Source organism: Delphinus delphis, chromosome 11 (assembly GCF_949987515.2).
Source record: "Delphinus delphis chromosome 11, mDelDel1.2, whole genome shotgun sequence".
NCBI classification, from domain to species: Eukaryota; Metazoa; Chordata; class Mammalia; order Artiodactyla; family Delphinidae; genus Delphinus; species Delphinus delphis.
In genome coordinates, this window is record NC_082693.1 from 88,319,907 (window position 1) to 88,391,995 (window position 72,089).

A 72,089-nucleotide genomic window follows, 5' to 3' on the forward strand; every position below is an offset into this window, starting at 1 on the left:
GTGATGCTTGAGCTAGGCTCTGACCAGTGAGAAGAAGGGTAGGAAGGAAGAAGCAATTCATGTATTAATACTTTGAAAAATACAAAACCTTAAATTCTATCATTCTTTTTTCTGCTTATTTTGGGATCTAGGACCCCCAGGTGTAACAGGACCAAGAGGTATACCTGGGGTGCCTGGAGCCCCTGTCTACCTCAATCTGACTTTTCCGTCTAGCTGAGTGGGCCTCTCCCAGGACCCTCCCAGCCCATTGTCTTCCAGGAAGTTCTGTACAACCGTCAGGACCACTCTGACCTGGCCACTGGAGTGTTCACCTGTGGCGTCCCCGGTGTGTACCACTTTGGCTTTGACATTGCGTTGTTTCAGAATGCTGTCAAGGTGAGTCTCATGCAGAATGGCATCCAGATCTGGGACAAATGAGCAGAGGCCAAGGACAGCCATGAGCAAGCTTCAGGCAGTCCCATCTTGCAGCTGGAGAAAGGGGACAGGGTCTGGCTGGAGTCTAAGCTGGACAAAGAAGAATCTGAAAAAGGAACTACTCACACTGTGTTTTATGGGTTTTGCTCAATGGAAATTAGGACAGCTAGGGGTAACTGCATGGTTCTCTTCCTCATGTAACACTGAATATAAGAAAATAAGCCTCCTACTCCTCTCATCCCAAATGGTTCCTCTAGGATGAAGAGCTCACAAAATCAGTAATGACCAAGTTGAACAAAATGAATGTATTACCAATCGCTGAAACCAGTAAAGACTCATGGTTCATCAATTTGTCAATAATTTCTTATATGTGATTCCCCAAATTCAAGATCCTAGGTGGCAAAAATGTGGGGAGGGGCATCCCTGGCAGTCCAGTGGTTAAGACTTCACCTTCCAATTCAGGGGGTGCGGGTTCGATCCCTGGTCGGGGAGCTAAGTTCCCACATGCCTCCTGGCCAAAACGAAAACATAAAACAGAAGCAATATTGGGACAAATTCAATAAAGACTTAAAAAAAAATGGTCCACATCAAATAAAAAATCTTTTTAAAAATGTGGGGTAAAAAAGAGTGAGGTAGGAAGCTGCCCAGCCATGTTGTTGTTAAATATACCAGGAAAACCCTCATTCAGCTCCTTTTTGAAGCCTGCCCCCCCCACCCCCAGAGGACAAAAACTTTGCTCAAACTCTCAAATCTATTCTGAGAATTAAGGATATAAATATAGAAGTAAATAGCTCTGGCAGAGATGTTAAGTTTGCTTAAAAGACCAAATGAAGATGCTCTTCACCAGATGAGTCTCCCAAAGCATAACTGGGCGGGTGATAGAGGTGAGGGAATTTCTGTGGCTTCAGAGTTTTCAGATTAATTATTAATTTACTTCAGGCTGCTACTTACCCAATATCCCTTCTTCTACCAATTTTTATTCTAGCTAAATTCGTTTGCATTGCCTCAACGAACACGGTTAAAAAATGTAATTTGACCAGCTTCTGTTACATTCAGGGTGGCCATAAAAAACACCATCCTTTCTGGTGAGATGTAAGCGCATGGTACTTGCGGGAGTCGTATTTAAGAGGGAAAAGACTCAACTGGCTTATGTCTTTGGCCCTTGGCCTCTGCCCTTTGCTTTCTCCATTTCTTCTCCGAAGAGTGTAGATGCAGGTCTTAACAGCTGCAACAGCCATCCTGCAGGCATCAAATCAAAGCCCCATATTCCTTGCTGGAGCAGGAGAATAAAAGTAACCACATTGTTTTGTACACTGACATGAGCATCTAAGCCAACTTCGTACTACTGATGACCAGACTTTTAAAAAAATATTGGTGGGTTTTGTTTCTTTATTATTGAATTATAACTTAAATATAGTAAAATGCAGAAATCTAAAGTACACAGCTTGATTAATTTTATATGCATACAAACATGGACCCACCATCCAGATTGATGCATAGAACATTTCTATCATCCCAGAAGTCTCCTTTGTGCCCTTCCGGTCCACAACTACATCTGCAGCATTGAATCTATTATTCTGACTTTCAGCATCATTTATCAGTTATCTTTGCCTATTCCTGTACTTTATATGAGTGATATAATCCAATATAAAATCTTTTGTGTCTAGTCTTTTTTCACTCATCCTAATGCCTGTGAAATCCATCCACACTGTGGTAACAGTAGTGAAGTATTTCATTGAATGGAAATGGCCAGTATTCCATTGTAAATATGCCGCCATTTATTTATTTACTCTTCTGCTGATGGATAGTAGAGTGACTTTGTGATTGACCTTTTCACTCAATGTAATGAACTTAAGATCCATCTAATAAGGAGAAAAATCACAGACTCAGGATGGTATCACTTGCACTAAAGCCCATGATACCAAACCTAGATTTAATACCTAACCTAACTGTAGTTTCAACCTTCCTCAAAAATGTAATCTTAATCAGCCAGTTTGGAATTTTCTGGTCAGTACCAATGAGGTAACCTGTCATGTTGGCCCTCTCCATCCTCCAAAGGAATTGGCATGATAACGTCCTCACCATTTCCTTCCCCCCAAAAAGATGTCCTGGCCCAAAATAACCCTTTCCATTCATTCCTTTGCTAATGACTTCCTTGCCCCACTCTCCTTTCTAAACCTTCTACTTTGTACCTCTCCTTGGAGCACCCTTCTAATTGCTAGATGGGATGCTACCCAATTCAGGAATCACCGAACAAAGCCAATTATATCTTCAAATTTACTGGATTGAATTTTTTTTAACACATTGAAGCTGCTCTGAATATCAATAATTTTTTTCTTTTTGGTTGTTCACTAGTATTCCATTATATGATGTATCACAGTTTGTTCCTCCATTCACTTATTGAAGTCCATTTGGTTTGTTTCCAGTTTGGTGCTATAACAAATAAAACTATTAGAAACATTTATGCATAGGCTTTTGCAGAACCATACATTTTCATTTCTCTAGGATAAATACCCAGGAGTGGGATTGCTGGTTGTAGTTTTTAGCATACATATCCTATACATGTCTTGTTAGACTTTTACACAAGTATGTCATTTCTTCAGAGCCATAATACATGGTATTGTGTTTTTCGTTTCTATTTCCAATGGTTCACTGCTATATACAGAAATATGATTGATTTTTGTGTGTGTTGACCTTGTATCCTGTAACCTTGCATAACTCACTGATTAGTGCTAGGAGTTTCTTTTGTAGATTCCTTGAATTTTTTTTTTAACATCTATATTGGAGTATAATTGCTCTACAATGGTTGTCAGTTTCTGCTTTATAACAAAGTGAATCAGCCATACATATATGTATATCCCCATATCTCCTCCCTCTTGTGTCTCCCTCCCACCCTCCCTATCCCATTCCTCTAGGTGGTCTGAAAGCACTGAGATGATGTCCCTGTGCTATGTGACTCTTTCCCACTAGCTATCTATTTTACATTTGGTAGTGTATATATGTCCACGCCACTCTCTCACTTCGTCCCAGCTTACCCTTCCCCCTCCCCGTGTCCTCAAGTCCATTCTCTATGTCTGTGTCTCTATTCCTGTCCTGCCCCTAGGTTCTTCAGAACCATATATATATATATTTTTAGATTCCATATATAAATCCGTATGTGTTAGCATATGGTATTTGTTTTTCTCTTTCTGACTTACTTCACTCTGTATGACAGATTCTAGGTCCATCCACCTCACTACAAATAACTCAATTTCATTTCTTTCTTTCTCCACAGATAACATTGAAATTGGTATACTCTTTACTGTGGCATAATTACTCTGTGCTCACCCATAATTAACACTGGAATACTAGTGAGTTTCCTGCAAATTCAAGGGCAAAATGGTATCGTAGAAAACAATTTAGAATAAGGTATTAGGAGCTTTTCCCTCAATTCTGAGAACTTATTCTGCCATCTCATCCTCACTGGAAACTATTCACCAATTTGATCCTGCATCAGTGATTCCTCTACCTGATTGTGCATCAAAATCATCTGTGGACATTGTTTAATGTTCAGGTTCCTGGATTCATCCCCTTGAAATTCCAATTCAGGTGGTCACTGCATTATTAGCTAAGACACTCTCATACACAGTCCAGCTGGGGAGACATTGCTCTAACAGCCCCTTTTATCTCTGGAATAATACAATTCCTAGATCTCCTTGTGTCATTGTTTTCCAAGAGTAATCCTTACTTGGTGTTTGTGATAATAAAAACATGATCACACCTATGAAATGAATTGAAAGGGCAATTCAAGCAATTATTTATTCAATCATTGCTTCCAAAAACATACTATGCTTATCAACTCGACCCTGGAAACCATATAATGGCGCTTTAGGAACAAAATTAAGTAGGGCACTGGCTCTTCATCTAATTAAGGAAACAAAATAGGTACACGATGGGAGAGATTACTATTCAGTGTAGCAAATGCTACAATCAAAGTAAACACTGGATTCTGCTACTATAATGGCAGAGAGGAAAGACTTCCTGGGAAAAGTGATGCATAGAGGATCTTTGAAGGGCAAGTGTTAAGTTAGTGGGGGGGGGGGGGGTAGTGTGGAAAGAAATTTATGGACTGTGAAATGCATGAACTTCAAATCTCTATCCTCCTTCTGTTTACCTTGGCCTTACCCCCAAGGCCCTCCAGGACCACGAGGAATTCCTAGAATTCCTGGAGACAATAAGAATTGTTCATCTAGGGCTTCCCTGGTGGCGCAGTGGTTGAGAGTCCGCCTGCCGATGCAGGAGACACGGGTTTGTGACGCGGTCCGGGAGGATCCCACATGCCGCGGAGCGGCTGGGCCCGTGAGCCATGGCCACTGAGCCTGCGCGTCCGGAGCCTGTGCTCCGCAACGGGAGAGGCCACAACAGTGAGAGGCCCACGTGCCGCAAAAAAAATAAATAAATAAAAAATAAAGAATTGTTCATCTCCCCCCAAATCTGCCTTTGCAGTGAAGGTGAGTGATCCCCTCCCAGCCCTCTCCCAGCCCATTGTCTTCAAGGAAGCCCTGCATAACGACCAGGACCGCTTCAATCTTACCACGGGAGTGTTCATCTGCACCGTCCCAGGCGTGTACCACTTTGGTTTTGACATTGAGCTGTTCCAGCATGCTATGAAGTTAGGGCTCATGAAGAATGGCACCCAAGTCCTGGAGAAGGAAGCCCAGGACAAGGACAATTATAGGCATGTTTCTGGAAATGTCAGCTTGCAGCTGACGATGGGAGACAGAGTCTGGCTGGAATCCAAGCTAGACACAGCAGAGAGTGAGAAAGGACTGACTGAAAGTATGTTCTTTGGGTATTTGCTCTATGGAAATTATACTGGCTAAGGGGTAACAGCACACTTAAATTCCTCAAGTGGTCCTAAATTTCACAGCAGACTTCCCTTCCCCCCTGGATGCTTTTCAGTGACCGTTGAATGAATAACATTAAGAATGCCCAATTTACCTATGTGAAAGTAACCCTAAAAAACAGTCAAGATTAATTATCCATTAATTGGTCAACAGTTTCTTACTGAAAGCCCATCCAATTTCATGTATTCTGCTATATCCGAAGAACTTCAGGAAGAGCGTATGTCAGGAAATCAGAGCTGGTGGAGGCTGGGGGAACCAGGGAAGTCCTCATGCCTTTTCTTGTTTATGTGTGAACATTTTTCACCAGAGGAAAAAATAGCCTTGATCACAGCCCCCAACACCACTTCAATTTCACAATTTATAGTATAGCTAGGAAAGCAAATACCCCTGAGAGATGAAGAAAAATTGCTTAAAGTCACACTAAGCAGTGAATACAAACTACCAAGTACATATTTTGCATTTGACTCATAGTGCGTACGTTGATGATGGTTTGATCAAGGAAGGAGGGTACGGATTGAGGGAACAATTTCTGTTGCTTAATACTTTTCAGAAAGAGAAAAACAAATATTGTATACTAACGCGTATAGGTAGAATCTAGAAAAATGGTACAGATGAACCAGTTTGCAAGGCAGAAATAGAGACACAGATGTAGAGAACAAACATATGGACACCAAGGGGGGAAAGAGGTTGGAGGTTTGGTGGTGGTGGGGTGAATTGGGAGATTGGGATTGACATATATATACTAATATGTATAAAATAGATAACTAATAAGAACCTGCTGTATAAAAAATAAATTAAATTAAAAAAAAAAACTTTTCAGACCCTGCTAGTTGCCTATGCAGTACCCATTCTACCACTCCTTGTTTAATTTATTTCTAACAGCTCAAACTTTGGGTTGTCAATGAAGCTAGTTAAGGGCAGGATCTTCAGCCTCTTTGCAAAGCATGGGTGGCATGTGATACCATCTGAAGAATGAAATGTAATCAGGTGGGGCTTCCTGGGTGATTCTTTAAAAGGTAAATCCTCAAGTGACTTGTTTCTTTGTATTTTTATCCTTTGCCCTCTGCTCTTCCCTCTTCACCCATCAATCCCCCTCCCCCACCCCAAGAAGATGCAATGCCTGGGGCAGAAGCAGCCATTTTGTAAACTTGAGAACAAAAGACACATACGCTAAGCAGGCTGAGGGAGTAGGATAGAAGCAGATCAGGTCCTTAATAATTTCCTTGCACAGACACACCAGACCTACATATGAGAATAATAACCACTGATTTTATTAAGCCAGTGTAGACTGGTTTCTGTTAGATGTAACCAAATGCAACCCTGATATACTTGTTCTTTTCCTTCACAGACTTGCTCTCTCCTAGAGACTTCACCTACCCCCCACTCCCCTTACTCTTTCCCCTTTTTCTTCCATCATCTATTAAACATCTATGTTTAATATGCTGAGAAATTATCTTTAACCTTGAAGGTCCCAATCTAGTTCATACACAGACATGAGAGCTAGGTACAGCTCTGTAATGTGTTACCAGAGGAGATCAGAGATCAGTGATATACCCAGAGGCTTCCTCAGGGTCGCTGTACCAAGGTATCCAAAACTGAGTTCATGGCTGCTTCTTCCTCCAACACCTCATGTATTTCCATTGTTTTCTTTCCCCATGAACAGCATTACCAACCACTGACTGATGCCACCCACCTCCCTCTTGTCACCTCCCCAATCCAATCTGTCACCGAGCCAAATCAATTTACGTTTTTACATTCCCACAAGCAATACCATCATCTTCCCCTGTCACTGTGCTAACTGATGGACCAGTCCTCCACTCTGTGCCTCTTTGATTGGATTTATCCCATCCCAGCAGCCAATGCTCATTGCACAAAAGAAAATGTTATCATATTCATCCCTGATTAAAATCATTTCATGGTTTCTCATTTTTCTTAGGATAAAAATTAAATAGTTATTGCATATTTGAAAATTGCAAAGAGAGTAAATCCTAAAAGTTCTTGTCACAAGAAAACAAATTCTGTACCTACGTATAACAGCTGTTAAGTAGACTTATTGTGGTGATCATTTCAAGCACCTGAAAATAATATAATGTATGCCAATTATACCTCCATAAAAAATAAATTATTAATATGGTTTACTTTATACCTCTTCATCATTTTTTCCTACCACACCTTTCCTTACTGGATGGTTTCCAGGTACATTGAATTTTTAGTCCCTCAGATAATGTATGGTCCCTGGACCACACTGCCATAGGGCATTTGCACTGGTTCATCCCTCTGCCTAGGTCACTTATCTCCATAGCCACCAATACTCTTTGTTCCCAGTCAGATTTCAGAACTACCTTCTTGAGAAAGGAATGGATTAATAAAGTAACTGGCCAAGTGGCCCTTTCATGCATTCTTACATTATGACCTTCTTCTTACCTGTTTGTAGCAATGGCCACAGCTTTATTTCTACATTTTCAAAATTCTCAGATTAACGTCTCTCTCCTCTGCTAAACTGTAAGTTGCATGATATCAAAAACTCTATCGTTTATTTTGGTCTTTACTGTAACCTCAAAATCCCACATATGTCTAGCACATTCTAGGTGCTCAATAATTTTTGAAATAATGAGAGCAGAGGAACACTTAGCATAGTTATTAGCACATGGTAAGTTTAACCTGCTATAATCAGATTTATTATTTTGTTGTTACTAGAAATTGCTTTGTTCCAATCATAACCTGTTTGATATGTATTAAGTACTTACTCTGCTCCAAGCAACTCACTTACCTGCTGTGTCTTAATTTACCTGGTGCTTTACAATACCTAGGAATATTCGAAAGGAGCCATATGATTTTGCCAATATTTTTGAGTTATTTATGAAAAATTTCAAGGAAGATAGAAAGAATATATTTTAAAAGTTTTAGTTGTTTCTGAATATGAAATCTCTACTAATGGTAAAGAACAGCAGGAAGGCACTTTATCCTTCCCAAACTCTTTTTTTTTAAATTAATTAATTTATTTTTATATTTATTTTTGGCTGTGTTGGGTCTTCGTTTCTGTGCGAGGGCTTTCTCTAGTTGCGGCGAGCGGGAACCACTCTTCATTGGGGTGCGCGGGCCTCTCACTATCGCAGCCTCTCCTGTTGCGGAGCACAGCCTCCAGACGCGCAGGCTCAGTAGTTGTGGCTCACGGGCCTAGTTGCTCCGCGGCATGTGGGATCTTCCCAGACCAGGGCTCGAACCCGTGTCCCCTGCATTGGCAGGCAGATTCTCAACCACTGCACCACCAGGTAAGCCCCCCAAACTCTTTACACGCAGGCCCAGCAGCCATGGCTCATGGGCCCAGCCTCTCCGCGGCATGCGGGATCCTCCCGGACCGGGGCACGAACCCCTGTCCCCTGCATCGGCAGGCGGACTCTCAACCACTGCACCACCAGGGAAGCCTGATATTAATTCTTATAAAATGTCTGTTCTATAATATGCATTTCGACAAGTTTTGAGTTTCCATCAGCCTTTCCAGGATATAGGTTTATTTTTTGAAAGCCCATTTAGCAAAATGGCCAGTCATTAAATAACTCATTTACTAAATTGGCTTCTGGTGAATTAGTCTGCCTCATATTTTTTCACCTGGCTAACCTGTTATGAGGTCACCTGCTGTCTTAATAAAAGGTTGAGCTTGGCTTACAGATACCTACAATGCTGGAGTAAAACATAATCAGGATGGGAAATCTTACTTTTTATATATATCACCATTCCTTATTTGAAAGACAGATTGTATCTTTTTCTATTACACATGGAAAATTAGCTAAGGGGTCGAAACTATTCTCTTCCCATTTCAAAGTACTAGTGTACAGATAAACAGAAGTTGGAGAGAATATTTCAAAAAACTGTAAGGAAGTTGCTCCAAAGCACACAAGAAGGGAGCTGATGTAACATTAAGGGCTGCATTACTCCAAGTCTCTCTTCAACAGTCTTTCAAAATCTCAGTGATCCTGGGTCCCAAGGAAAAAAGAATATCTATTCAGTCCCCAATCAGGGCCTGCTTTGTTTTCTACCCCAACATTAATTTCTCCCCAGGATGGATATCAGTGGGAATATCCCTTACATTTTAAGGAAAATTCTACCATTAATCGAGCGTGGTATGATCAGTCCCCAAAATCTCAAGAGGATGTTCACAGTATCTGCATTAATCTATTTCCAAATCTGAATTCTTTGTTCTTAAATAACACTTTTTGTGGGGTTCCACTGTTGGCTTTCCTTTTCCTCAGCCCAGTCCAGTTCCCTATAATGTACTTTTTACAGGCATGATGTAAAGATATAATTAGGGCTGCATGTTCAATCCTGGAAAAGAACTCACATATTTCGTAAAAATAAATAATAAATTAGTAAGGAGAAGGCTATCTTACTCTGAAAGCACCTAGTTTTTCTAGTACACTAATTTGCCTTGAAAATATTTCCCACCATCAAATTGTGATACATCTTTGGTCATATATTATATCCCTACTGTTAATACCATAAAGGAAATCTCCTGGTCCCTATTTAACTACACCCTATCCACTAGGGTGCTGTATTCCATACTTTCTAAGGTACTCAACTCTTTCCAATTTTCTGGATTATAAGGAAGCATTTGTTAACTAAGGAAAAAATGCCCAAGCAAGAGGGAATAGCCCAGTGGGAATTGTCTTAGGGCAGGAGCACATTTTTCATGGTCGAGGAACAGCAAGGGATTCACTGTTTCTGAGGGGGAATCAATGAGGAAGGGAGCAATAGAGGCTGCAGTCAAAGTTAGCATGGAGTTGGGGTGGTGGATGGACTTGGACAGACCATATATAGCCTCATAGACAAATGGAAGGTCTTTGATGTTCAATGAAAAAGATGAGAAGCTAGTCAAGTTTAAGTAGAAGAGTTCCATGACCTTAATTCTATTTTAAAAAGATCACTCATACCATGATGGACTTAGACTGGGAGGGGGGTTGATATAGAGCCAGGCATACGAATTTGGGGGCTATTGCCATGATTCCATCCAAAAGTAATTGTGGATTACATCAAGCTACTAGGAGTTGAGTTTCTTTTTTTAAAAAAAAGTTTGGATTTGGAATATATTTTGAAGGAAAAACTAGCAAGATGTCCTAACAAACTGGATGTGGTGTGTGAAGGAAAAAGAAGAACCCAGAATGGCCGCAAGGTTTTGTGCTAGGAATCTAGAAGGACAAAACTGCCACATGCATCCATGGGAGAACTGTGGGGAAAGTAGATGTGTCGGGTAGGTCAAGAGCTTGGGCTGGGCATGTTAGGTCTGAGATGTTGTGAAGAAAGGATGGGGAGGGATAAATTGGGAGATTGGGACTGCCATATACACACGACTATATATAAAATAGAGAACTAATAAGAACCTCCTGTTTAGCACAGGGAACTCTCCTCAATACTCTGTAATGACCTATATGGGAAAAGAATCTAAAAAAGAGTGGAGATATGTATATGTATAACTGATTCACTTTGCTGTACAGCAGAAACGAACAAAACATTGTAAACCAACTATCTGCCAATAAAAATTAATTAAAAAAAAATAATACAAATGAATGTATATGCAAAACAGAAACAGACTGACATATAGAAAAATGTGCGGTTACCAAAGAGAAGGAAGGGGAGAGGGGCAATTTAGGGGTAAGGGATTAACGGACACAAACTACTATGAATAAAATAGATAAGCAGCAAGGATATATTGTACAGCACAGGGAATTATAGCCACTATCTTGTAACAACTTTTTTTTTAATTTAATTTAATTAATTTATTTTTGGCTATGTTGGGTCTTCGTTTCTGTGTGAGGGCCTTCTCTAGTTGCGGCGAGCGGGGGCCACTCTTCATCGCCGTGCGGGGGCCTCTCACTGTCGCGGCCTCTCTTGTTGTGGAGCACAAGCTCCAGACGCGCAGGCTCAGTACTTGTGGCTCACGGGCCTAGTTGCTCCGCGGCATGTGGGATCTTCCCAGACCAGGGCTCGAACCTGTGTCCCCTGCATTGGCAGGCAGATTCTCAACCACTGCGCCACCAGGGAAGCCCTGTAACAACTTTTAATGGAGTATAATCTGTAAAAATACTGAAACACTATGCTGTACACCTGAAACTAATATTGCAAGTCAGCTATACTTCAATTTTAAAAATAAAAAGAAAGATGAATAGTTGGTGTGACATTTGATTGTCACCTTTTTGGGATGCTCAAAGAAATCTGTAAACATAACCAACCAGACCGTCTTCTAAACCTTGACTGATGGAATTTACTAGCTGGAAGATAAATAATAGTCTTGTAGGGAGGTTGCTATTACTGACTAACAATATAAAGAATAACAGTAGCAGGAAAGATCTAATGCTCTTGGATGGTTTATTTTAAATAATCCTGCAACTTATTAATGTAGTGATAAAACATGGAAGATAGTCATGTAATCCTCATGACCACAAGGACCCAGTGACTCTCAAAGTATAAAACCCTAGAGATTCCAAAACAAAGTGTCTCTCCTGTGCTATGTTGTCCTGCTGACACAGTTAGCAACCAGCACTCGGAAACTTGATCTTTTCTCATCTGGGGTGAGAAAAGAGATGCAGTGATCTATGTCTGACGGATTCAGGATCTCCAAAATGTCTATGTTGTATTTGTGATAGCTTCTCTGCCATGTCCTTTGCCCACCCTCTGTAGAGCATGTTGCTTGGGTGAAATTTGTATTTCATGGGACTGTGCTTGACCATTCAGCACTACTCAACATCTCAGCTGTAGTCTGACATCCAGGAGGTTGGTCTGAAAAGAGACATTTCTGGAACGGTCAGCATCTAGAAGTTATTTAAAGGGATGAAATCACATGTGGGGTAAATGGATATAGAGAAGGAAAAAAACAGATCAAAAACTGGGACATGCCAACATGTAGGGGACTGAGAGAAAAATCACTGGGGCTGGAGGAAAATCAGGCAAGGGTGGTGACATAGGAGCCAAATGAGGAAAGTGGCAACAAGTCAGTGATCACGTATATCAAGTAACAAGTGGACTCACCATCTGGAATCAGTGTCAAGGTTATTTGTGACATTGATAACAGCACTTTTGGCGGGACTGTGTGGAAAACTTGAGTGAAGTAGGTTGAAGAGAAGGGGAGATTAGGAATTGAAGAGAAGTATAGACAACTGTGTTAGTTTACTAGGGCTTCAATGACAAAGTACCATGGAACTGGGTGGCTTAAACAACAGACATTTCTCTCTCATGGTTCTGGAGGCTGGAAATTTGAGATCAAGGTGTTGGAAGTGTTGGTTTCCTCTGAGGCCTCTCTCCTTGGCTTGTAGATGGCCACCTTCTCGCTGTGTCTTCACATGGTTTTTCTTCTGTACCTTCCTGGGTCTAAATTTCCAGTTCATAATAGGATTAGAATTCCCCCATCATGACCTGAATCACCTCTTTAAAAATCCTGTAATATTCTGAGGTACTAGGTGTTGGGCCTTCAACATAATAATTTTGTGGGGGAACTTCCCTTGTGGTCCAGTGGGTAAGGCTCTGAGCTCCCAATGCAGGGGGCCTGGGTTCGATCCCTGGTCGGGGAACTAGATCCCACGTGCATGCCGCAACTAAGTCCGCATGCAGCAACTAAGAAGTCTGCATGCCACAAGTGCCACAACGAAGTTCTCGCATGCTGCAACTAAGACCCAGTGCAGCCAAAAATTAAATAAATAAATCTTAAAAAAAAAATAATTTTGTGGGACATAACTCAGCCCATAACAACTTTCTCAAGAAGATTTTGTGTAAAGAGGATAAATCAGGCGGTAGCTGGAGAAGGCTTTGGTGTCAAGAGAGAATTTTCTCTTTGAAGGTGTGAAAACTCAGTGTGGTTACATATGAAAGGAATGATCTAGTAGAGAACAAAAAATAGGTGAGAGAGGGGAGACTTAATAAAACTATGTCTATGAGGAGTTCAAGAAAACAGGATCAAGTGCACAAGTGGAATTCCTACACAGCAGCGGGGGTGTCAGCCTGTGGGATAAGACGGAAGGCAGAGAATTCAGCAGAGATGCAGACCTGGGGGTCGGTGTGATGGAGGGACTTTGGGAAGTTTGCTTCTAATTATTTCTTCTTCTCAGCAAAACAGAACACAAGGTAATAAGCTGAGTGTTGGTGCTAGAGATCTGGAGAGAGAATGAGGGTGTGAAATTGTAAATGGGAATGAAGGACACAGCATGGAGTTGCTAAGCAACAAAAAGGGCCTAATTGTGACCAATGGCCCTGAATTGAGAATGAAATCACTGTGGCTGCATACTGACATTTTTGTAATTGTGAAAAAAGCCTAAATACAGAAAAGTGAAAAGCATAAATGAACGATATGATAAGTGAATGAAAAACAACCCCCTGGACAAAACTCTCTTAAAAGACCGTACGCTCCTTTTAGGCACTTGTTTCCTATTTCTCTTCATCTTAATACATACACATCAATCATTTAAAAATGTAATTTAGGTTTGCATTTTTTAAAAATGTTTCTTTATTAATTTTAGTAGGTTGTTGGGGTTTTTTTAGCCATGCCATGCAGCTTGTGGGATCTCAGTTCCCTGACCAGGGATTAAACCCAGGCCATTGCAGTGAAAGCCCAGAATCCTAACAATTAGTCCACCAGGGAACTCGCAGTTTGCATGTTTTTTAAATTTATAAAAAGGGGATATGATTGTAAGTATCCTTTAAATCAGTAGTACTTTTCCTTCACAGCATGTGTAACATAGGTGGGCAACACTCATTTAATTTCATTGTATAGCATTCCATCGCATGAGTGCACCGTGAATCCTGTTTCTATTTTACTGTCAAGGTACATCTGTGTTGTTAGGCTATTGCAAACACACTTACTTTCTGCTGAGTATGCCTGCCAGCTCTCCAAGGATACACTCTAGGCACATTCCACACAATACAGCCCCTACACCACCTGTTTTCTGGGAATCCATCAATGCTGTCAATCAGTTTGGAGAAAATGCTTACCATCCTTAATCCCTGAACAGGGTTTCTCTTTGTTTCTTTTATTTAAAACCTTTCAATAAAAATTTATACTACTCTTCAAAATAGTCTTCACCACTTTGTTAGGTTTAGTCCTAGATACATTTGCTTAAAAAAAAAAAAAAAAAATAGAGTGCCCTCCCCATACTCCAGGCTTCCCTCCCAGCAGTTGGTGGACACAGTCCCAGGCAGAGGAAGCAGAGGTGGCCACGGGAACCGCTGAGCAGCGGGGATGCAGCTGGATCAACCCATTCCTGCTTCTTCCTGTCAGCTCACTTGGCTGGAGGCATGCCCAGCCCCCTTTTCCCCAGCCCAAGTCGCCTATATTTGCTATTTTCATTGCTAGTTAAATTGTATGGGTTTTTTTTCATATTCTAATTAATTGATTCTGCTGTAAAAAAACACAATTGATTTCTTAAATTTATATCCAAAATGTTTGCTAATTTTCATTAATTTAGTAACATATAAATGTATGTGTTTTTTTGGCTTGAATTCATACACTGGTAATATAACAAACTTTGCTTCTTTCTTTCCAATTGTATATGTTTTATATTTTTCCTGCTTACTCCATGGATGAGGGTCTCCAGCTCAATACTGAGTAGAAGTGATTGTGGGCATATTATTTTGGTTCTCAATCTGCAAGCTTCCATTTCCAGGGTGAGATGTTCTGTATGTAACTTTTCAGTAGTCACTATGAGATTAAGAAAATTCCCTTCTATTCTTATTTCCTAACAGATTTTTAAATTATTAATAAGTTATGTTTTTTTAAGCAAGTGCCTTTATTGCCTTCTTAAATGACTATGTCATCTTCTCACTGAATTTGTAAATATGATAAAGGGTTCTTCCAGCCAGTAATGTGGGTTTAGGGACAAGAAAAAAATATGGCCTTGGTAGCTATGAGAAGAGTGATTTTTAAGCGAATAGAATCTATTTACCAAAATTCCACAATTCCGAAGGAGGTAAAGTTAGGGATGGTCAACGACTGAATTTTTGTCAATGGCACGCAAGCAAAAACTCTGTGACCCATCTCTCAGCCTTGCCCATTAAAAACATCTTTCACGAGACTCTCCAGGATCTTTCCACTTTTGCTGTCTTGATACAAGAATAATGGAGAAGCTCATGAGCCACATGTCAAAGATGGCAGAGCCACAGGATGGAAGGAGTCTGAGTCCCAGAATCACTGTTTAGGAGAGAGTCATCCTCCAGTCCAGAATATCAATATCGGAATTTTAATGAGTCAGAAGTAAACTTCTATTGAGTTAAGCTGTTTTTCCCTGTTTCATTAATTAGTGTTACCTTAAATCGTACAATGTTTCCCCAAGTTTTTGTTGCTATGGAAGGAGGGTAAATCCTATCATTATCATAAGCAGAATAATGGCAGTGTGTTTTACTTCAACCCTCTTTAACCGTAAAAATGATCTGACAGAATTTCCACTGTGAGTGACAGAAGAGGAAAGCATTAGAGGGTTAAGGAGGGGCACATGGTGAATGAAACTTGTCAATTAGATGGAGAAGTAGATTGGTGAGAGGGAGGGACCCTGAGCCTGTTTCCCTTGGATAAAAGGTAAGACATTCCTTGGGGCTTCCCTGGTGGCGCAGTGGTTGAGAGTCCGCCTGCCGATGCAGGGGACACGGGTTCGTGCCCTGGTCCAGGGAGATCCCACATGTCGTGCAGCGGCTGGGCCCGTGAGCCATGGCCGCTGAGCCTGCGTGTCCGGAGCCTGTGCTCCGCAACGGGAGAGGCTACAGCGGTGAGAGGCCTGCGTACTGCAAAAAAAAGGTAAGACAATCCTTTTTTTTTTTTTTTAATTTTTTGGCCGTGCCACGCGGCATGTGGGGTCTTATTTCCCCAACCAGGGATTGAACCTGCATCCCCTGCATTGGAAGCGCAGAGTCTTAACCACTGGACCTCCAGGGAAATCCCGTCCCTTAGATAAAAGGATTTCCATCCAGTAACGGGGGTCTGGGGACAAAGAGGCAGAATGGCCTCGATAAATATTAGAGAAGTGATTTAAGTGAAATAATGTCATGATTTCTGGAACAGAATTCTAAGGCCCAGTTCCACTGTGACCAAATCTACCTGTTCCTTCATATAAACATAGAATGTACAAAACTTCCAAAATGCTAAGGAAAGGAAAGCCCAAGAGGCCAAGATATAGGTCATATTTATTTATTTGTTCGTTTGCTTTGGACAGCAAAATCATAAGGGGTTTGTCTTCGCTATATAGAGAGGCCAGAACTATGTCAGGAGACCAGAGAAATAGACTGTAGCTGTGGCTTTGCTCCGGCTCCTTGGTTTCCGCTTCTGCTTCTAGCCACACCTTCTTGCCTACGCTCAGCGGCAGGCTCAACATGCCAGAGAGATTCCTGGACTCTTTGGTGGAGACCTGACGCTTTTCTAAGACAGAACTTTGGTTCCTCACCAGCCGAACGATCACCTTGCAGTGCTGGAGCTCCACCTCAGAGAGGAAACGGGAATTTCCCGGCACCCTGCCTGTGAAGACCCCAGTGTCCTCCTGTAGGTCTCTCTGGGCATTGTACAGGACCTCTGTGAAGGTAACAGGCTTCAAAGGTGAAGGCAGCTTGTCACTGAGCTTTGCAGTGAAGGCGGGCATTCTGTTGCACGGGCATTTTACACTTGGTCCTGGAGGTCCTGGCAATCCTGGTAAACCTGGTATCCCTTGGAAAAGTGGAGAAGACCCAGGAAGAAGCTCATAGCATCCAATAAAAAGATGGTACCTCAGTTGATGTATGAAACCACCACTTTTTGGTTATAACATCATGGTTAAGAGATTGATCTTTGGTGTATGATTAAATGGTTGCAAGTCACATCTCCGAAATTGACCAGCTTTGTAATCTTACTAAAGTTAATTAATGTTTCTGGGCTGTATTTCCTCATCTGAAAATAATATTATTGACTTCTCATGTGACTGTTGTGAAGTTGTAATGAGACAATGCATTTAAAATACTTGTAGTGCCTACAAAACGTTAAGCCTTACAAGAAGACATGTATGGCATGATCTCAGTTATAGGTGGACTTTAAAAAGCTGAACTCATACAAGCAGAGAGTAAAATGGTGATTGCCAGAGACTGGGCGTCAGGGAAAAGAGGAGATGTTGGTCAAAGGATACAATGTTTCACTTATGTAGGATGAATAAGTTCTGGAGATCTAAGGGATGGCATGGTGATTATAGTTGATCAGATCCATTGAAAATTCACCATTCTTGACATCAGGTAGTGAGAATGCAGGCATTTCTACTCCCAGCTCCTCTCTTCACCCTGCCATGGCTCTAAATGTCCAGGAAGCAACCCAGAACATGTAGGTGAATGAATCCTCTGACTTCACTTCCAGAATATTTTTGCAAATAGATTGTTGAAGCGTTGTCATGACTTTGCTTTTGTGTAAGATATGATTGAGATTTGTAAAAAAATCTCTGCTGTACTAAGGACCTAGGTAATCGATGATAGAGATTTCCTCCACCAAATAAAGTTAGAACTTGACCTTATATATAATAAGGTGGGGAAACCTTTCCTCATCTTCCCACGTGGCCCTAAAGTTCTGTATGGAGAGACTACTTCTTGTTGGGGAGAGTCCTTGCTAAGAATATGTGTTTTGATGTGGTTGCAGCTGGAGCCAAGACCACAGGGAAGAGAACTAAATGAACATGCATGTACCAGACATGATTTTCAGACCATAAATATGATGTTAGCGGTAGCTTTTTGGGCGGATGTTCTTTATCAAGTGGAAGAAGTCCCCCTTTATTCCTAGTTTGCTGAGAGTTTTTATTGCGAATGGGTGTTGATTTTTGTCAAATAATTTTTTCTGTATTAATTGATATAATCATATGATTTTCTGCTCTATTTTTAAGACTTAGTTTATAATGTTAGTGATTGACACACTGTGGTTTTGGCAGAGGGATATAAGCATACATCAATGGAACGTAAAAAAAAGTCTACACATAAATCACACACGACCAACCTATTTGTCACAAAGGGGCAAAACCAATTCAGTGGAGAAAAGATAGACTTTTCAACAAAGGATGTTGGAACAATGGGTAGTTGAAAAAATTAATGTTGACCTAAACCTCATGCCTTATAAAAATATTAACTCTAAGTAGATGATAGATCTCAATGTAAAGTGTAAAACTGTAATACTTTTAGAAGAAAGCATAGGAGAAAATCTTCCCAATCCTGGGCTAGGTAGAATTCTTAGACAGGACACCAAAAACATATAACATAAAAGAAAACAAATCGATAAATGGACTTTTTGGAAAAGAAAAATTGGTTAGCAATTGTTCAAATCCACCCTTTGGAACTCAGGGAAGGTCATGAAGGCTGGAGTCTTGCCTACAAAAAACGGAGGACAAAAAAAGGCTTCCGTGCCCAGGAGCCCACAGGGCCCCCACCCCCTGGTTTCACCCAGACTTCTGACCCATGGAAACTATGAAATAATAAATTCATGCCTTTTAGCTGCTGAATTTGTGGTAATTCCTTGTCAGGAATCAAGAACCACACAGGACTTGTAGTTTCCCTGCTTTTCCCACTGGCATCGTTTAATTCTTTAGCTTCTATCTTTGTCAATGTCAAGGAGAAAACCCAAGCTCACAAACTCAGTGGACACCTCTGGTCCTATTCTGTAGGTAGGAGGAGGAATAGGGGGGAGCTGGGCCCACATTCTGGGGCTGGTATGTGGCTACAAAAGGAAGAGATCCAGCGTAGAGTCCACTTACCTCAACAGTCAGATCCTAGTAGTCAGCCAACAACTCACTGCCAGAGGTGTGTGGAGGGAAGGACCCCAGTTTGAGTGTCAATCACCCTAAATTCTCTCTAATTAAAAATTAACCAGTCCGGGCTTCCGTGGTGGCGCAATGGTTGGGAGTCCGCCTGCCAATGGGGGGGACGGGTGTTCGAGCCCTGGTGCGGGAGGATCCCACATGTTGCGGAGCGGCTGGGCCCGTGCACCACAGCTGCTGAGCCTGTGCTCTAGAGCCCGTGTGCCACAGCTGCTGAGGCCCATGTGCCTGGGGCCCGTGCTCCGCAGCAGCGGGGGCCATCGCAATGAGAGGCCCGTGCGCTACAGCGGGGAGTGGCCCCCACTCACCGCAACTGGGGAGAGCCCGTGCACAGCAACAAAAGACCCAACACAGCCTAAATAAATAAATAAATAATAAAATAAATAAATTTATATTTAAAAAAATTAACCCGTCCATTAACCTCAGGAGAGATAAGAAATCAATCATTTTTTTTTGAAATCAATTGATTTAATCAGCCTTCCTAAACCTTTCTAAATGAAGCTCATGAGATGGGAACAGAGACATTGAGAAGCTCTATGGTTGGTCAAGTTTCTTTTCACAAGTCAGGTTGCCTGGGGGTGGCGGTAGAGGGGAACTCTCTTCATGGGAATTACAGGTAAGGGTCCCTTACAAAGACAGCAAAGTTAAAGCCCTTTACTTTGTTTCAAGCCTGATTCTAAGTTTTTAATACATTAATTATTTCTTTCCCATAATATGTAGAATAACTTACCCTAGCATAAAAGAAATAAACATACTTTATAGATGGTTATTCAGACAGAAGCTTCAAAAACATGCAAGGGCTTCCCTGGTGGCGCAGTGGTTGAGAGTCCGCCTGCCGATGCAGGGGACACGGGTTCATTCCCCGGTCCGGGAAGATCCCACATGCCGCTGAGCCGCTGAACGGCTGGGCCCGTGAGCCATGGCCGCTGAGCCTGCGCGTCCGGAGCCTGTGCTCCGCAATGGGAGAGGCCCGCGTACTAATACGCAAATATTTCATACTGTTATATATAACCTTATCATTTGAGAAATCTCTATTGACTTATAAACAATAGTGATAACAACGAAAGTAATAGCTAACATTTATTGTGAATTTATTATATACTAGGCTTTGCATGATTATTTTACTGAATACACAATGAGCCCAGGATACGAGTTACTATTATTATCTTCAATTTATAGAAAATGAAATGGAGGCAAAGTGCTGCCTGGTAACTTGTCCAGAAGCCACCTTTGGCACAGGGATACTGACTCTAGGGTCTACAGTTTTTAACCACTCTGCTCTACTGACCTGTTTCTATTTATCCAAGAGCTGCCACGTATTCTGTTCTGTTTAATCCATTCCTTGTGAAAAGAGAGGGACATTTAGTGAAATCTCTGTCTAAATATGTAATCTATAAATTCTTATGAACTTAAGTTAAAAATTTAATACAGACAACTCCAATTAAATTGACAATATAATACCTGACTCAAAGCTATCCCTGTTCTAGATTCTCCTTCATATTCTGACTATTTCCCAGCTAGGCGCATCACACCACATTCCTCCCCTGGGCCCTGAACTGTCCGCAGGCTGTAGCAGGCCACACCAATTTCCCAATCCTAATCCATGGAAACTCTCTCAACTCCAGTGCTGGGGGTATTTGACAGGATCCATTATTCCAACTTTGGGGGCAGTTATGGAATTTAATAGTGCAGTGGTTGCCTTATCTCTGTCTGATTAATTATCACTCCACCCCTTCTCCATAGAATTCTCTGAACCTAGCAGTACCAGATTGAGTTTTGTAGCAATTCTGCTCATGGATCACACGGGTAGGCAATGACATACGGACTCCATAATTGTAGAAACCAGCAAACTTCACAGTGTAGTCTCTTGTATTCTCCCTCCATTTTAGTTACGAGGAAATAGCCAAGGTCCCTCCACTCCATTCAGGAACAGTGTGCTTCACAGAAATAAATCTCTTGGGAACACTGACATGTAATGCTTTGGTAATCATCAGCAAATGGAATTCCACAATATATTAAAAAGTATACCTGTCCACAGGAAGTAGTTACTTATTTCTGTGAACTAGATGTCCCCAGGCTTGGCTGGATTTAAATTACAACTAAGATAATGCTGCATTTAATATTCAACTCGTTAGGATTTGTTTCTCAGGGAAGTCCTTTCCTTCTCCACCCATGGAAGCCAAATTCTGTTTTATGTACTTAGAGGCCCCCGGGGGCCCTAGCTCCCTCAAATAAATCATACATAATTATACTTACAGCCTCAGTGAAGCAGGAATGTTTGAGATTAGAACTGTGTATAGAGTTGACCTGACTTCACTGTTTAGATAGGTAAAAATTCTGTCGAAACCCAATCGGTTCTTAGAGCCTACAACAATTAATTTATCCAATGTCCTGACTCCCACCTCTGTGACTGCTTTTGGTAAAAAGAATGAAGTTCTTTCTCTCACAGTATGTATGTCTCAAATACATCTGCTACAAGGCAGCATAACTGAGTAGTTAAGTGTCCATGAGTTTCTGTCCACAACCTGTGTGACCTCAGAAAAGTAACTTCATCTTTCAGTGCTTTGAGTTCTTCATCTATAAAATGGAGATGCTTATAGTACCTACTTCCTATGTTTATTAGAATTAACTGAAAGGTGAAGTATCTTTCCAAGGCCTATACAATCATTGAAGTATGTTCCAAACCAGATTGCCTTCTTCCAGGGCCATTAAAGTATATCATTGAATTATAAACTGCTTCTTTTTGCCTTTTGGATATAAATAAAGATAGAGTGTGGGCTACATATATCATTTTCCTTCCAACAGTTCCTTCAGTTGGAACAGTTCATGCCAAGTCCCTTCGAAAGCAAAATATATCCTGTTAAACTTTCCCTGTGAGAAATGGATGGATATATGTCATTGGTACATAACTTATATAACAATTCCAAAGATGAGTTGAGTCTCCCTTTCTATACCCATAGATATAACTTTTCAGGACAGGTTTTCTTCTTCTAAAGAAAATTAAGTCCCATCTCCAACTGGAAATCCATTACATATGATTCATACTAAAATTAAGGAAATGCCAGCCTTGACCAAGGGTACATCTCTCTTGCTTCTCAGCCGCAACTAAGACCCGACGCAGCCAAAAAAAATAAAGAAAACAAATAAATAAAAGTTGGCACAACGGAACAGTTGGGGAAATATGATCTCTTTAATTAACGGCACTGGGTCAGTAGATTATGCATTGAGAAAAAATCTTATATCTTATCTCACCTGGTATACAAACATCACATACAGCTGAATATAGATATGCATGTGAACAGTAAAATAATGAGGCTTTTTACTAGAATAGATAGGAGAATATCTTCATGCTTTGGCTAGGCAGAATTTTCTTCAACAGGATACGAAAAGCATTACTCTTAAAGGAATAAAATGATAACTTTGAGTTCGTTAAACTACTGTATTGGCCATCTCTCACATGCCCAGAAAGGCGCCAGCCTTTATGCGCTCGTGTATGTGGCAGAAGGAGAGCCACGGTGAGCTGCAGAAGTCTCAGAGCCAGCCATGCGTAGAGCTTTAGAGATGCTCAGTTACAATGATTCTAAAGCATCTAAGTGTCCACAAACATCCCCTCCATCATTTAATTCTGGCATCTTTTTTTCCCTCTAGGGGCAAAGCCTTTCCCTTTACAATTAAAGATGACCCTGCTGATGCAAATGTCTCTGTGACGGGTGAACAATTGCTTAAATTACAATAAAAATAAAATATGCTGACTACTCTTTCTCTGAGCCAACTTTGATAAAGGAATGCATGGAGAGGAGAGTAGGGCCCAGAGATACTTTCTGTTGAGTCTTTCTCCTGGTTCACACTAAACAAGTCACGTCCTGGTAGTATATGGGAACCCACCAAGTCAACATACAACATTACTATTTTGTGGGTGGCAAGAACTTCTCTACCTTCCCGGTCAATATTTTGCCTCTGCAACACAGGTATGTCCTTCAGATTGCAAACTAAGTAGGTTTATTTTCAAATTTCACCATTAACAAGTAATGTGGGACTTCCCTGGCGGTCCAGTGGTTAAGACTCTGTACTTCCACTGCGGGGACGCGGGTTTGATCTCTGGTAGGGGAACTAAGCTCCCGCATGCTGCACAGCGCAGCCAAAATAAATAAGTAAAGTTTATTAAAAACAACAACAGAAAAACAAGTAATGTGACCATGGGTACGTTGCCACATCCTTAAACCATATGAAGTAAAGATGGATTATAGGATTATAGGAGATCTAGGTAGTGTATTTAGGAAAGAGTGTTTCATCTCTTGGCTGTCCTAGTACACGGTCCAGGAGGCTGTTTCCCCTTCTACTCTGGCAAGGAGCTGGCTCAGCAGAACTGAGTTTGCTAATTGGAGAAACATGAATTCTCTAATTGATAGCTACAGCGTTGGAATGGAAATTCTCCTAGCTAAGCTCTAGACTATAAGGTTATTTCACCAGCCAGGTGAACTGACTGTTTCCTCTTTCTTTCTGAAATTCCCTGTAATTTTGTATATTTATGGGAGTTAGTGTTCTTCTATTGGAACACTTTCTTTGGTGCTTCCAGGGTGGTCAAGGCTATTTATTGACATACTTCTCAACAGAATGTTATACTACATTGTGTGTGTGTGTGTGTGTTCCTGACCCTAGCAAAACATGTTGTAAATCAACCAGGGCTGGTATCATGGGCCTCAATTCTGCTTGCACTTCAAAATCAATTTGAAAAGACAGGTTCACTCTTTCTCTTCCCCAAAATCAGATATTTTTATTTGTCCCATGTCAGAGCAGGTTGCCCAGCTGCCTTATATATTCCTCAGGTGGGGTGAATAGAGTCTTAACTCCTAAGAAAATGATTGCTGAAAATGGCTTCAAAATGAGTCTTTCCCCCTTAGTGGGTGGACAGCGCCACCCAGTGTTTCAAAGGGGAATTGTTGAGCAACGATCCTTTGACGACTCATCTCTCCATTGTTCAATCAATTCCCAGGTGTGCCAACAATATCTCTATTATTTGGCTCTGGTTAGGAAGGCTTCCACAGCTCCCATGCTTTTAACTGGTGTATGAAGAGGCTGTTCATAGCGAGGGGAGAGTTGCATGAGATGAACCTGAAAAGGCAAGCAGAGGTGATGAACTGTGTGCTAAGGTGAGACCCACACAGACCTACTCACTATTTTCCCCAGCATCTCAAGCATTTTGGATTTCTAAGACTTTGTCTACGCTGCTTCCTTTTCCCAGGAGGCTTTCCCCACCCACTCTGCTTGCCGATGCCCACTCTTCCCAGGAGGTTCAGCTGAAGCATCTGTCACGTTCCCTATGAAGCCCTGACTGATCACTACCTCCTGCCCTTCCCCGGTAAAATCAACTATGTATTTCTTTCTGCCCGCTTCATGCCCTCTCCCCTATACCACTTAAATATGTGTCTCAATGTTTATATATTTGTTTTGCACGTAGACTCTAGGTCCTGGAGTGCGACGGACCATCTTATTATTCTGTATGTCCCCAAGGTTTAGCAGGGGATTTGCATATTGTAAGGTACATGATTGAATTTAAAAATAAATGAACAAATGGGAAAATATACACATATTGTTTTTTGAGGAATCATATTAAAAGCCCTTAGGGCAGAAAAATCAATGTCATTGGGAGGGAGGGAAGAAATACCGAAATCCTGAGGCTGGAAGAGCTGAAAGCTCACAGAAAGTGATAGCGAATTCTAGGAAAGTAACTAATTTCCCTGCCAGAGAAAGAGCTACTTGTGTAATACTAAAATTAATATAATAATAATCATTATCCTTAGTATTTCCTTAGAAGTATTAGTATTTCCTTATTTAGTATTTCCTTATTTAGTATTTCCTTATTTAGTATTCCTTAGTATTTCCTTATTTCCTTTCCTTTTTTCCTTGTTCTTTTTTCCTTATTTCCTTGTCCTTCTAAGGACAAGAGAGCCACATAATGGCTTACACCGGGATTAAGGGGCTGCAATTCAGAAGACCACTAAAACCATTCGAGAAGGTTCTAACTTTGCATTTCACTGAAATGTAAGATTTCTTGCTTGGAAATGTCTCAATTAATGGACTCATCAGCCTCCCAAGCTAGAAATCATCAAGATACCTTCAATCCTCCGCTTTCCCTAATTCCCAACACTCAACTAATCATCAAGGTCAAGTGCTGTGACCCCAGAAATGTCTCATAGCCAGCACCTCCAGTCTGGGCTCCCGGTTAGCCCCTCATCACTTCTCACTGAGATCATTCTGACAGTCCCCTTACCAGCTCGGCCCCAACTTTCCCCTTTCCAACTCATCATCCATCCCAAGATCACTCTGCCTGAGCAGTCTTTCTAGAACCCAGATGTTACCGTGACACTGCCCAGGTGAATACTCTCAGTTGTCTAAAAGATAAAGCCCAAACTCCTTGGTGTGGCACAACTTTCCCGAGTTGCCTGTGTGCACATCTTAAGCCGCAGCCCCACCAATCTCTGCAATGCTGGGCGTCATCCTTAGTTCAAGGGCTCCCAGAACCAGTCATGCCCTTTCCAACCTTTAAACACTTTCACTTCTCCATGCCTTTGAACATGCTATTTCCCCTGCCGGAATATCCTTGAACCCTTTTCAGAGAAGGTTAAATTAGTATCTTTCTTTGAGACACAGCTCTGGGAAGAGACTTTTCCCACTTCTCGAAGCAAAGGTGACCTCTTCTCCACTGTGTCTCCACTGCACATTGTTGATGTCCCTATTTCTGTATGTTTTCAAGCCTCTATTATAGAAACGATTAGGTTTCACTGGAAGTCTTTTGGTCTGCCCTCCACTGGCTGAAAGTAACTGAATGGAGGTTGTAAAGCTTTGGTACCTTTACAGTCTTCATTTCTAGTAGAGGGATGGAATATAGCAAATGCTCAAAGCATATTTGTGAAATGAATGAATAAGTAATTGAAAATGAATGAGTGGACAAGCATGAAGAAAATATTAGGTGGGGAGAAAAAGCTTTACTAGTCTCTGTAGCTCATGGTCACAATGATATCTACGAGTCACTTCCTGCACACGACCCGGCCTCTTTCCCCATTATTTCCAATCAAGACAACACTCATTACTTAAGGCCTAGTTCTAATGCTACCTGCTCCAAGCTTCTGTCCATGATTAGTCAACCTGCAACCCTTTGCTTCTTGGCAATGTTCAGATGGCACTTATCACTTTCTAGCCTTTATGAGAAAGATTTCAAGCCAATCACAATGAGAAAAGCCAATCATTTTCAAATGTCTAGACTTTTCTTACATGGACAGGAGAGGGCATGGACAGGGGGTGGTCGTAGAACAGGCTTGTCCTCGTCATAATGAGCCTGGAGGGGAAAGCAGGGCTTTTCCTCTATAGCGCAGAAAGCTTAGTGTTCATTGGGCTCAGGTTTAGGGCCTTAGCTTTCAGTGTCAGAGGCAAGTCCATTTACCATCCTATTATTCCTATTTAGATGCAGGTGATCTAGCAAAGGGAGAAATTAAGGGTGAAGCTTTAAGAAATGGAAGACCAAGAAAATGAGATCCATGAAAATTTTACAGACCGTGTAGAATAGGCTAGAAAATCTCCTCTATTATTTTCCTCCAGGAATATAAGGTTATATCTATTCCTTTCACCTTGCATGTATATTTGAGGGATCAAGCAATCCAAGTCTTTGAAGCTGCTTGGGTTCCTTAGCAGTTAATAGGAGAAGTACATGGTGACCATGTCATAAAGCTGAAACATCATAAAGCTGTAGCCTGCATTCCGAGCTTTCCCCACGTGATGCTGGAACGGCCATTGGAAGCCTATGAGCATCCTCCTGGGAAAACAACAAGAGACTCTATAAAGACCACCACGTTCCTGATCACCTCTTTACAGCCTTTCTGCAGCTCTCTCCCACCACCTCGCCCTCCAGAACCGACAACTACACAGGTGGCAGATGGGAGCTAGAGTAATTTGCCTCCCTCACAGGAGCTCTTCGAAGCCATAGTGTGTTACAGGACTCACAGCGTGTTACATAAAACAGGTGCTCCTTAGACAACTTTCAAGTTGAATTCAACCAAGGAAGATGAGATGGGGGTGGGGTCAACTGCCCCCCAACCAATTCAACTGACTTTATTTTATTACTCTCAAAAAAGAAAGCTCCCAGAGTACATTTCACCTATGAGTCAATCAATGGACTTTTGCTTAACACACGGTATCTGGATTCATGGTAGTAACCTACAGCAATGGTTCTCAGTCTTAACCTTGCCTCTACAGTAAAAATTTCTGGGAAATTCCCTGGTGGTCCAGTGGTTAGGACTCTGTGATTTCACTGCCAAGGGTGAGGGTTCAATCCCTGGTTGGGGAACTAAGATCTTGTAAGCTGCATAGTGAGGCCGAAAAAAAAAATTCTGGGAAGCTTTCAAAACTCCCAATGCCCCTGTTACACACCCAACCAATTCACACAGAAGATCTTGAGGGTGGGACCCATGCATCAGCTTTTTAAAGCTTTCCAGAAGTTTCTGGTATGCGGCCAAAGTGGAGAAACACTGTTGTAAAGTAATCCAGAGCTGTGTGATCCCGATCAAGGATTCCATCACTTTCCTTTTTTTTTAATTGAAGTATAGTTGATTTACAATGTTGTGTTAGTTTCAGGTGTGCAGGAAACTGATTCAGTTATACTTGTATATGTATATATTCAGATTGTTTTCCATTAGAGGTTATTACAAGATATTGAATATAATCCCTTGTGCTATACAATAGGTCCTTTTTGTTGTTTTAAAAAATAAATTTACTTATTTATTTCTGGCTGCGTTGGATCTTTGTTGTTGCGCGCGGGCTTTCTCTAGGTGCAGTGAGCAGGGGCTACTCTTCGTTGTGGTGCCCAGGCTTCTCATTGCGGTGGCTTCTTTTGTTGCAGAGCACGGACTCCAGGCATACAGGCTTCAGTAGTTGTGACTCACGGACTTAGTTGCTCTGCGGCATGTGGGATCTTCCCCGACCAGGGCTTGAACCCGTGCCCCCTGCAAAGGGAGGCAGATTCTTAACCACTGTGCCACCAGGGAAGCCAGTCCTTTATATATAGTAGTGTGACCTGATCCTCTTTGTCTCTCTACTGAACAAGCCTTGGTGAACATGGAAGCCCGGGTGGCACAAGGGTGACATCCAGTGGTAAAAATGAATTTATTCTCCCATTGTCCCATTCCCTGAAAAATTACAAGTCCCCAGTAGAACCCAGTCTACACACCTCCTTGCATTGGCTCAGCGGTGGTTTTCTGTCCCATGTAACTGATGACACTCCAGGAAGATCACTGGCCTGAACAGCACTCTTGCAAACTCAGAGGGGAGGCTTTGGTCTTTGTCGAACTTGGTCTTCGACTTGGTCTTCACCTTCCCGTGCTTTGCCTGCCTGCTGACGGACCTGCTGTGGCTCTGTTCCCAGCCCTCATGTCACTCACAGGTGTGGGTCCAGAGTACCTTGCATCAAGCCTCACCCCACCCATGCTTCACCCACTGTCGCCACTGAGAAAAGCTCAGTGCTGGCACGCACTCTGGCTCACCTGGCCAGGCCCCCAGGTTGCAGGCAGACAGACAGGAGGGGTGCTTCTTGTTCTCAGTGGCTCATAGGCTCTCCCCAGGCTCTGTACCCCTGTCTACATCTGATACCTCTGCTGCTCCCCCCAAATATGGGGGAAGTTGATGTCCATGGGGGTTGTTTTAGTTTGCTAGGGCTGCCATAACAAAGTACAAAGTACTACAGGCTGTGGCTTAAACAATGAAGATTTATTTTCTCACATTTCTGGAGGCTGGAAGTCCAACATCAAGGAGTTATCAGGGTGGTTCCTTCTGAGGCCTCTCTCCTTGGCCTCTGGGTGGCCGCCTTTTCCCTATTTCTTCACATGGTTGTCCCTCTGTCTGTGTGTGTCTGTGTCCTAATCTCTTCTAATAAGGACACCAGTCATATTGCAGAAGTGGTGGGAGGGGTAGTGAGTGATTACTGATTCAATCTCCTTACCAGATATTGGTCTGTTCAGATTTTCTTTTTCTTCATTATTTAGTCTCGGCATGTTGTGTTTTCAGGAATTTATCCATTTTTATCTAGGCTATCCAATTTGTTGGCATACAAACGTTCATAGTATTCTCTTGTAATCCTTTTTATTTCTGGGGCATGGGTTGTAATGATCTCCCTTTCATTTCTGGTTTTATTATTTGAGTCTTTTCTCTCTTTTTTTGCTTAATCTTTTCAAAAGACCAATTCTTAGTTTGATTTTTTAAAATTGTTTCTCTATTTCATTGATCTCTGCTGTAATCTTTTTTATTTCCTTCCTTCTGCTAGATTTGGGTTAATTTGTTCTTCTTTTTTGTTCTTGTTCTTTTTCCTTGAGGTATAAAGTTGGGGGTTTTTTGTTTGTTTTTTTGACTTCACTGCACAGCTTGCAGTGAAGTTCCCTGACCAGGGATTGAACCCAGCAATGAAAGCACGGAGTCCTAACCACTGAACAACCAGGGAATTCCCTAAAGTTAGGTTGTTAATTTGAGATAGTTCATTTTGTGGTTGGCCCCTAGTCTGGTTGGTTGCCAGGCCCTGCCTTGTATAGATGCTGCTGGCTGCTGGTCCCGAGGTGGCTGGTTGTGGAATCCTAGGGGACCCTGGGGCTAGTACTGGCTCCCTGGTGGGTGGAGTCAGGGTCCCAAAGACCCCGGGGCTGTTGCCCACCTACTGGCAGGTAAAGCCAGGTCCTGGGGTTAGTGCAAGACTACTGGCAGTCAGTTCCTGGGGTGTGGCTGCAGGGCCCAGGGATCCCAGAGCTGGTGTTAGATCATTGCGGGAAGTGGGGGAAGCGGAGGTGCAGGTGTGGACAATTCCTTATACGGTGGGGTATGGGGTCTGGAGTGTCCAGAAGTTTGCATTGTCCTGCTAGTGGGCAGGGCCTGGGCCCAGCTGGCTCCAGGGTAGCATCTGGCCTGCATTGCAGGATTGTATTAATAGTTTTCTTGCTTCTGGTGTCTGCCCCTGGTGGTTTAGAAACTAATGCAGGCTTCTTGATGGGAGGGGCTGGTGCAGGTCCATTGGTGGGTGGAGCAGGGTCTTCACTCTGATGTGCCCCGGCTGTGCCTAGGGGCGTGTCCAAAGGCAGCTGTAAGTCGTTAGGCAGCCTGTGTGCTGATAGGTAGGGCTGCGTCCTCTCCCAGTTAGTTGTTAAGCCTGAAGCGTCCCAGCACTGGCGTCTGTAGGGTGTTGGCTGGTGCTAGGTCTCGGGGCTCAAGAGGCAGGACGTCAGCCGCCACAGCAGCAGTGTTCACGTGGCTGAATGTTCCCCAATATGTGTCTACGTACGTCCCCAGGGTGAGCTGCAGCCGCCTCCCGCTTCTCCAGGAGACTCTCCAAGACCAGCAGGTAGGCCTGGCCCAGGCTCCTCTCAAATTACTGCTTTTGCCCTTGGACCCAGTGTGCTTGAGATTTTGTGTATGCCCTTTAGGAGTGGAGACTCTTGTTTTCCCCAGTTCTGTGGGGCTCCTGCAATTAAGCCCTGCAGGCCTTCAAAGCCAAATTCTCTGGGGGCTCCTCTTCCCAGTGCAGGAATCCCCCGCTCTGCCCTGGGCTGGGGAGCCTGATAAGGGGTTCCAAACTCTCCTGTGGGGAGAACCTCTGCAATACAATTATTCACCTGTTTGTGGGTCTCCCACCCAGGAGTTACGGGATTTGATTATATCTCTAGTCCACACCCTCCTATTCATTTCGTTGTGGTTCCTTCTTTGTCTTTAGTTGTAGAAGAGCTTTTCTGGTAGGTTCCAGTCTTTTTCACTGATGGTTGTTCTGCAGATAGTTGTGACTTTGTTCTGCTTGTGAGAGGATGTGAGCTCAGGGTTGTTCTGCCGCCATCTTGGCCGCTCTCCTAGTTCAATTTTTTTAATGTAAGCATGTACAGCTATAAAATTCCCTCTTGAGGAGACCTTCAAGATGGCGGAGGAGCAAGATGTGGAGATCACCTTCCTCCCCACAAATACATCATAAATACATCTAGTGGAACATCTCCTACAGAACACCCACGGAATGCTGGCAGAAGACCTCAGACCTCCCAAAAGGCAAGAAACCCCCCACGTACCTGGTTAGGGCAAAAGAAAAAAGAATAAACAGAGACAAAAGGATAGGGCCGGGACCTGCACCAGAGGGAGGGAGTTGTGAAGGAGGAAAGGTCTCCACACACTAGGAAGCCCCTTCACGGGCAGAGACTGCGGGTGGCGGAGCGGGGGAGCTTCGGAGCCGCGGAGGAGAGCACAGCAACAGGGGTGCGGAGGGCAAAGCAAGGAGATTCCCGCACAGAGGATCGGTGCCGACCAGCACTCACCAGCCCGAGAGTGCATGCTAAAAGTTGAGAAACTCTTCTCCGTGCTATGCTGTCTCCTTCCTAATAGTTAGCATAGTGGTTTGCACAGAGTGGCGATCCAGGAACATTGTGTACATCTGTGAAACAAACGTTTGCGCCAATAGGGCATTTATTTGGAAAGGAACCCCAGATCTTCCATATCTTCCTGATTCCAAATCCAGTGCTGTTTCCATAAACCCATTTGGATGGCACTCCTTAGGATTCCTTCTTAAGTTAGGAAGGCATTAAACTATTGTCAGAAATGGTCCTCTGCTGGGGTTTTTTTGGTTTTTCTTTATTTGTTTTTAATTTAAGTTTTATTTTATATTGGGGTATAGCTGATTTACAGTGTTGTGTTAGTTTCAGGTGTACAGCAAAGGGGTTCAGTTATACATATACTTATATCCATTCTTTTTCAGATTCTTTTCCCATATAGGTTATTACAGAATATTTAGTAGAGTTCCCTGTGCTATACAGCAGGGCCTTGTTGACTATTTGACATGTAGTTGTGTGTATCTGTTAATCCCAAACTCCTAATTTATCCCTCCCTCAACCTTTCCCCTTTGGTAACTATAAGTTGTTGGTTTTGTGTTTTTTTTTTTTTTTTTGTGGTACGCGGGCCTCTCACTGCCGGGGCCCCTCCCGCCGCGGAGCCTGCGGACGCGCAGTCCTAGCGGCCATGGCTCACGGGCCCAGCCGCTCCGCGGCGTGCGGGATCCTCCCGGACCAGGGCACGAACCCGCGTCCCCTGCATCGGCAGGCGGGCTCTCAACCACTGTGCCACCAGGGAAGCCCTGGTAACTATAAGTTTGTTTTCAAAGTCTGTGAGTCTGTTTTTGTTTTATAAGTTCATTTGTATCATTTTTTAAGATTCCACATATAAGTGATATCATATGATATCTGTCTTTCTCTGACTTATTTCACTTAGTGTGATAATCTCTAGGTCCGTGCATGTTGCTGCAAATGGCATTATTTCATTCTTTTTTATGGCTAATATTCCATTGTATATATGTGTCACATCTTCTTTAGCCATTCCTCTGTCCACGCACATTTAGGTGGCTTTCATGTTTTGGCTATTATAAATAGTGCTGCAATGGGCCCTCTGGAGGCTGTCTTTCAAGCTGCTAGAACTCAGACTCCTTGCCTGCTGGACTTACTGTCAGCCTGCCCACAAAGCAGGTAATTAGCCTGGAACTAAGAGCAGCTGTTAAGGTCAAACTCCCCCCACTGTCACTGGGGATAGTTTATTCTCAATACCATCCTTCATAAAGGGTCCTCTCCCTCAAATAGCCTTAGTCCTGAGAAGAAAAAAAATACTTTGAGATTGCTTTCTGATTAAAGTCCACTATGACCTTGATGTTTGCTGTAGTATTCTACAAGGACTGTTAACGCTAGGATAATCCAACTGATGGTGAATTTGATTCAGTCTTAAATTCCGCTGCTGTGGGCTCTGGGGAGAACTGCTAACCTCTCTTAATGGAAGGGGACAAAGAAAGGCCATCTTTGGATTTGTGGGGTCACACATGGCTCAGGGAGCATGGAATTTATTGAGTTCGCTGCCAGCTCAAGCCATTTTCTCAAAATGACTGTCTCTGGGGAGACAAATTATGCTAATATTGTTAGAAGCTCAGAGGTTAGGTTATAAAACGATATTTGCCTGTTTTGTCAACTTTATGTTTTGTTTTAACAGTTGTTTAAAATGCAGAAAAATCAAGGAAGAAAAAACCCACACACCAAATAAAAAGACTAAAGAAAGAATGGGAGGTGAACTGGAGAGTCAGTATATAAAAAGAGAGCAAATAGACAGATAAAAGAAAAACTTGGTATAGTGAAAAGGAGAAGAAAATTTAGGTCCTGGCTTCCTCCTTTTTCATTTGAAGAGAGCGTGAGCATAAGATTTCACTTTCCTGAACCCCTGCAAAATTGTTCATGACCCTGTTTTTTTCCCTTTGAGCCTAAAACAGATATTGAAAGATAATCTTAGAAAATTTTCAGTTGCCTGAGTGTGGCACTGAGGCTGTCTGTAGACTACTCTGAGTCTGGTGCTGATTAGCAGAGGATGCAGCCACAGAAAAGGAATCAATCCCTGCATCTTGCACGTTTTAACAGCCCACACTGGCTGCCCTCTCCCCTTCTCCCATCATCTCCTGGAAACCCTTCAGCTGAGTCCTTCACGCTCGTTCTCTTAGAAAGACAGCTGCATGTAATCCCTTGCTATTTAGGGGAGAGATTCAGCCTTGCATGGGTAGAACAAGGCTTCTGGGCTCTGATCTGCACTATTCTCTCTCCCATTCTCACAGGAGGAAGACCCTGAACAACTGGAAGGTCAGGGAGGATTTCCCATGGGGCCCTAGGTTTCCACTCCCCACCACATCTTCCCCACCACACACACCTGGAAGCAAAAGTGTAGGAAATCCTCCTACCATTAAGAAAGTTATGAACATTATAAGGTACCTCTCTCTTCTCAATATTTTGCCCTTATAAAAAAGGGAGAGGCAATAACAAAAAGGAATAATCAAAAAGCCTATTTTGATATACAATTCTGGTTACAAATATTATGTGGTTTACATCTTTAGCGAGGTCAATTATAAACATCCAGGGAGAGTGGCTGTGCCGTCTCTTCCTACACCTCCTCTCTCTCTCTCCTCTGCTAGCCTTGATAGTCTTCTCTAAGAGGCTACCTGACCAATGAAGGCCAAGACATAGTTTTGAAGTCTAAACTTGTTTCTTCTTTGTATTAAAAATGCTAAATATAAAAAATGAGTGTAGCTTGATGTAGTCCCACTTTTTTTTATTGTTGCTTTTGTTCCCCTTGCTTTTGGTGTCAAATCCAAAATATCATTGCCAAGACCAATGTCAAGAAGCTTTTTTATACCTTGTGTTTTCTTCTAGAAGTTTTACAGTTTTGGGTTTTACATTCAAGCCTTTAATCTATTTTGAGTTGACTATTCTGTGTAGTATAAGATAGAGGTCTAGTTTCATTCTTTTGCATGTGGCTGCCCAGTTTCCCCAATACCATTTATTGAAGACACTATCCTTTCCCCATTGTGTATTTTTGGTGCCTTTTTCATAAATTAATTGATCACACATGTATACATGGGTTTATTTCTAGGCTCTCTATTCTGTTCCATTGATTGAAGTGTCTGTTTTAATACCATACTCTTGATTACTACAGCTTTGTCATATAGTTTGAAATCAGGACATGTGAAGACTCCAGCTTTATTCTTTTCTCTCAAGATTCTTTTGGCTATACAGGGTCTTTTGTGATTTCACACAAATTTTAGGATTGTATTTTCTATTTCTGTGAAAAACGCCATTGAAATTTTGATAAAGATTGCATTTAATCTGTAGATCACTTTGGATAATAGGGATATTTGAGTAACGTTCCCAGCCTTTCTCCCCCACAGGAGACAAAATGACTTATGGAGTTTTCAGACCCTCTCTATTTCCTCCACATGGGATCAACCTACCTGTATACCTTTTCTCACCTGCTCTCTGCAGTGTTGTAAAGGGCCTGCCCCTGTCGGGGGAGACCTGTGAGTGTGAGAAGTTGGGTCAATATCAGGATGAATGAGCATGTCTTACTCAGGATTAATGAGGAAGACCACTTTACAAAAGATCTGATTCATTTCACTCCAGTCTCATCTGTCAAAAGGGTGATATTTTGATCTCTATCTGCCTGACTCTTTTGCCTTCTCTCAGGTAGAAAAAATAAACTATTACTTCCTAAAATCTCAAAATAATCAATGCTAACGAGTCATTGCCATGAGCAGAAGATGAACCAAGAATACTTTTTTCTTTTCCATTATGGTTTATTACAAGATATTGAATAGAGGTCCCTGTACTATACAGTAGGACCTTACTGTTTATCTATTCTATATATAGTAGTTCGTATCTGCTAATCCCAAACTCCTAATTTATCCCTTCCCTCCCCTTCCTGCTTTGGTAACCATAAGTTTGTTTTCTATATCTATAGTCTGTTTCTGTTTTGTAAATAAGTTCATTTGTATCATACTTTAGATTCTACATATAAGTGATATCATATGATATTATTGTGTTTCTCTGTCTGGCTTACTTCACTTAGTATGATAATCTCTAGTCCCATCCATGTTGCTAAACATGGCATTATTTCATCCTTTTTTTATAGCTGAGTAATATTCCATTGTATATATATATACCACATCTTCTTTATCCATTCATCTGTCGATGGACATTTAGGTTGCTTCCATGTCTTGGCTATTGTAAATAGTGTTGCTATCTTTTTGAAGTAGAGTTTTCTCTGGATATATGCTGAGGAGTGGGATTGCTAGATCATATGGTAACTCTATTTTTAGTTGTTAGGTAACTTCTGTACTGTTTTCCATAGTGGCTGAGCCAATTTACGTTCCCACCAACAGTGCAGGAGGGTTCTCTTTTCTCCACACCCTCTCTAGCATTTATTATTTGTAGACTTTTTAATGATGGCCATTCTGACTGGTGTGAGGTGATACCTCATTGTAGTTTTGATGTGCATTTCTCTAATAATTAGCAATGTTGATCTTTTCATGTGCCTATTGGTCATTTCTTCTTTGGAGAAATGTCAATTTAGGTCTTCTTCAGTTTTTGATTGGGTTGTTTGTGTTTTTTTTGTTATTGAGTTGAATGAGTTGTTTGTATATTTTGGAAACTAGGCCCGTGTGGTTGCATCATTTACAAATGTGTTCTCCCAGTTCGAAGATTATCTTTTCATTTTGTTTATGGTTTCCTTTGCTGTGCAAAAGCTTGTAAGTTTGATTAGGTCCCATTTGTTTATTTTTGCTTTTATTTCTATCGCCTGGGGAGACTGACAATGAAACATTGCTATGATTTATGTCGGAGAATGTTTTGCCTATGTTCTCTTCTAGGAGTTTTATGGTACCATGTCTTCTATTTAAGTCTTTAAGCTGTTTTGAGTTTACTTTTGCATGTGGTGTGAGGGAGTCTTCCAATGTCATTGAGTTACATGCGGCTGTCCAACTTTCCCAGCACCACTTGCTGAAGAGAGTGTCTTCTCCATTGTATATTTTGCCTCTTTTGTTGAAGATTAATTGACCATAGGTGTGTGGGTTTATTTCTGTGAGCCAAGAATATTGATGGTGGGCAAAATCAAGATTAAAAGGAACAAGATGCCCAGTGTGAATCACTTGGGCATTTGCCTAAGGTGCCCCCTCCCCCAAAACATTTCACTTCCATCTACTGGAAAATGGTTATAATATGCTGATTTGGTTGGAACAAGACAGTTTGCTATCATCTGCCCAGAAACTGCCACAATTCAGGTGCAAATGGTCAGTTCTTCAGATGGGAATGATGCCCTCCAGGGTGGTGTGGTACCCAATCTGTCCTACCGTCAAAGTCAGGCAATGCTGGTATCTGACACCATATTAGGGGGAAGGCAGACACCCATACACCAAATTCCTTCTTCCTTCATTCAGTAGAAGCAGCCCTCATGTAAATCAGTCCCTCAAAGGCCAACTACTGGATTGGCCTCGCCTTGTTTGTGACTCAGTTTGGACTCCAGGAACCATACTTGTTATATCTAAATGAAGATGTCCAAGTTCTGCATGGACCAGCCTCTAACATTACCCGATTTTAGGTCTCTGGTACCAGACCTTTCTCAGGTCTACCAAGCCCCCGGCCCTGCAGCTTGCTATTGCTAAATTCTGGTCACCCAATCCTAAAACAATTCACTGATGCTCATGTGGCCCAGCGATGGGTCAGCATCCTTGTACAATCACCACTCCAATACTCCCCATCTCTGCAAAACCCTAGCATAATGGGTGCTCAAAAAGCTATTGAATGAATGGATAAAAGAATACATTCCCCTTGTATGTACACAGTACAGTTTCCTCCCTGTGTCAAACTTGCTAAAATGTACTTATTCTTATATTACCTTTGTGACTTTTTCTGTACCCACGTTCTGCCAGTACTAGTATATTGTTGATATTCTTTAAATTGGATCACCTTTTTCCCTTAAATATTTTAAGTAAAAATCCCAGTTTAAAGGGACACTTTAGAGTCTAAATGAAAAACAGTATCTCAGTATCCTTGTATCACAGTAAAGGATCCAGGGATCCTTCCACACCTCACACAACCGAAAACCATGTCATGTATCAACATTGTGAAAGTATCACCCTTTAGGGAACACTGCCCTAGGTTCCGGAGTCCACCAGAACTCCCTGGTGCCAGCTGAGTAATGCATCTGATCCCTACCTGCAGGCCTTGTCAAAGGCAGTTCAGGTTGTGACACTTGTTAACAACAGGACAGGGAGAGCTGGTGTCTGGAAGAACCAGGAGAGATAGGTCACAGGCTCCCAGGCTGTCAACCCGTGTCAAAAGAAGACAGAGCCGGGCCTGCCAGCCAAAAGAAATGAATCAGAAAAATGATGCAGAGTCATTTGTCTGGAGGAGAAGGGGGAAGAGATTGTTTTCTCCTTTTGCAGGAAATGGTTAGGTGAGCGTGGACCCTGCTGGGCAGGCAAGCTCCTGCCAGGTAGCTGGCTGGAAACTGGGATGATTCCGTACTCCACACTCCCTGATAAAGTCCCCTCAGCATTGGTTGTCAGGGCTGTCAAATGGCTCATTGAGAAAACGTCTCGGCATCCTGACGGAAGACACTGCTTTCCTACATCTGCTTGGTTGTCCGGAAACAGCTGTCCCTAGGTGATGTAGCCCTGGGTGTGATAGGGACCATCCAGGTCAGGCAACTGAGAGTGACTCGCTGAGCAAAGCCATGGAGGATGCTCTGGGCCCAGGAGCAGGGCTGCAGGAAGCTGCCAGCTTTTTGGTCCTAATTCTGGGGTGCCTTGGGTGTACTGTAGTTCACAAAGGTTTAAAAAAAAATAAAAGGAAGAAAATGATCAACATTTGCGCATCCACAATGCACTAGGCACCGTGCTGGCTGTTTTAGGATAGACGCTGTATGTCTGTCTTTTACCAAATTTTAGAGTAGGTCTTCCTTTATTTTTAAATAACCAAATAATATAAACACTCATCCTGCAGTTTGCTGGAAGAACAGGGCATCTCTCAGGCATTACTGAGAGTTCCCAAAGACTGCTTTGTGTTCCAAAAATCCATCGGTTGCTTGTCACCGCTCCCTCTGGGCTGCTTTCTGAACTTAAGTCTGTTCGCGTTGGCTGCCTCAAAATCATGTTTCCATGCTGTCACCGGCCTCACGGGGCTACTAGGCACATTGCCACACACAGGTCACCACCGGAGTGCATGCAGGATCTTCTTTGAAGTCCCAGTGCACAGCTAATTCAAGGATGCCATGCTGGATACTTTTGACCAGAGTTTAAGAATTAAACAAGGACACAGCACTGCAACTGGGCGTCCATTGTCATGGCTTCTAGGACACATCAGCTCTTCCCTTCCCATGAAGCTCCTCCTGTCACTGTGACCCATAGCTGTTGACCTCAGGCTGTGATATGGGAGCCCATTCATCTCCCCAGACAAGAATCCTCTTTTTAAAGTCCTGTCATTGCCGTTCCAGACCCCTTCTCTTTCTCCTCTTTCTCAGAGCCTCACAAGAGGAAGTACAAAATTAAAAAAAAAAAAAGTAAAAACAATTCACTGGAGATATACCACCTGTAATGAAGATAGCCCTGTAATTATTAAACAGAAAATTAGACCATCCAGCCTAAAGTGTGCACATTTGCAACTCACCATTTGCCTTGAGTTCTGAGTGACTAAATTATAAATGTACGTAGGTATCTATTTAGCAGACCCACAAAACACCTATTGAGTGCCAGGTACAGCTGTCCAAATATTAGCTCATGTGATCCTTATAACAACCATATGAGGTAGCATCTACTTTGATCCCCATTTGACAGATGAGGGCATTGAGGCACAGAGAGCCTGGGTAACTTGTCTGATGTCACACAGCCAGCAAGTAGCAGAGCAGGATTTAATTCATTTGGCTGGGTAGCAGTGCTCTTAACTACTGGACCACGCTTCCCTGCAGTGGTCCCCTACTGCTCGGAAGGAGGCCCAGTCCCAAAAACAATCCCAAGTGTACACTGTGGGGCCTTAGAGAAGAAATGCTATCAGGTGTGTCCCCTCCTCCTGTCATCAGAGGTTCAGAAATATTGTCGTCTAGATACAGGAGCCCTTCCCCCAATTACACTATCTAAGTTGGTCTTTGTAACAACCCTGCTAGTTATATGTTCCCTGCATTTTACAACTGGGAAAACCGAGGCACAGTAAGTAGTGGTGCTTGGATTTGACCCCGAACCTGTCTGGCTTTTTAAAAATATGCTCTTTCCACCATACAGAGCACTATATCTACATGATGCTACCAAAAATAATTTTTAAATTCACTTCATTTAAACCTTTTATCTGTAGTTATAAAGCTTGAACAGTTTAGAAGGAGAAAAGCTAGATTTCAAAGTAAAGCTTCCTGCAATGATCAGTTGCATAAGTAATGTGCTTGGGGCCATGCGTGGAAGGAAAGAGCAACTTGGAATGTAAACCTCTGGGCTGGGCATATTCCTGCACAGCTTCTTTTTTTTTTTAAGATGTTGGGGGTAGGAGTTTATTAATTAATTAATTTATTTTTGCTGTGTTGGGTCTTCGTTTCTGTGCGAGGGCTTTCTCTAGTTGTGGCAAGCGGGGGCCACTCTTCATCGCCGTGCGCGGGCCTCTCACTGTCGCGGCCTCTCTTGTTGCGGAGCACAGGCTCCAGACGCGCAAGCTCAGTACTTGTGGCTCACGGACCTAGTTGCTCCGCGGCATGTGGGATCCTCCCAGACCAGGGCTCGAACCCGTGTCCCTTGCATTAGCAGGCAGATTCTCAACCACTGCGCCACCAGGGAAGCCTCTGCACAGCTGCCTTAACATGCTTCCTGCCTCTTGGTTCTCTTGCTCATCAGTCATCCATGCGCTCCCAGTCAGTGAGGATCTTTTTGCTCAAATGCATTCTTCTTCTCCAGATAAATGATGATGATAGTAATAATAATAACTTCAGCATATTCCTATTCATCCAATGGGGGTCTGTTTAGGTACTCATTAAGGTATTCATCTATCAGAATGGCTAGATTTGAATACTGGCCCCGCCTCCTATTAACTACGTGGCCATTGGCAAGTTATTTAACCTCTCTGTTCCTCAGTTCTTTGCTGTAAAAATAAAATGTAATTGTATATGTGAAGTACGTAGAGCAGTGAGTGGCACAAAGGTTGGAGTGCAATAAATGTTAGTTGTTATAGTTATTTTTATCATTCGCCAACTGTAATGACAGGTACCAGTGACACAAGATAAAAGATCAATGTGGTGTGGCTGCAGCTCAGATTAAATCATAACTGAGGTGGAAGTGCATCCTTACCATGACTGCTGCATTGTGAAACAAACATTATATGGGAGTAAATATTTACCCAGCACAGTTGTTCTGTCTCTTGACTAGTGCCTCAAAATCAGAGGGATGCTATGGAAACAGCTCGGAGGATAATCCCATGTATTTTTTGAACATTGGCTCTATCTGAAAACTAAGTCAGACTGAGTTAATGTTGCAGGGATTCTTAGTACTACAAATACTGGCTAAATTAAAACCAGAAAAAAATTTAATACAAAGTCTATTAAATATATACACTTTTTCTGTTATACCAGCCATGTGCTTGGCCTTAGGTTGAGCCCAAAAGTAGGAAAAAGAAATACCTAGCTGCTAGAAACGAAATAAGGAGTTGAGGCAAATGTTAAGAGATAATGCTGCCCAGGGTTACTGGTCTTAGATATAGGTCATTAGAGCTAGGGACTGGGATAGTTAACAGCTGTGTGAGGGCAAGAGGCTTGGCTTTGGTGGGAGTGAGAGAGATTGAGAGTTAACAAAGCCCCTTGCACGGGGCTGGGCGCCTTGAAGTGTGCTGTTCCTTCTGTGAAAAGGAGATAAAACTTCATTCTCTGGCTCAGTTAAGTTTCAATGTAACTGTGGCTGAGAAAACAAAGTCACTATAAGAAATGGAGACTGGGGCTTCCCTGGTGGCGCAGTGGTTGAGAGTCCGCCTGCCGATGCAGGGGACATGGGTTCGTGCCCCGGTCCGGGAAGATCCCACGTGCCGCGGAGCGGCTGGGCCCGTGAGCCATGGCCGCTGAGCCTGCGCGTCCGGAGCCTGTGCTCCGCAACGGGAGAGGCCACAGCAGTGAGAGACCCGCGTACCACAAAAAAAAAAAAAAAAAAAAAAAAAAAGAAAGAAAGAAAGAGAGCCTGAAGCATGCCTGGTACGTAATCTGAATTCACATTATCACCATAATTTAGAAAACCCCAAATAGGAAGTAAAGGCAAAATTTGTTGTGGAATTAATGTGGTCACAAGGATCCTAGCAGCTACAAATTCAAAAGCACACTTTGAGGATACCTACAAGATACATGGACCTCCCACAGGGGAAAAAAATCATATGAACATGAGTTTCCATCTAAAATTATAAATAACAAAATTATCATGAGCAAGTAATAAAGAGAATTAGTATTCACACAATATGGAAAAAAGAAAACCTGAAAAAATAGAAAATAATAATATGTAAAATAAAGAGACAAGACGAAACAGAAGTCATAAAAAAACAAGGAATATGAGTAAAAGAGTACACATATTTGAAAAATAATCAAAATATTGAAGAATAAAGAAAGGTAGTCATTAAAATTGAAAACAGTATGGTGGATTTAAATACAAGATTAGATACAGCTGAAAAAAGAATCAGTAAACAGGAAGATAAACCCAAGAAAAAAAAGTAGGTTGTTTTTTTTTTTACTTCCACAGGGAAGTAAAACTATGAGATATTTTAAAATGAGGACATAAGAAGGTACAAGGACACCTTTCATAGAAATTTCAGAAAGAGAGAATATAAATATCTCAGAAGGAAAGAATAGAAAGAATAGGGGAGGCAATATTTGAAGAGATAACAGTTGCCGAGTTTTCTGAAATGAGCAAAGGTGGCTTGAAAAGGCACACTAAGTCCTGAGAAGAATAAATAAAATCCAGCCCAAACCTTGACACATCATGGTAAAACTTTTGAACATCAGACAAAAAGAAAACCTTGAAAGCACCAGGAGACAAAGACTGCCCTATAAAAGAATTATGATTAGATCGACAGCAGAGTTCTTATGGACAACAATAGAGGCTAGAGAACTGTAGAACGATATCTTCAAAGTTCTTAAGTATAAAAACTGCTGTCCTGGAATTTAATGCCAGCTCTCTCATATTCAGTAGAAGTGGTGAAACACTGCACTGGTGAGCATCCTAGATGAATTAGTTCCAAGCCTTGGCCTCATAGAGCAGCAGATGAAAAGGACCGTGGAAATCAGAGTGTAAGACAGTATTTATGGACCTAGAATTTCCTAAAAATAAATAAAAACATCTTTTTCTTTCTAGAAAAAGGAAGGAAGTTCATGACAGATAAATTTGTGCTAATTTTAGGTTCATAACCTATTCCAACCTCTGAGAGTAATTCCCTTCTCAGAGACTGGCTAGGCTCATAGTATGGGCAGGTGATTGAACTGACCAGGGAGGTTCTGATGGAAAACACACATAGTTGTCTGGGCTGGTCAGGAGAACATTGAAATTGTCTCAGATCTCAAAGAGCTTACAAGACACTGAATGAAATAAGTAAGTTCATAATCATTATAAAGAATGGATGTACTCTAAAGCAGAAAAGTATGGTACAATGGCCACCCAGAGAGGAGGTGTCTGTAGTTCAGAGTTAGCTTGACATCCTAGATCTTTCACCATCATGTCCTATCAGATAATCTTTCACTACTCCCCAGACTAACCCTCCCCTCAGAATGGTTGGACTGCTCACTAACCCTTGAAAACAAGTCATATTTTATGAACTGTGTTCGTAAATTTGTTGATTGGTTGATTGATTGACTGGTTGAATAGACAAAAGCAATGTATATATCCTTATGTCTTGGCATCTCAGCTGCGCTAAACCGCTCTTGATAGATTATAACACCAGTCTGTATATAGAAAGAGAAATCTTCTGTATGATACAAGCCATGTGCCTTACCCTCCAAGTTGTGACAACTTTCGTTTATGCAGGATAATATATTAAACAGTATAGGCACAGGTTATGGAGTCAGGTTTCCTAGGATCTAATTCTGTTTCTACCACTAGCTCTGTGATCTTGGGTAAGATATTTAATTTCTTTATGTCTCAACACTGAACTATAGGAATAAAATGAAGACATAGCTTATAGAGTACTTTTAAGAATTTAATGAAGCAATATGCATAGAATTGAAATATTCCTGATACACGGCAATGCTCAGTATAAGTTAGCATAAATTGCTATTATTTTTATTAACACTTAAATCACACAGAACAAGGAAGAAACATTTGCTATTCAACTTACACGTTATTGCAAGTAAGAGAAGGGTATCTAAATGAAGATTTGGAGAGGACCATAAAATCTTCCAATTTTCTATAATTCTACACTGACTCACAAAATGTTGAGTAACTACCAAGACTAGACATCAGGTCTCTTGATTCTTAATCTAACACTCATTCTATTAACTCTATCACTGGTACAACCCCAGTCTCCTGGCTCATAAACAGCAACTCTCATTACTTTACTACTGTTGTTACAACTGCTATTATTAATACTTACACTACAGCTACTGCTATTATAGCTGCTATTACTACAACCATAACTAATACTGCTGCTGTGCTATCCTCACTAACTTACTACCAGAAACCATCTAAGCACCAACCTTATGCTGGACACTTTAAAAAAGTATTGTCTCTAATCATTACAGCAATTCTGCAAGAATTGTATTTATCTCCCCATTTTTACAGATGAGGGAAATGTCTAAAAAATTTGCTCACCACTCATAGCCAGTGAGCAGAAGCATTGGGATTCAAACATAGATCCCTCTAGCTCCCAAGACCATGCCTTTTCTACTTCACCAGTCTGCACCTCGACCTAAAATGTATTTGAACACAATAGAACAGATTTCACCAGAGTTTTACAGCTGTTTCTCTCAGCCTGCAAAACAGATTGCTCCCAGTTTCTGAGACTGACAATCGGTACCAATTTGTCATAATGCCAGTGGCGTATTAATGATTTAGAAAAAGCACAGGCAGACAGCTTTTTCTACACCCAGCAGATGCCTGTGTTCCAAGAACTGTAACAGAATTAAAGTGCATCACACCCACTGACTTGCAATGTTTCCTGCAAATGACAAGTCTGTGGATGTCCTCTGGGGACCAAAGGCAAGGATGAACTCTGTCATGCTCACCTGCAGAAAGAAAGGAAAAAAAAGTAACCAAGATAAAACCACCATGGGGCTGTGAGTCTGGCAGTGGACGGCCTGAAGGTTAGTTTAAGATAAGTCCTGTCTTCCTTCTGGTATTTGGAAAACCTTTGACCCTTCAGATTTCTCACTTAGGCTCCTCCCTTCCAGCTCTTGGCTTGATTATTTTGATGCAGTTCATCCTAGGTAATGGCCTCAATGGAGTCTAATTGACAGAAACAAAACAGTAAGGGGGAGAAGGAAGCTGTGCGGCATGGAGGCTGCAGATAAATGGGGGCTACTGGAAAGGTGGGGTGAAAAATGGGAGAGTGATGGTAGCCATTTCACAAGGTGCTTGACTTATGGACTCATAAGTCTTTTAGGACTTGGCAATTGTGCTTCAAAACAAGGTAGAAAAATGAGAAATTGACTGGACACCAAATACAAACCAGCTTTCTGAGAGCAGGAAGCAGGATTCCACCCTCATGCCTTATGTGGTATCTCTGTGCACCATTCATCACCTGGGTGGGAGAATTCACAGGCCTTGGAAACCTCTGCAGAGTTTCAAAGGTAGGATGTGCTTTGAATTCTGAGTTATTACAACTCATTAAATTCTCATTTTTCCAAGGGTTGCCAACCCTTATCAGGAGGTGGTTTTCTAAGGCAGGTCCAGACCCTGAGCATGCAAGAGAACAAGAAGGAATTCTGAGTCTCTAGTGATAGAGAACATAATGAAGGTGGAGGAGTAGTAAACTTCCAGGTAGAGGGTTGCCTAAGTCAGCTTGTGAGCAGCCTGTGTGGTGGTGGTGATGATGACAGCGATGGAGATGATGATGGTGATGATGGAGATGATGATGATACCGTAATAGCAGCAACCACTTGCAGAGCATTTATTCTACGCCAAACGTATGCTAAGAACCTCCATATATAACAGGTGTCATGTATTTTCTCCTACCTCCTGTCCTCCCCCTGGCCTCCATCCTCCATCCTATGTTTTTCGTACCCCTCTTTCTTTTTATTTGTTTGGCCTTAGGACTGTGAAAAGTCTGGGTTGTGAGGGGCCTCGGGCGATAGAGAATGCATGATCAGATTTCCTTAGCTAGAGGTATGGTTGCAGATGAGAAAAGAGTTCCCAGACTAGGGTGAAGGCACAGTATCAGAGGGGACACAAAGTTTTGGTCTCTAAGAAAAGAGTCTCATAGCTGGACACCCTGGGATATGGCTGTGTTAGTTCTCTAGGGCTGCCCTAACAAGATGCCGCAGACTAGATGGCTTAAACAACAGAAACTTATTTTCTCATGATTCTGGAATTTAAGAGTTCAGGATCAAGATGGAGACAGTGTTTGTTTCTTCTGAGAACCTTCTCCTTGGCTTATGGATATCTGTCTTCTTCCTCTGTCTTTTTTTTTTTCTTTTTTCCAGTCTTTTTATTTTATTTTATTTATTTTTTCACACACACACACACGCACACACACACACACTGTATTTTATTTTTACAAGAGATAAATAAACTGACACCAAGCATTGTAAATGGATGACCACAACAAAAGCAACAGTGATTGCAATTACCAAACACGAAACACACTCATACTGTGTCATAATATTGACATTCAGTCCAGGAATCCTCCACTGTAACAGCTTTTGCAGTGAAAATTGATTTGTATATTTGCAGTGAAAATTGATTTGTATATTTTTTGCCTCTGAGTCCTTGTGGGATTTTTTTTTTTAATTCAAACAGAAAGTCACAAAAATTATAATCATCCTCATCAATTCACTCAGTCCCATGTAATTAATTTTTTTCATCTTGATCTTTTGTTAGCACTTTTATGAATTCATCAGTTTTCCATTAGAGTTCTGAAAATGCTTATTCATTCAGTTCAGCAGTATAGTCAGTTACCAGAAACCTGTACTTGTCAGAGACTTTTCCATGAATTCCTGAAGAAGAAACCCTTTTATAGGAACATTTTTGCAAAAGCATCAGAGTACAGCCAGAACTGTCTGTAAATGACAAAAGACTTAAAAATGACCACAGTTAAAGATTTGATGAAAGTTCATAATAATGCAGTTGACAAGGAAATTTAGTTATTTCTGAGATATACATTTTAAAGTAATAACTAGAATTATGACTTATAACATTATACCAGAACATATAAGATTTTTAGAAATTTCATGTAATGTCTGAAACATTTATATTAACATATTTCCATACAAATAACCCAAAGAAAATTTAGTATTAGTTGTTTGTTTTGCTTGTTTGTTTTTTTATACAGCAGGTTCTTATTAGTCATCAATTTTATACACATCAGTGTATACATGTCAATCCCAATCGCCCAATTTAGCACACCACCAACCCACCCACTGCGGTTTTCCCACCTTGGTGTCCATACGTTTGTTCTCTACATCTGTGTCTCAACTTCTGCCCTGCAAACCAGTTCATCTGTACCATTTTTCTAGGTTCCACATACATGCGTTAATATACGATATTTGTTTTTCTCTTTCTGACTTACTTCACTGTGTACGACAGTCTCTAGATCCATCCACGCCTCAACAAATGATTCAATTTCGTTCCATTTTATGGCTGAGTAATATTCCATTGTATATATGTACCACATCTTCTTTATCCATTCGTCTGTCAATGGGCATTTAGGTTGCTTCCATGATCTGGCTATTGTAAATAGTGCTGCAGTGAACGTTGGGGTGCATGTGTCTTTTTGAATTATGGTTTTCTCTGGGTATATACCCGGTAGTGGGATTGCTGGATCATATGGTAATTCTATTTTTAGTTTTTTAAGGAACTTCCATACTGTTCTCCATAGTGGCTGTATCAATTTACATTCCCACCAACAGTGCAAGAGGGTTCCCTTTTCTCCACACCCTCTCCAGCATTTGTTGTTTGCAGATTTTCTGATGATGCCCATTCTAACTGGAGTGAGGTGATACCTTATTGCAGTTTTGATTTGCATTTCTCTAATAATTAATGATGTTGAGCAGCTTTTCGTGTGCTTCTTGGCCATCTGTATGTCTTCTTTGGAGAAATGTCTATTTAGGTCTTATGCCCATTTTTGGATTGGGCTGTTTGTTTCTTTAATATTGACCTGCATGAGCTGTTTATATATTTTGGAGATTAATCATTTGTCCGTTGGTTCATTTGCAAATATTTTCCCCATTCTGAGGGTTGTCTTTTCGTCTTGTTCATGGTTTCCTTTGCTGTGCAAAAGCTTTGAAATTTCACTAGGTCCCATTTGTTTATTTTTGTTTTTATTTCCATTACTCTAGGAGGTGGATCAGAAAAGATCTTGCTGTGATTTATGTCATAGAGTGTTCTTCCTATGTTTTCCTCTAAGAATTTTATAGTGTCCGGTCTTAAATTTAGGTCTTGAATCCATTTTGAGTTTATTTTTGTGTATGATGTTAGGGAGTGTTCTAATTTCATTCTTTTACATGTAGCTGTCCAGTTTCCCAGCACCACTTCTTGAAGAGACTGTCTTTTCTCCACTGTGTATCTTTGCCTCCTATGTCATAGATTAGTTGACCATAGGTGCGTGAGTTTATCTCTGGGCTTTCTATCTTTTTCCATTGATCTATATTTCTGTTTTTGTGCCAGTACCATATTGTCTTGATTACTGTAGCTTTGGAGTATAGTCTGAAGTCAGGGAGTCTGATTCCTCTAGCTCTGTTTTTTTCCCCTCAAGACTGCTTTGGCTATTCGGGGTCTTTTATGTCTCCATACAAATTTTAAGGTGATTTGTTCTAGTTCCGTAAAAAATGCCATTGGTAATTTGATAGGAATTGCATTGAATCTGTAGATTGCTTTGGGTAGTATAGTCATTTTCACAATATTGATTTTTCCAATCCAAGAACATGGTATATCTCTCCATCTCTCCTGTATGCCTTATAGTTTTCTGCATACAGGTCTTTTGTCTCCCTAGGTAGGTTTACTCCTAGGTATTTTATTCTTTTTGTTGCAGTGGTAAATGGGAGGGTTTCCATAATTTCTCTTTCAGATTTTTCATCATTAGTGTATAGCAATGCAAGAGATTTCTGTGCATTAATTTTGTATCCTGCAACTTTACCAAATTCATTGATTAGCTCTAGTAGTTTTCTGGTGGCATTTTTAGGATTCTCTATGTATACTATCATGTCATCAGCCAACAGTGACAGTTTTACTTCTTCTTTTCCAATTTTTGTTCCTTTTATTTCTTTTTCTTCTCTGATTGCCATGGCTAGGACTTCCAAACTTTGTTGAATAACAGTGGTGAGAGTGGACATCCTTGTCTTTTTCCTGATCTTAGAGTAAATGCGTTCAGTTTTTCACCATTGAGCATGATGTTTGCTGTGGGTTTGTTGTATATGGCCTTTATTATGTTGAGGTAGGTTCCCTCTATGCCCACTTTCTGGAGAGTTTTTATCATAAATGGGTGTTGAATTTTGTCAAAAGCTTTTTCTGCATCTATTGAGATGATCATATGGTTTTTATTCTTCAGTTTGTTAATATGGTGTATCACATTGTTTGATTTGTGTATATTGAAGAATCCTTGCATCCCTGGGATAAATCCCACTTGATCATGGTGTATGATCCTTTTAATGTATTGTTGGATTCCGTTTGCTAGTATTTTGTTGAGGATTTTTGCATCTATATTCATCAGTGATATTGGTCTGTAATTTTCTTTTCTTGTAGTATGTTTGTCTGGTTTTGGTATCAGGGTGATGGTGGCCTCATAGAATGAGTTTGGGAGTGTTCCTTCCTCCGCAGTTTTTTGGAAGAGTTTGAGAAGGATGGGTGTTAGCTCTTCTCTAAATGTTTGATAGAATTCACCTGTGAAGCCATCTGGTCCTGGACTTTTGTTTGTTTGGAGATTTTTAATCACATTTTCAATTTCATTACTTGTGATTGGTCTGTTCATATTTTCTGCTTCTTCCTGGTTCAGTCTTGGAAGGTTATACCTCCCTAAGAATTTGTCCATTTCTTCCAGGTTGTCCATCTTATTGGCATAGAGTTGCTTGTAGTAGTCTCTTAGGATGCTTTGTATTTCTGCCATGTCTGTTGTAACTTCTCCTTTTTCATTTCTAATTCTATTGATTTGAGTCCTCTCCCTCTTTTTCTTGATGAGTCTGGCTAATGGTTTATCAATTTTGTTTATCTTCTCAAAGAACCAGCTTTTAGCTTTATTGATCTTTGCTATTGTTTTCTTTGTTTCTATTTCATTTATTTCTGCTCTGATCTTTATGATTTCTTTCCTTCTGCTAACTTTGGGTTTTGTTTGTTCTTCTTTCTATAGTTCCTTTAGGTGTAAGGTTAGATTGTTTACTTGAGATTTTTCTTGTTTCTTGAGGTAGGCTTGTATAGCTATAAACTTCCCTCTTAGAACTGCTTTTGCTGCATCTCATAGGTTTTGGATCGTCGTGTTTTCATTGTCATTTGTCTCTAGGAATTTTTTGATTTCCTCTTTGATTCTTCAGTGATCTCTTGGTTATATAGTAACGTATTGTTTAGTCTCCATGTGTTTGTGTATTTTACGTTTTTTTCCCTGGAATTCATTTCTAATCTCATAGCATTGTGGTCAGAAAAGATGCCTGATATGATGTCAGTTTTCTTAAATTTACTGAGGCTTGATTTGTGACCCAAGATGTGATCTATCCTGGAGAATGTTCTGTGCACACTTGAGAAGAAAGTGTAATCTTCTGTTTTTGGATAGAATGTCCTATAAATATCAATTAAATCTATCTGGTCTACTGTGTCATTTAAAGCTTCTGTTTCCTTATTTATTTTCATTTTGGATGATCTGTCCATTGGTGTAAGTGAGGTGTTAAAGTCCCCCACTATTATTGTGTTACTGTCGATTTCCTCTTTTATAGCTGTTAGTAGTTGCCTTATCTATTGAGGTGCTCCTATGTTGCATGCATATATATTTATAATTGTTATATCTTCTTGGATTGATCCCTTGATCATTATGTAGTGTCCTTCCTTGTTTCTTGTAACATTCTTTATTTTAAAGTCTATTTTATGTGATATGAGTATACCTACTCCAGCTTTCTTTTGATTTCCATTTGCATGGAATATCTTTTTCCATTCCCTCACTGTCAGTCTGTATGTGTCCCTAGGTCTAAAGTGGGTTTCTTGTAGGCAGCATGTATATGGGTCTTGTTTTTTTATCCATTCAGCAAGCCTGTGTCTTTTGGTTGGAGCATTTAATCCATTCACATTTAAGATAATTATCGATATGTATGTTCCTATGACCATTTTCTTAATTGTTCTGGGTTTGTTTTTGTAGGTCCTTTTCTTCTCTTGTGTTTCCCACTTAGAGAAGTTCCTTTAGCATTTGTTGTAGAGCTGGTTTGGTGGTGCTGAATTCTCCTAGTTTTTGCTTGTCTGTAAAGCTTTTGATTTCTCCATTGAATCTGAATGAGATCCTTGCTGGGTAGAGTAATCTTGCTTGTAGGTTCTTCCCTTTCATCACTTTAAGTATATCATGCCACTCCCTTCTGGCTTGTAGAGTTTCTGCTGAGAAATCAGCTGTTAACCTTATGGGAGTTCCTTGTATGTTATTTGTCATTTTTCCCTTGCTGCTTTCAATAATTTTTCTTTGTCTTTAATTTTTGCCAATTTGATTACTATGTGTCTCGGCGTATTTCTCCTTGGGTTTATCCTGTATGGGACTCGCTATGCTTCCTGGGCTTGGGTGGCTATTTCCTTTCCCATGTTAGGGCAGTTTTCGACTATAATCTCTTCAAATATTTTCTCTGGTCCTTTCTCTCTCTCTCCTCCTTCTGGGACCCATATAATGTGAATGTTGTTGCATTTAATGTTGTCCCAGAGGTCTCTTAGGCTGTCTTCATTTCTTTTCATTCTTTTTTCTTTAGTCTGTTCCGCAGCAGTGAATTCCACCATTCTGTCTTCCAGCTCACTTATCCGTTCTTCTGCCTCAGTTATTCTGCTATTGATTCCTTCTAGTGTAGTTTTCATTTCAGTTATTGTATTGTTCATCTCTGTTTGTTTGTTCTTTAATTCTTCTAGGTCTTTGTTAAACATTTCTTGCATCTTCTCGATCTTTGCCTCCATTCCTTTTCCGAGTTCCTGGATCATCTTCACTATCATTATTCTGAGTGCTTTTTCTGGAAGGTTGCCTATCTCCACTTCATTTAGTTGTTTTTCTGGGGTTTTTTCTTGTTCCTTCATCTGGTACACAGCCCTCTGAGTTTTCATCTTGTCTGTCTTTCTGTGAATGTGGTTTTTGTTCCACAGGCTGCAGGATTGTAGTTCTTCTTGCTTCTGCTGTCTGCCCTCTGGTGGATGAGGCTATGTAAGAGGCTTGATGGAAGGGACTGGTGGTGTGTAGAGCTGACTGTTGCTCTGGTGGGGAGAGCCCAGTAAAACTTTAATCCACTTGACTGTTGATGGGTGGGGCTGTGTTCCCTCCCTGTTGGTTGTTTGGCCTGAGGCAACCCAACACTGGAGCCTACCTGGGCTCTTTGGTGGGGCTAATGACAGACTCTGGGAGGGCTCAAGCCAAGGAGTACTTCCCAGAACTTCTGCTGTCAGTGTCCTTGTCCCCACAGTGAGCCACAGCACCCCCCACCCCTGCAGGAGACCCTCCAACACTAGCAGGTAGGTCTGGTTCAGTCTCCCCTGGGGTCACTGCTCCTTCCCCTGGGTCCCGATGCACACAATACTTTGTGTGTGCCCTCCAAGAGTGGAGTGCCTGTTTCCCCCGGTCCTGTTGAAGTCCTGCAATCAATTCCCACTAGACTTCAAAGTCTGATTCTCTAGGAATTCCTCCTCCTGTTGCCAGACCCTCAGGTTGGGAAACCTGACATAGGGCTCAGAACCTTCACTCTAGTGGGTGGACTTCTGTGGTATAAGTGTTTGCCAGTCTGTGAGTCACCCATCCACTAGTTATGGGATTTGATTTTACTGTGATTCCACCCCTCCTACCATCTCATTGTGGCTTCTCCTTTGGATGTGGGGTATCTTTTTTGGTGAGTTCCAGTGTCTTCCTGTCGATGATTTTCCAGCAGCTAGTTGTGATTCTGGTGTTGTCGCAAGAGGGAGTGAGTGCATGTCCTTCTACTCCGCCATCTTGGTTCCTCCTCCGTCTTCTGTCTTCACATGGTCTTCCTTCTGTGTGTTCTGTGTCCTAATTTCTTCTTATAAGGACCCCAGTCATTATGGATTAGAGTCCACCCTAACGATCTCATTTGAATTTAATTACTGCTTTAAAGACCTTATCTTCAAACACAGTCACATTCTGAGGTGCTGGGAGTTAGGACTTCAACATAGGAACTTTAGGGGGACACAGTTCAGCCCATAACAATGGCCTAAGGGACAAAGAACACAAGGAGTAGAAGGGGAAACACATAGGATTTGCCAAATCCTGTTTCCCAAATAAGACCCCATGCAGTCCAACAAGACCCCACAGTAGAAATGGCTGTATGTTGTATCCATGCAGGAAAACATGGGCTCACCTCACAAAGTTTGTCAAACCCAGAGTGGCCAAGACCTTTGTACCTAAGAGCAGGTCAGACATAGCACAGACAGGTGGAGGACCTAAAACACTGTGTCATCAAGAAAAAGGAAAGAGTGACACAATATCTAAGATCAGACATGAAGAAGGACATCACAGAGAATATAAGCATGTATAGATGTTGATAACCAATACTGCCAAACATTTATATAACACTAAGTGCCAGGTACTGTTATAGGTGCTACATTTGAATTAAATCATTTAATTCTATCATCAACCCTATACAATAGATATTGTTATTACTCCCATTTCACAGATGAGAAAATTGAGTCCTGGAGACTGCCCTAGGTAGTAAGGAAGTGACATAGCCAGGATTCAATCCGTAGGCTAAGCTTATAACTGGAGCTAATAATAATCACTACCCAACAATATGTCAACACTGCTTCTATAAATATCAGAATGCTTCTATAGTTGTTGGCATACAACTGCTGGTCCAAGACTCCTGAATGCCTTCTTCCTGCCCTGTTCACCAAGGTCCCCCCCAGAACCCACAGACCAGAGTCCATAAGCTAAGAATTAACTTCTATGTCCTCCAGGCCCATTTCAGCTCTGCAGGTCCCACCATTCAGATTGATAAATGCTTGTGCCACAGTGATTGTTTAAACATTATTTTAACATTTTAAATAACATTTAAAATATTTTAAACATTATTCCTGCCCTATACCCCTGTATTATATTGCATCCCATGGACCAGTGTCCCCACCAATGCCTTGGCTCTAGGGAGCCCATTACATTATTCAGTATAGGCTGCAGTAACAGCCTCCACATCCAGTGGATTCATCTACAAAAGTCCCACTCATGCTACATGTCTAATATGTGTCGGCAAGTGTCTCTGCTCATCGTAGTTGCTCAGGGGTTCAGTTGATGAAGGCTTCATCCCAATGTTTACTTGAACAGTTACCAAGGGAGAATGAGACTGTGGCATATTGAACACTGACTCTTAATGCTTCTACCAGGAAGTGACACATGGCATGTCTGCTTACTTTTCAGTGGGCAATGGGCATCATATAGTCACACATATCTTCAACGGAGCTAACCCTGCCATGTGTCTGGAAGAAAGAAAGTAGAAATGTTTGGCGAAGAGCCCTGGTGACATCACATGTGCCCAGCACTTCGTGACAATACAAAGGAAGCTGAGAAACCAAATGTTCTGAGATTATGCTTCTTTCATTCTTTCTTTATAATTTATTTATTTATTTGGTTGAGCCAGGTCTTAGTTGTGGCTTGCTGGCTCCTTAGTTGTGACATGCAAACTCTTAGTTGCAGCATGCATGTGGGATCTAGTTCCCTGACCAGGGATCAAACCTAGGCCCCCTGCATTGGGAGCACGAAGTCTTATCCACTACGCCACCAGGGAAGTCCCTGAGATTATGCTTCTGACACAAGGGACTTATAATAAGAAAATCAAGTTCCAATAAAATTAAGTAATGGTATTCAAAAAAAAGAACCCAAAAACCCCTGAATTTCCCAGCTGAGATTTTTACATGTTACACATGAATTATTTCATCAAATAATTAACGAAAATATTTTGAGATGAATATTTTTATTCCTGTTTTATAGATGAGGACACTGAGCTCAGGAAAGTTAGGTAACTTGCATGAGGACATTAATAAATGCTACAGCTGAGATTTGAACCCCTAGACAGCTTGATTCCAGAACCTTCCAACTTTAAAACACATGTTCTCATTTTTTCATTCATTCAACAGTTATCTATTGAGAGACACTTGTATGTCAGGGACTATTATGGAGTTGGGAATAGAGCAGTAAACAAGACAGGGCTCTTCTGCACGGAACATACATTCTAGCGGAAGGGGAGGGGATCCAGAATAAAAACCAAGTAAACAACTATGCAAGCAAGGAAATATCAGATGACAGCAGTATTATGGGGTTATATGATAGAGCGGCTACTTTGAGGAGGTGACATTTGAGCTCAGACCTGAATGCTAGAAAGGATCCACACACATGAATGCTTGAAGGAAAAGTCATTTGGGAGAAAAAAAAAGTTAGTTGCAAGGCCTCAATGTCAGGACAAACTGGCACAGTTAAGAAATGAAAGGATCTCACATGTAGTTGCAGTCAGATGTTGGAGCTACAGTCCTATGAAAGCTCCAGTGGACTGATGTCCAAGATGGTTCACTCATATAACTGGCAGCTGATGACGGCTGTTAGCTAGGAGCTAAACTGGGGCTCCACGTGAGCCCCTCCAGCCTATATATGGCCTCTCTGGGTGGCACGAAATTCTCACAGCTTGATGGTGGCGTTCCAACAGGGAATATCCGAGACCAAACATTCCAAGAGTCAGCAAGCAGAAACTAGCTTGAAATGATCACAGAATAACTTCCACAATATTCTACTGATCAAAGCAATGACAGGACCTGGCCACATTCAAGAGGGTTGCGCTGGGTTGAATAGTGTTCCCCCAAATTCATTTCCGTGCAGAATCTTAGAATGTGACCTTATTTTATAGGGTCTTTGCTGATGTAGTTAGTTAAGTTAAAATGAGGTCATACTGGATTGGGGTGAGACCTAAATCCAATGACTGGCATCATTGTAAGAGGCGAGACAGGGGGATACAGGGAAGAAACTCATGTAGTGACAGAGGCAGAGATTGGAGTGATGCAACTGTAAGGCAAGGAACACTAAGGATTGTCAGCAAACTCCAGAAGCTGGGAAGAGGTAGGGCGGCAGAGAACATCCTCAGAGCCCCTAGAAGGAACCAACCCAGCTGACACATTATTTAGGATATCTGGCCTCCAGAACTGTGAGAAAATTAATTTCTGTTGTTTTAAGCCTCCCAAATTGTGGTAATTTGTTACAGCAGCCCTAGAAAACTAATGCGTGAGGGGAAAAATAAACTCCATCTCCTGATGAAAGTGTGTTAAAGTCACACTGCAGAAGAGAAGAATAATGATGGGAGATATTTTCAGGCCCATCTTTGCAAAATACAATTTGCTACTACTGTTCATATCCCCAAACAGTAATAGCCTCAGTAGCTGTCAGCTTGGTTTCCTCTCCCTTTAGTAATTCATGTGTTCTGTTTCTGTGTATGACCCATGATGTGGGTGGGGGTGGGTGGGTGTGTATTCTTTGCTATAAGTCTCAATATTTTCTTTGGAAAGTTCTGGGGTGTGAACAAACCAACAACATTTTCCTCTGGGGTAGGGCTACAGCTTACACCACAACCTTCAAGTTTCACTGTTTTTCTGCCAGACTGAATTTCAAACTTTTTTCTCAGCAGTATGTAGCAACTGAGCTAAAGCTTTGACAATTTCTGAGCTCCCACTGTGACTGAGATCCAGGAATCGTAATTAATCACCCAGGTGTTGGTGGATGCTGTTGCCATGCCTCCCCATAAGGCACCAGGGCCAGTCCAGCCCAAAGCTAGAGGGAGATCAGTACCCATGGGTCTGAAAAGATGGAGTGTGTCCCAAACACACTCATATAAGAGACAGACTTATACGAGTCTCCTGTGTCTTCTGAACATGCCTCAGGAAGTCCAGCTGTTTACCAGGAATCTGAGATTTAAGCTTTAAGTTTGAAGCTTAAAGACCATCAAAATACTGGCATCTCATTGTCAAGTGAGACAGTGGATATGGACAGATTTTTAAAAATGTAACAAATATAAGACAGCAGAGATTACCACAGATGAGTAGAGTTAGACCATGATGATCTCTAGTCCAACTCTTAACAAATCCTCTCACGACATCCCTCCACTAATAGAGAACTCACTACATATAAACGTGTCACAGATCCAGCCATCAGAGGCAAGGCAGCTTTTTATCCTGTCCAGGTAATTAGTGGCAGGCAAAGGAGGTGGAGAGAAAATCATCCACGGAATAACAAAATCCCATGCTCTTGCCATGCGTGCTCTCGCCATGCAGTAAGAATTAAACTGCCTCTATGATAAGAAGCCCAAGTTGAGAATTGAAAAATAAAATTAGTCCTAGATGATTGAAACTACAGGGTTCAAGAAGAAATAAATGTCAACCTACCCTGAAGTAACATTTTCACAATACAGTGGTCATAGTTCACTCCTTCCAACTCAAAACAAAATGGAAATGTGAACAAATTCTGCTAACATTGACTTTCCTAGGGAAAAAATTACAAAATACACGAGTAAATGAACTATCGTGAGGGCATGTGATAATAGGAAAATAATCATCCCCTCACCCAAAGCTGGAACTAACAAATAATTTCAAAAGAGCTGTAAGTATGCTTAAATAAAGTAATAAGAAATAATAATAAATGGGAGACTGAAAAAAACAAGCTGTTTCAATTTTTAAAAAAACAAATAGAACTTTAAGAAATGAAAACATAGCAACTGAAATTTAAAACTTGGAGGTTAGGTTAAAATCAAATTAGATAGAGCTACAGAGAGAATGAGTAAACTGGAAAAATTATCCAGAATGCAACAAAAGGAGATAGAAAATATCAAGTAAAAGTTAGAGACATTGAGGATAGAATGAGAGGGTCCAAAATATATCTCAAACCTGTAAGTGGCTAACCAAAGATCCTCAAAATATGTAAGGCAGGGCTTCCCTGGTGGCGCAGTGGTTGAGAGTCCGCCTGCCAATGCAGGGGACGCGGGTTCGTGCCCTGGTCCGGGAAGATCCCACATGCCGCGGAGTGGCTGGGCCCGTGAGCCATGACCACTGAGTCTGTGCGTCCAGAGCCTGTGCTCCGCAACGGGAGAGGCCACAACAGTGAGAGGCCCACGTACCACACACACACACAAAAAAATGTAAGGCAAAAACTGACATAATTACAAGGAAAAAGTGACAAATCCATAACTATAGAGTTTTTAAGATATCTCTCTCAGAAACGAATAGATTGAGCAGACCAAGGATTAGTAGGATTTGGAACATTTAAACAATCTAATAAGTAAACTTGAGCCAATGCACAAATAGAGAAATACACCACCAAAGAGAATAAATTTGTGTCCTAGCTGACATGAAACCACTGCAAAAATTGACCACAAAATAGCCCTTAAATAAAACTTAGCAAACACCAAAGAATAAATATTTTGCAGTGCCATTAAATTAGAAATCAATATCAAAAATACAATCTGCTGGGCTTCCCTGGTGGCGCAGTGGTTGAGAGTCTGCCTGCCGATGCAGGGGACACGGGTTCGTGCCCTGGTCCGGGAAGATCCCACGTGCTGCGGAGCGGCTAGACCCGTGAGCCATGGCCGCTGAGCCTGCGCGTCTGGAGCCTGTGCTCCGCAACGGGAGAGGCCACAACAGTGAGAGGCCCATGTACTGCAAAAAAAACCCCACAAAAACACCAAAAAAAACCATCTGCTAAAACCACAGTTGGAACTGAAAGTATACATTTTTGTGATTCATGGTTTGAAGAAGAAATTGTAATGGGAATTAGAAAATATTAAGAATCATATAACTATGAAACCAGAACATACAGAAGACTTTATGACATTGCTAAAGCAGTGCCTCGTGGGAAATTTATAACTTTAAATTCATATATTGAGAAACAAGGAATACTGAAAATATTTTAGGAAGCTGTTACGATCAAGAAGATGAAACAGAATAATCCCCAAAGGAAAAAGAATGGGAGAAATGGAAGAGTGGAAAGTCTGGATCATAATATAGATATGCATTAAATTTTATAAGAAACTGACAAACCATTCTCCAAAATGGTTGTATCACTTTACACTCCCACCAGCAACGTGTAAGAGTACCTGTTGCTCTGCATCCTCACCAGCATTTGATTTTGTCTGTCCTTTTAATTTTTGTCATAGTGGGTGTGAAATATTTTCTTGTGGTTTATTTTAAATGTTCCTGAAGACTAATAACATTTGCGTACTGCCCATTCATAAATATTTTTTAAGGTCTTTAAAAAATATTTAAATATTTTTAATAATATTTAAGTGCCTTTTTATTATTGATTTAAAGGACTTCTTTATATTCTTATATTTGAGGCATGAACCTTTTTTCATTTTTTTCCAAAATAATATTCAGCTGTTCTTGAACCATTTATTAAAAGGACCCTCTATCTTCCTCTAAATTGACTTGGTGCCTTGGCAAAAAAAATCAATTGACCATGTATGTGTGGATACACCTCTGGACTGTTAGGTTCCATTGATTTATTTTTTTCTCTCCTCATGTCAATAATACTGACTAGATACTGGTAAGTCTTTAAATCAGGTGTGTAAGTCCTCCAAATTTTTCCTTAGTTTTCAATATTGTTTGGCTGTTCAAAATTCCTGTGTTTCTTGGTGGGAATGTCAACTGGTGCAGGCACTATGGAGAACAGTATGGAGCTTCCTCAAAAAACTAAAAATAGAGTTACCGTATGATCCAGCAAACCCACTGCTCAGCATATATCCAGAGAAAACCATAATTCGAAAAGATTCATACACCCCAATGATCATAGCAGCACGATTTACAATAGCCAAGATGTGGAAGCAACCTAAATGTCCATCAGCAGATGAATGGATAAAGAAGGTGTGGTATATATACACATCCATTAAAAAGAATGAAGTAATGCCATTTTCAGCAACATGGTTGGATCTAGAGATTATCACACTAAGTGAATAAGTCAGAGAAAGACAAATATCACATGATATCACTTATATGTGGAATCTAAAAAAATGATATAAATGACCTTAAAAATATTCCTTGTGTTTCCATATAAAGTTTAGAATAATCTTGTCAATGAAGTTTTGATTGGGCTTCCCTGGTGGTGCAGTGGTTAAGAATCCGCCTGCCAATGCAGGCGACACGGGTTTGAGACCTGGTCCGGGAAGATCCCACATGCTGTGGAGCAACTAAGCATGTGCATCACAACTACTGAGCCCACATGCGTAGAGCCTGTGCTCCGCAACAAGAGAAGCCACCACAATGAGAAGACTGCACACCACAACTAAGAGTAGACCCCACTCGCCACAACTAGAGAAAGCCCGTGCGCAGCAATGAAGACCCAATGCAGCCAAAAATAAAATAAATTTATTAAAAAAAATGAAGCTTTGATTTATATTGTATTGAGTTTATAGATCAGTTTGGGGAGGGTGGACATTCAGTATGGAGGTTCCTTAAAAAACTAAAAATAGAACTACCATATGACCTAGCAATCCCACTATTGGGCATATACCCTGAGAAAACCATAATTCAAAAGGACACATATAACCCAATGTTTATTGCAGCACTATTTACAATAGCCCAGACATGGAAACAGCCTCAATGTCCAACAGTAGATGAATGGATAAAGATGTGGTACATATATATAATGCAATATTACTCAGCCATAAAAAGGAATGAAATGGGGTCATTTGTAGAGACATGGATGGACCTAGAGTCATACAGAGTGAAGTAAGTCAGAAAGAGAAAAACAAATATCGTATATTAATGCATATATGTGGAATCTAGAAAAATAGTATAGATGAACCTGTTTGTAGGGCAGGAATAGAGATGTAGACATAGAGAGTGGAAATGTGGACACGGGGGGAATGAGAGGGTGGGGAAAAATTGGGAGATTAGGTTTGACATAAATACACTATCATGTGTAAAGTAGATAGCTAGTGGGAACCTGCTGTATAGTACAGCTCGGTGCTCTGTGATGACCTAGATGGGTGGAATGGGGGTGGTGGGAGGGAGGTCCAAGAGGGAGGGGATATAAGTATACATACAGCTGATTCACTTCATTGTACAGCAGAAACTAACACAACATTGTAAAGCAATTTTACTCTTAAAAAAAAAAAGCCATTGATTTTGAAAAAAAGCCATTGATCCTTTCTTGTCTATTACTAACCCACCCTGGGTTTAGGCACTACTTATCTTCTGCTTGTTCTATGTCTAGACCCCCTATACTCTTCACTTTGTCATCCAGTTAAACTCAGCTTTGTACCAATACTATCTCTTGCTTCGATGCCATACCTCTCATCTAATTACCAATCCATAAATTATCTCCAAGTTCATGGCTTGTTTCCTTCTTCCTGAGTGAGCTCTGCTCAGACTATCTACTCAGTATTATGATCTCTATGTCTTGGGAAATAGGCACTCTCATTTCCAGTTTCCATGGGATGCCCTGTACTTCTGGGAAGAGCCACGAGAATAGTCTCCAAACAGCTTAATGTGGTAGACAAGCCCTTTCATGGTGGGACCTCTCTAGTTTCCTCACTTAACCTCACTATCTTGTATTCCTGCTTCAGCCATAATGAGCCACTAGTAGTTCCTTGAACGCACATGCTCTCTCTCAGATCTGGACTTTTGCACATCCTATTACTGCCGCCTCAAACAGTGTGTTCCCCCAGACACACCCACTCCCCATCCTGTTAGCTTAGGGATTGTTCCTGATTCTTCAAGCGTGGTTAAGACGTTCCATCTGTGAACGCTCATAACAACAGTTTGCAATTCCTCATAGCAGCACTTACACTGTGCACCTCAAAGGCAGGAACTGGGGTTTTCTCACTGTTAAATTTCCAGCACTTAGCACAGTGTCTGGCACAAAGCTCTCCATCAATATTTGTTAGATGAAAGAATAAATAATGAGTAGATGGATTTTCCTGGCAGTCCAGTGATTAAGACTCTGTGCTTCCACTGCAGGGGGCACGGGTTTGATATCTGGTTAGAGAACTAAGATCCCACATGCTGCGTGGTGCAGCCAAAATAAAATAAAATAAAAAATTTAAAAAACAATTAAAAAAAAAGTAGATACTGTCAGTATGTTCATGATATACTCTTAGGGGATAGGAACGCTGACTCACTAAAGACCTTATGGAAGTCGTGTACCTGTGGTGGAGACAGGTGACCTATTCTGCCCCCAGCACTTGTTAAAAATACCCCTTATCCAAAATCAGTTTGTGTGCATCAATCGATCTTCTAATCTTAATGCCCTTCCCAAGTAGATTTCTTAACTGGAATAGAAATGTGTTGGCTGGACGATACATAATGGTAGATAGGTTCACACTGTAAATGAGTATTTTGGCCTCTACTTTTAAAAGCAACCTTACATAATTTTGGTTGACATGGATACAATCTCAGAACTCCTTCTGGGAACTGAAAGAACTAAGTTTTTCTTTCCTTTTTTTCATACATACATTCCCCAAGGAGGGCAGCTCTTATTTCTCATGTTTTTCCCTCACAGGATCTAAATTAATGTAGAAGATCTTGATGATGTTCAATAAGCATAAATTGAATTTAATGATTAACAAGGCTGAACAGTAAACTCAAGGGACATGAGTTAGTTTGCTAGGGCTATTGTAACGAAGAACTGAAAACTGGGTGGCTTATAAACAGAAATACATCGTCTCATAATTCTGTAGGCTAGGAGTCTGAGATGTTGGCGGAGTTGGTTTTTTCTGAAGGTTGTGAGGGAGAATCTGTTCCATGCCTCTCTCCTAGCTTCTGGTGGTTTGCTGGCAATCTTATACAAGTATCATGCTGATTTCTGTCTTCATCTTCAAGTGGCATCCTCCTTGTGTGTATTTCTGTGTCCAAATTTCCGCTTTTTATAAGGATGCTAGTCATATTGGATTAGGGGCCCATCCTACTCTAGTATGACCTCATCTAAACGTATCTAATTACACCTGCAGTGACCCTGTTTTCTAACAGTCACATTCTGAGGTACCTGGTGTTAGGACTTCAATATATGAATTTTGAGGATATAGCTCTAGGCACCTACCACTTGCAGACTATGGGATTTTTAGCATCTCAAAAACTCTGAACCCCAATTTTATTCATTCATTCATTCATTTAACCAATCTTTACAAAGCTCTATTTAAAAAAAACCCAAAAAACTAAGCACTGTCTAAGCTACTAGGGATATAACATTGAACAAAACAGACACAGTCACTACCCTCATAAAGCATGTAATCCAGTGGGGAGTAAAGATAATTAAAGAAGCATTAACAAGAAATTAAGATAAGCGTCATGAGGTAGCAATTACGGAATTAAATAGCACCATAGAACAGGATTATCTAGCCTTGTTTTGGGACTGGGTAGAGAGTTGTGAGGACTTCCCCTGAGAAGTAACTTTTAATGATATATATCATCCAGATGAGGAGAATGTAGAACCAAGCTTGTGGGGTTATCGGGAAGATTAAATTGGATAAAATCATTTATCTGAATGTTATCTTCATGCTCCCATTTACCCCTGTGAATGCACCTCTTTCAGACTCTACTGTCACTTACGGAGCTGCTTACTGTGTGTCAGGTACTATGCTGGTTTCCCATATCTTCTCTAATTCCTTTGTGACAACCTCATGAAGACAACATTTAAAGTGCTGTCATCTTTTAAAAACTATCCCATTTTGGACTAAATTATGCAAAGGGCAAAATACCATCGACTTAAAAGTAATTCTTTGAAACATAAAAGTAACGAAAATAGTAATGATATTATGAATGTAAATTGTGGAGAGAGCGCCATGCAATTCAGGGCAAAGAGAAATTCAGAATAACATTATAGATATAAATTATGGGAAAGTCTCCATACCACACGGAGTGGAGAATAAATCTTCAGCCAAAAAAATAAATATAAAATATATTAAGTATCTGAAAATGTATTTTATTGAACTTGCAGTCCATTTGCTTCTGCTGCCTAGGGAACTGTCAGTTTTGATTCCTTGAAAATACTGACAGATAGCCATAGAAATGTAGCATTTTCAAATAAAATAGTGACTCTTTGGTAATCCAGTCACGTTTTCTCACCCAAGTCCTTGCACCAAATAAGGCTTGCTAGTATGATATAAGTGAATTGTCTATCCGAATGTAGGAAAATGTCCAAAACTCCACAGGCATTATTCAAACTATGTACCAATCACACCACTGCTGAAAATCTTATTAAACTAGTCCAAAAGTTAGTGAAAATTTTGCAAAATTCTTTCATCATATAACACTTTTGGATATTACATATTATCAATTGTAAAAAATGTGAAGAGAAATTACTAGGTGTAAATTTCTAGCATATACTTGGTTTACATGTAGCTCAACCCACTGGTGTGCAGAACATAAGTCAACTCCTTGAATATGTGTAATGCATTTGTTACAGAACCAAACTTGGGTCCACCTGCCCGCTCGCAGTAAAGCCAATCTACCGACAGCAGGTTGTGGTGAAGGAAAGTGCAGTGTTTACTGCAGGGCATCAAGCAAGGAGTCCAGGCAGCTAGTACTTAAAAGACCCAGACTCCCTGATGGCTCTCAGAGAAAGGTTTTTAAAGACTGCGTGAGGGAGGGGGATTGTGGGGTGTGTGATCAGCTCATTGACATTCTTCTGATTGGTTGCTGGTGAGGTAATCATGAGTCATCATCAACTTTCTGATTCCAACTGGTCTGGGGTCTGCATGCTTGTGGGTAGCATACAGTTAACGTCTTCCACCTGGTGGGGATTTCAGTATCTGCAAAACAGCTTAAAGGACATGGCTCAGAGTATTATCTATAGTCCTTGAGGAGGAACTAAAGGTCCTTGATTTTGTTTAATGGCTAAAGTATTATTATTTTGTCTTGTTTGACTGTTTTCCTTTCTGCATTTTCTCACTTCTCTAATTCAGTTTATCCTTTGGTACTTGGGGAAGGCCTACAAGGCTAAAGTTTTTCTGCAGACAAGAGGCAGGCAGAGGACATGGGTGGGATGGGATTTGTCCTGGGAAGGCCCCATAGGGTCCTGCTTGGTTACACATACATGACAGAGAAGCATTCAACAACTTTTTATCATTGAAATCCTGTGTCATAAGAAGACTTTTTTCATTTAAATTAAAATGATTTTGTGAGCCATGAGGAGGACAGTACAAATGTACTGGGACTCATACCAGTAGGGCATACATATGTTTTAGAATATTTTATTCCCAGAGGCTAATCAAGTAGCCAACAATATGCCTCCCAATCTTGATCCAAAGTTGAAAAAAACTGGAAATTTTTACCATGATGAATGAAAGCCAGTATATGTGCATCTTTTCAGAGTGATGTGTTGAGAAATGGTCAGTGAATACAAAACTCTATTCTTTTCATACTGACATATAGGAGTTGATAAAAACAAAATGTACTCTTTTTGGTTGAATGTTATTTATTTTTTTATACAGCAGGTTCTTATTAGTTATGTATTTTATATATATTAGTGTGTATATGTCAATTCCAATCTCCCAATTCATCCCACCACCACCAATCCCTCCCACCCCACTTTCCCCCTTGGTGTCCATATGTTTGTCCTCTACATCTGTGTCTCTATTTCTGCCTTGCAAACCGGTTCATCTGTACCATTTTTCTAGATTCCACATATATGCGTTAATATATAGTATTTGTTTTTCTCTTTCTGACTTACTTCACTCTGTATGACAGTCTCTAGGTCCATCCATGTCTCTACAAATGACCCAGTTTCGTTCCTTTTTATGGCTGAATAATATTCCATTGTATATATGTACAACATCTTTATCCATTTGTCTGTCGATAGACATTTAGGTCGCTTCCGTGACCTGGTTATTGTAAATAGTGCTGCAATAAACATTGGGGTGCATGTGTCTTTTTGAATTACGGTTTTCTCTGGGTATATGCTCAGTAGTGGGATTGCTGGGTTGGTCATGTGGTAATTCTATTTTTAGTTTTTTAAGGAACTTCCATACTGTTCTCCATAATGGCTGCATCAATTTACATTCCCACCAACAGTGCAGGAGGGTTCCCTTTTCTCCACACCCCCTCCAGCGTTTGTTGTTTGTAGATTTTCTGATGGTGCCCAATGTAATCTTTTTTTAAAGTTAGGAATAAAAAGAAAACATTTCTTTGTGACTTCAATACTTCAATTACTTAGAATGGACTGATATATTTCAAAATGGGAGTCAGTATCTTGAATAAACTGAATCTATCATTTCAGAGCTAAAGGATTATAATTTTTGATGTCAGGACAAGGTAGTAGAATTTCTTAAGAAGACCAAACTGTAAAGAAATTCTTCAATCATTGTGGCTAATAATTTTCTTCCACTGTCATAGAAAGAAACTAATGATATATTATTGATAATGTTTGAAAAATAACATCAAAATGCTGTCACAAACCATGTAGAAATATTTTCCAGAGATGCATTCAACCCAAGAATGAATTGGTATTCATCTTTCAAGTTGAAAGATTCGTTAAAAATTAAAGCTTTGCCTATGATGTGTTCATGTCTAATGAACATGCAAAGCAATCTTCAGTGATAAATCTGTTCTTTCTGAGTCAGTGTTTTAGTTGAATACCCAGAATTATCTGAATATCCTTACAATTATGAATAGGGATCTTCCAATTTAGAAGGAGTAAAGAGTAAGGAAATCTACTGATTGTGGAAGCTGGACATGTGTCAAGCTATTCATGCTGAAGCTGGTTATAGATAACCTAAAAGTGGTGCCTTGTGTGCAGCAAATGCCCATGAAGTGGTCTGAAAATGCTGAGAAATTGAGAAAAGCCATGCTAGAAATTCTGACTAGGTTTCTGTCTCCTCAGAATGCCCCTCCCCTGCAACAGGGGATCACCTGAATCACAGACTGTTGACTAAGTTAACATCAGTCCTCATTTTGGCCACACCATTTCTCCCCAAGATTTGTACCCCATCTTTGATTTTTGACCCATGACTCAATCTGATTGCTTACTGTTGCTCACTGCTTGGACCCTTGATACTGTACTTCACCCACCATATTGAATATCCTGGAGCCAACTGCTTGAGTTGGGCAGTAAGATAGACTATGATGTTCCGTTGAATGTGGACCATGCATGTGCTCCTTCTGGAGCTTGTTGAGAAAGACGTGTCTCTTCCTTACTCCTGATGGGTCCTTCCATGTGGAGGTAGCTCAACTAGTGAAACACACCTGGCCTTAACTATCCTCATTTATGGGATTTGTGATTTTTGAAGAAGAAATTGGCATGAGTAACCCAGTGCCTTCCTCCCATTTCCTCTTGGGACCATGCCGAACATGGAACAGGGGCTGCCCTAACGTGGGCAGTCTGGCCAATGTCCCACATGAGCAATGACCAGGTAGATGAATCTGTCCATTACAGGACTCAGTATTAGGGATTAGGCTGGCCTTTGTGTCACGTTTACCAGTATCACCTTTTCTTGGTAAATAAAGTGGTACTTTTGTTCTCCCTTTACCCAGTATTTTCCCATCTCTCACCCAATTCAAAGGGTTAGGAGAGGGGTGCTATTACATAGCTTTGTTCAAATTCCAAACATGGGCTCTGTGGCCAGATCAGTTTCCTCCCTTGCCATCCCATCTTGGTGACGGGAACTTGCACAGTCTTTTGCCCATTCCTTGACCCCATCAGCTGGGAAACAATATGCCTGGACCTCAGAGAAGCTCACTGTGGTAAGACTGACAAGTAGTCAACAGCCTTTGTCTATGGTGAGTTAACCAGTTATGAAAACATTTAACAAGTTCCAGCCAGTCCATACATCCCCATCTTGTCCATAAACTATTAGAGTCCATTTCAAAGGGCTTGGTGAAATCTAAGTGTATCCCTACCAAACGAGTAAAAGTGTCCAAAAACATAGTGAGGCTGGTTTGTTCTGAATTTTTATTAGAAAATTCTACTAAATTGATGGTAAAGCTAAATTTATATATTTTTTTATAACTTCTGTCCTGGCAAAAAATGGACAAAAAATGTCAGCTGCCATATTAGTAAACAGATAATGTTGTGGCCAACAAGACATCAGCCACTGCAGCTGCCCCTACTGTGCACCCTGAGGGGATTCAGGATGGAGAAAAGCAGGATCCTGGTCCTAGATAGTTAAGGTGCATATCAAAGGTATGATTTAAATGAGCCCAGATTCTTGCAGCTTCCTATATATAGAAAAAGGCTAAATTCATTAACTTGAGATGTCTGGTTTTCTCTAATTAGCAGTAATCTTTTGATGTTCTGACTACCTGTTTTTTTTTGGTAAAAACTCCTATATATCCTGGCTCCTCCCATACCTCTTAGGAGCTGTCCCTCAGAACTACCTGAGACGCTGTCTCCTGAGCTTAAGTCCTCAGCAAGTTCGCCAAATAAAACATAATTCTCAGCTTTTAGGTTGTACGTTTTCCACAGTTGACACATGTATTACATACTCAATAAATGTTTTGACAAATGAATAATTAATCAAATAAATTTGCTAACTCCTAATAATTATCTTAAGTCATAAATGCGCACAAAACATATTTTTAATGATATTTCCTTCAGTTTTTTTTGTTCTGATTTCAAACACATTACTATTTATTCCTAGAAGCCCTATTTTTTTATCTTGTTGGTAAAACAGAACATTTACTTTCCCCCAGTCTTCCAGCCTAACTCTCCTTCTCCATCATTTCTTAAAGAGCAGAAATGTCGACTTCATCAACATAGATACAATTTATTAATACATTCTGTGCCCTGAGATGTAATTATTCTGGTCCTGGGAATTTAAAGCATGTTAAATGTTCTTTTATTATCATCTTTTATCTTCAGGGAAGTGTCCTCTTAAGGACAGCTTTCCTACCGTTTATTGTTAGAATTATTCCCCTTGGCAGTGAAGCAAAGTAGAAATTGAATCATTTACTTTTCTCTCATTCATGTGATAACATTCTAATATCTGCCTTAAAGAAGTGAGTCTATACCTTTGTTTCCTTTGTAGTATTATTTACAATTATGCCAGTCTCTGCTATTCCTGGAAAAATTGTTTTGGGTTCAATAATTTTTGTTGTTGTTTGGCTTTGAATCCCTTTCTCTGGATTTTGTACAGAGATTTTGTGCTTCTATTTGAAAACCAGAGCCTAGGAGAGGCTTTTTGAGGTCACTCCCTCTCTCTGAGAGTCCACGGCCAGATTTAAGGTTTGTGCGAGGTTGTCATCCCCCTTGACCACAGACTGGACAAAGGGTGGACACCTGGGAAATCAGACGCTTGATCCCAGCAATTTAGAGCTGAGAATGAATTGGTATTTTAGTCTGGGCTGACTACCTGAATGCAGAGATTAGGACCTCGGAAGTTGGGAAATGCAGCATAATTGGACTATACACAATGAATTGGTGAGAGAGGAAAATGGACAGATGTATTGAATGAAAGAAAGACAGTGAGCCAAGGAGATGAGCTCCTGATGACTTTCCAGGTCCTAGCAAATCACGGCAGGATTGGTTTTTGAAATTCCCATTTGTGTTCTTGGGTGTCCCTGCTCCCATTAAGAGGTGGTAGCTGGATTATCACTGTTCCCTTGACTGTCCATGTTATACGGTAGAAAACAAGAGCTTCTTAAAGACAACACAGAGAAGCAGTGTGGGGCTGTGGATAAGAGCAAGTGTTCTTGAGCCAGGCCATCTGGCTTAGAAGATCTTGTGTCACTTCCTGGCTGTGAACCTGGACAAGTGACGTAATCCACCTGTAGTCCCTTCTGTAAAATAGTGATAACGCTGCCTACCTTGTAGTGTTAGTGTGACAATTAAGTAAAAATGTAATGTCCTTAGAACAATCATCCTCGTGTCATAAAGGAACTAATAAATGCAAGTTATTTTTATTATCTTAGTTTTTTCCCAAAGCCCAGAACTAATTGAAGAGCAGTACTAGATACCCCAGAGGGTGAAATGAGGGAGAGGGGCACCCTGGAGGACTTGGTGTGTGTCAGGAGGAGCAGACCCAGAAGATAGTAGAGATTAGAATGGCCTGGAAGAGAGCAGTTCATGCAACACTCAGAAGCAGTGTCTGAGGATGGGCTGAGCCTCAGAGGGGAGGGCTGCCTCCTGAGTTTGGGGAAGCAGGACACTGCTCCCAAGCTTCGCCAGAAACCCCCACGCTTAGAGGACGGCAGAGATGCCAGACTGCTAGCAGCTTCCCAATTTCCAGTCTTTCCTTCTTTAGGAAAAGAAAGCCAAATTTTAGCTGGCCACCCATATACAAGTGGCCAGATTTCCTTTTTTTTTTTTTTTATTTATATATGAGAGAGAAATAGACTTCTATCTTAAGACATTGCTATTTTGTTTTTGTTTTGAATACAGTCATATCGAATCCTATCTGATTCAGCAAGAAAGTAACAGAGTTTCCAGACCTGAAGTACAGACTAGGACTATGGGGAAAATGACCAGGACAATAGGGAAAAAATAGAACAACAGGTGGAAACTGTGAACTGCTGACCAAAGCCTGGAGAGCTCTCCTCTGTTCTTTAGTGCCCCTTGGACAAAGGTGGGCAACGATGTCCCCCAAATAACCAAGATTTTATATCCCTCCAATCTGGCAAAATGGGAGAATCATAACCAGATGTACATTGATGTCAATTTCTTGCATATCTGACTTTATCCTTTGAGATTCAAGACCACTGAAGAGGCTTAGCTGCCCTTGGGTTTTGTGATTTATCCTAGAATCCTTTTAATACATTCCTCTTTATTTGATTTTTCTAAAGTTAATTCAAAGTGATTTGTTACTTGCGCCCAAAAGGACCCTACCTAAGACACAGACCCCACCTGGGCAGCCACATTAATTTCTTAAGGTGTCTCTTTCTTTCATCTCTGGCTAGGAATATTTTACATTATATTGTCAGATTTCATTTTTACGGTCGTCTATCTTAGGTGTTTTGCTCTTTTGAAGAGCCAGTTTCTGGGATCATGTCCATTTTTTTGCCTCACGTTTGACATCTGCCTTATCAAAGTTTAGAGCCCTGGGAGGTGGGTGGTGTCGCCTCCTCCCTTTACCCCATGCTGACCTGTTTCTTTCACTTCATTGTCATTGCCAGACAGGCAGTCAGTGGTTCCTTATTGATCTAAACCAAGTCCAGAATGGCAGTTCTTGCTGCTTCCTCTTCCAGCTGAGCAGGGAACTGTCAGCAAGGCAAGCCAAGGATTTGTCAGCTGTAATTCTTCCAGCAGAATTAATCTACCGAGAGATGCGTGGCTCCTCGAATCTTTCAAATGTGGTTTTTACAACATCTGGAGGACATGAGAAGAGATTCTCAGGCATGGTGTGGATAACACCTATGGGGACTGCCCTTGTTATTTTAAACTTTCACAGATCCCAGCACGTTTGGAAATTGGTTGACTGTAAAACAAACTGAAGCCAAACACTGGAGAGAGATAGCTGGAAAGAACACAGAGAGAAATGGGCACAGGACTGTGAAACTCAAACCCCCTGCTTTGCCACTCGTTCACTCTGTGATCCCGTGCAAGCCACTCTAACTTGCTGGGCTTTATTCTTTCCATCTATAAAGTGGAGGTAATTATCTCTCTTCTGGATAGCTCACAAAATTGTCTGGTACCAGTGTTGAGGAACATAAGTTCTGTTCAAATGTATTGTCATGATCTTAATGTGTCCTGAGCCCCAGCTTCCCATTCCCATATGAAGAATTGTTCCAGCCATGCAAAAGGAAGGAGAGGAAAGGAAATAAGCAGCTTCTGAGCACCACGTATGCACCAAATACTATGCTAAGGATATTACATGTGCACTTCCTTTTTCTTTTTTTTTTGTTTTAGAGAATGTTGGGTAAATATTGTTTAGGTCTTCTTTGTGCATAAATGTAAGTTTAATTATAAAATTAAGGAAGTGTTGATAGAAAAATGAAATTATAGTTAAAAAAATTTTTTTATTGGGGTATAGGTGTTTTACAATGTTGTGTTAGTTTCTACTGTACAGCGAAGTGGAGTTCCCTGTGCTATACAGCAGGTTCTTATTAGTTATCTATTTTATACATATTAGTGTATACATGTCAATCCCAGTCTCTGAGTTCATCCCACCTCCCGCACCCCCTGCTTTCCCTCGGGTGTCCATACATTTTTTTCTCTACATCTGTGTCTCTATTTCTGCCTTACAGACCAGTTCATCGCTACCATTTTTCTAGGTTCCACATATATGTGTTAATATACGATATTTGTTTTTCTCTTTCTGACTTACTTCACTTTGTATGACAGTCTCTAGATCCATCCACGTCTCTACAAATGACCCAATTTCGTTCCTTTTTATGGCTGAGTAATATTCCATTGTATATATGTACCACATCTTCTTTATCCATTCATCT